Here is a 72,089-nt window from a genome sequence, read left to right on the forward strand (position 1 = left end):
CTTACGGTCAGGTTTACGGCCAGGGAGGTGTTTACGGCTGTAAACAGGTTTACGACCGTAAACCCTGTTTACGGCCCAATGGGTGTTTACGACCGTAAACCCATTTACGGCCCATGTTTCTCATGTATATATATAGGGGTGAGGGGTGTGAGGAATAGATTGATGAACATAATAGAGGAGCTTAAGTGTGTGCATTTGAAGGTGTTATAGAGAGAGAGGAAAGAGAGTGTGTGTTAGTGTGTGTGAATCTCATGTAAAGGATCATCATTCTATTCATCAATACATTGAGATTCATATTATTCTTCTTCTCCTTCTCTTCTATTTGATATGACATCATCCAATTGATTGGGATTCCGCACCATCAATTGGATCTGATTGGTACACAAGCATTTTAGGGACTTACATTTACTAGCACATTGTACTCCCACGGTAGCCCATTGGCATACCGATCAATCTTGGTCAGTTCTTCTGGAACGATTCGTAGGGCGAGCTCCATTTTATCAGTGAAGGAGTTGATGTACTCATCCACTGACATTCTTCCTTTTGTCAAAGCCAAGAATTGATTCTCCAATTCCAGCATCTTCTCAGCCAAACAAAACTTCCTCTTGAAATGGGTCAAGAATTCGTCCTAAGTCAACTGTAACCACTTATTGGGGCTCAAAATCTTCCCCAACGTGCTCCACCAATGCATCGTCGTACCCTTGAACTGCCTCACAACATAGGTGGTTTGTAGCTTTCCTGTGCATCCACACGTCTGGAAAGCCGACTCCATCTCTGATATCCAATCCATGACTCCTATAGGATCTTCCTTCCCGTTAAATGATGATGGCTTGCAAGTCATAAAATCCTTATACTTGCAGTAGCCTCTAGGTTCATAATTTCTCTGAACTTCAGGCTGCTCCAGTCCCTCATAACTCTCTGAGTCATCATTATTTCCTTCTTGGACCATCGTAGCATGTGAGTGAATTGGTTTGTTGTTGACTTGTTCAACAACTATCGGCTCTTTGACTACTAGCGCTCTTCCTCTAATATTAGCTGGCTCCTGAGCTAATAATTCCCTAAACTCACATTGCTTTTGATTGAGCATTTCTTTCATCATCGCCTGAGCTTCATTAATTGGGATTTGCACAACAACTGCTCCGAAATTTTGAGGTGTTGGACCTCCTTCGTTCTTGACGACTCTACTGCTCCCCGTGATGGTCATGGTATGTGAGTACTAAAGTCTTAGAGGCGAGAATTTTAGGATAAAGAAGATAGACTATCTATCACATATATTTAGCACATAGTTAAGCCATCTTCCTATAGTGTCCTCAGGCAAGTGTCCAAAGCAACTAACGTAACTATCGCACATCTTACTAATCATACTTAGTAACTAAGTTTAAGTCTAGACTTTTCCTAAATTCCTAGGCCACTTAAACTAATGCTCTGATACCAACTATGACATCCCCCATTTTTTCAGAACCAATTTAAAAATTTTCATTATGCTTTGAAGTATTGAAATGCGAAATTTCCCACTTAAATAAACATTTTTGAAATAACAAAATTTATTTTATTAAAACCTTTGGGATGTCATTCGTTTATATCCAAACATACATTACATCGTAAACAAAAAGGTCCTGAAATAACTAATGCAAGCCTATCCTTTATTCCACTCAACATCCTAACTAGGCAATTTCAAGTTTGGCTCCACTACCTATGTTGCAATAAAATGAGTGGGCTAGGTTTGGGAAACCTGGTGAGATACGTAGGGTTGTCAAGCCCATAGAATTTTAAGGATAAAATATCATTCCTGCAAGACATATATCAAGTCTAAATATATAATCTGTCCTTAGACCGTCTACCCAATCGTAATAGATCCTCATAGATCCTAATTTGACAATAATCTGGAAGAATCACCTTACCGAATGAAATGTCTAAGAAACATGTTTGACTACACATGCTAGGGGAGTCCTTGGCTAGTGTAAGTCATATAAGTCCTTGGATTTCCATTTCATACGTCCATGGGTTATAAATCCATGCTAGCAACGTAATTCACAAGACCGCCTAGAACAGCAAAGTGTTGGTCATCTACTCTGGTCGATGACCCAGACATATCGTCTGGTTGTCTGATCGAGACCCACCATTTCTGGTCATCCGAAGACGGAGAGGATTACACTCCGATCTGGTCCCACACTCTAACCCAACTATGAGACCTAATCGATATCAGCCCTATTCGACACTAAGCAATCCTTTATAAGTTTTATTCATAATCTAAGGCAATACCTATATCTAAAGGCAATTGATTTCTACAACAATTCCTAATCCAAATGTTACTATCTTATCTTTACAAATAGCACATAACACAGATAATACAAGCAATATTTATTATATGGATATTTTTTAGTTAATATTATGTTCTTGATAATAACTACACACTCACTTGACAAACTGTTTGGTGATTAGTGAATCGGGCAGAGCTTCGCCTTACACTACGTCTTAGTCTAGTTTCATACTACGTGGAACTATTATCTTTAGAGTTTATATTCCTCAACATTTCCAAAGTCTACTTCAAGATCAAACAAGTAAGGATCAGCCAGGTTGGACAGTCGGGAGGCAGGATCATTTCGACATATAGTCTTTCTGAAATCCAACAACCAAGCCGATGTGACTATTCTAGAAACCTCTCCCATAGTAGATCAATAAACATATCAACTTGGAATCGTTAATAAATCTTAATTATAAGATCCTTGTAACGACTTACAACTATAATTATAAATTACACATGGGCAAAGTAAGTGTAGCTCATGTACAGAGTACAATAGACGAGAAGCGGGATCTAAATAGGTAGAATAATGACTTAGGTCCTTCCTACACGAAGATTATGGCAAGCTGAGCACTCGAGGGTATTGTAGGGCTTCACCACAGGCTAGAATGAAGAAAAATGGGCCAACTATGAAAATTTCAGAGAGATATCGACTAGAGGGTGTACGGAGGAGTGAAAGAATGAGCTGGTATTTATAGGTGAGTTTGTAGTATTGCGCACCGTACAACAGGAGGCGCATTGCTCATAAGGGTGACGTCGATCCACTGGGCTGCCAACACGTGGCACGATCTAGGTGGGGCTTCGTGGCTGACATCGTGCGTAAGTTACACGCGACGTGCTTGCGCGAGTGACGTTTTCCATATTTCCAAAATTGCATAACTCCTTCATAAGAGCTCCGTTTTTTACATTCTTCATATCCACGGAAAGCTATCGAAGAGATCTATAAGTTTCCTTTAGAATCCCTCGGCTAATCTTGAATTTATTTTATTTACACATGCTTAGCCTATTAAAGCCTGTATAAAATGCATAACTCTCACATACAGCATCCGTTTTCGATGGATTTTATATCATTGGAATCGTAACAACGAGATCTTCAGCTCTCATTTAGATTGTTTGGCTAACAATCTATCGATCTAAAATTCAATATCGGTACGCACACTGTTGCGCCAAATTTTAGAAAAATCATAACTTCCTCTAGTGAAGTGAGATTTAGACGATACCTATATGCACGAATTCTCTTTTACAACATCTATGAATTGTGTTTAGACTTCCTAAGCTAAAAAATCAATCTAACCCAAATTCACTTTTTACGGTATCCGTAGCCATGTCGGTTTTATCGCGAGACTTTGGTGCTTCCTAACTTCTTGGTTCTAAGTCGGATTGAGGTGTTCTGGATATGTACGAGATCCTAATTACGAATACTATAACTAGGTTGAGATTATTTTCCCTGAGTGATCTTTTATTTTTGACGTGTATTTTAAATCTTATTTACTTTATTATATAATATATCTTAATATCATATAAAACACATAAGCACAAAATATATGAATAATCCTGTCTTATTCATTCACAAAATGACTACATGACTTGACCACAAAGGTTACATGTTTGATTATTAAGCCTAGCTGGAAACGCAAGCGTTACACGGGAAAAGCAATATCTTTGAGCCCCTATCATAACCGTTATCCTACTGCAATAATTCTTGCTAAGAAGAATGCCCATGTTGTAACAATTCCACCCAGAAGGTAATGGGTTAGTCCTACAGCACATCCTTGTACAATGCTTAAGGCGATAGCTGGGTAGCAGGAACAACTTTTCATTTATTATGAGCCCAAACGATGGACTCAATAAGTTCTTGCCAATAACCACGTCCACTGAATAAAAACATTAAACTAAAATCCCATTCAAAATAAGCACCTAGGAAAAATAAGATGAGACTTTACCACCATTGAGCGGATTTTTTTAAAAAGATGAGGGGGGAGTCAGTAAGATGTCAGAGAAGCAAAATATACAAGATCACAAACGTAGATTTCTCGCGGCTGTCGATATTTGAAGTGCTCGGCCGAGCCTTGACTGAATTGATGTGTTCAACTAGTAGCCATAATTCAGTCATAATAAATCAGGAAATCATGAAACATAATCTTGGACTATGAGATTGATTCTAATCCATGTCTTATGTATATACGATATCTTGTAGAATGAAGGAATATTTGGTCAATTATCTTAGGGCCAATGTCTTATTAGATCAGAGTTCGACAGTGGCTTTGGACAACACTTTTGTTGTTTGATTATACTTGCAATTGTAGTTATAGACTTATCCAAGTGGGAGACTATTGGATTAAGGTGTATAAGCTGATAACTAAATTGGTATAAACTTAAAAATAGAAGAAAAATCCTTTTGGGTTGTGCTCATAACTAGAAATAGCTTGAATGATATTAGGAGAGAGAGAAAGAGAGAGAGACACACACAGAGAGAGAGAGAGAGAGAGAAAAATGTTTTGTTAATATATTATGGGATTAATATATTAATTGTGAATAGATAATTGATATGTTAATTTGTTATGTGGTTAATAAATTAACATGATATCAATTGTTAAATAATTGATTTGTTAATTTATATGGTTAATAAATTAATAAGAAATCAATTACAATTAATTAATTATTAATCAGAGTTAATCTGTAATTAATTAAAGGTGCAAGGGGTTAATTGTAATTGTTTAATAGTTGAACAAAATAAGCAATTCTAGAAACCTCCATGGCATGGACGGTTTTGGAGGCTTCTCTAATGTTTATGGAAGCCTCTTGGTTGTATTAAAGGAAAGGATTTGAATTATGATTAAATCTATTATTTAATCAATTCAGATTTTGCTCTGCTTGCAATTTACCTAAATTATAAATAGGACCCCCAAGGCCATCAATTTTCGTTCATGACCTTCCTAAGAAGCATAGGAACGAAATTTATTCCTCTCTCCTATTTCTCCTCTTCATTCTAGGGTTTCTAGGGTTTGGGTGTGAGACATTAGAGGCATTAAATTCCTGGTGCTTGCTTTCCAATGTTTTCAAGAAGGATATTGGTTTGATTATTTGCTACAATAATCAAGAGGTATTTAAACTCTAAATCTATGTAAATTTCGATTATTATAGAGCTCCCTTAGGGTTCTTGATGTTTATAGGTTATTGCAATCGATAGAGATTACTTAGATCCAAATAGGTTGCATGTGAACTTAAGGGTTAAGTTTTTTTGCCACAAGTTTTAATTATAACCTATAAAACCCATCAAGGTTGCATATAAAACATATTTGCAACTATTTCAGATAGGGTTTTATTTTCCAAGAAAAATGTTGATTTAGGTCTAATGTGACTTCGCCTAATGCAACCTTTTTTGAAATGTTGCGTTAGGCATTATGCAACTTTTTCAAGGCCGAATGCAACCTTTTAGCAAGGTTGCATTAGCTTCATTTTGTTTTAGGGTATAATTTTGTTTTAAAAAATGTATGTTATTCATTTGGATCATGCTTATTCTTCAAGAATGTCATTTATGAACTTGTAATTCATATCTTATGCAACACAATCTTAAGGAATTAACTATAATTCTTAGAGAACGAATTATAATTCTTTAAGAATGTCAATATTAACTACAATAAAACGTTTATAAATTAATAATGTTGGGACTGAGATATTTTATTAATTTAGCAAGATATTATTATATCGATAAATTAATAAATTATTAATTTAAAGAGTTGGCTTATATTCGTGAGCAACTCTCAAATTAATGCATCGACCTTCAAAATTTCCATGTCTGTTCACTTTACCTATTTGAATAAAATAGAAACAAGGACCTTTGAAATTCCCATGTACATTCACACATTAATGAACCTGTCAAGTTCAATGCACATAGATCTAGATTGATCACTATAAAATGTCTAATGATAAATTTTAAAATCACATCAACTATGGCTTTTAAACTAAAAGGTGTTAAAAATCAACGATGATCAATCAACAACGAAAACTATTATGCGAGTATCAGAGAGATCACCAAGGATGCACTCAACAAGATTTGGTGAATTGGGTTGACAAAAATTTCGATTTGAAAATTAGTCAAGGAACAATATCAAACACTCTTAAGGGATCATCAGAGTTCCAATCGGCTAACTTTGACAAAGATGGATCTTCCAGGCGTCACAAAGCAGGCAAGTATTCGGACATGGAGAAAGTTGTTTATGAATGGTTTCTCCAACATCAAGAGCGTGTGAACATAACAGGAGAGTTAATCATAGAGAAGGCGGTTGAGACGTTGAAGCTTTTGTATCCACAAGATTCTTCTGAACATAATCTTTCACAGGGTTGGCTTGCGAAATTCAAGTTAAGGCATGGTATCAAATCATATCGCCGATTCGGAGAAAGTGGCTTAATCGACACACATGACATGGAGAATAAATTGGAGTCTATAAGGGAAAAAATTAATCAATTTCCAATGAAAGATGTTTTTAATATGGATGAAACTGGTTTGTTTACAAGTTACAAGTTGACCATTCACTTGCAACAAAACAACTTGAAGGTAGGAAACATGACAAGGAAAGACTTACAATTGTTATTTGTTGCAATGCGGATGGCTCGGCAAAAATTCCTCTATGGATCATTTGTAAGTATGCAAAGCCACATTGTTTTAAGAATGTCAACATAAATAGCCTAGCTTGTGAATATCGTGCCAACAAAAGAGCATGGATGACTGGGTTGCTTTTCGAAGAATATGTACGTTGGCAAGATGATCAAATGCACGGTCGAAAAATTCTCTTGGTAGTGCATAATTTGTCCATCCCATTCAAAAAATATTCAATGGTTGCAAAACATCGAGTTGTTTTTTCTACCACCAAACATGACTTCAAAAATTCAACCATGTGATGCTGGGATAATTAGATCCTTTAAAATGTACTACCGTAAAAGGTTTTACCGTAAGATTTTGGAAGGTTATGAGTTGGACATTTCTTCCCCAGAAAAGATTAATATTTTAGATGTCATCAACTTGGCCATCTCAGCTTGGAGAAATGTGAAACAAGAGTTCATAGCAAATTACTTTCTACAGTGTAGAATTTGTTCGGCTAATCCAACGGGCTCAAATAATTTAAACGATATAAATTCTAGGGAGGACATTCGTGAGCTTGAGAACTTGATTACATGAATGAATTATCAACAAAAAATGGATGTGAATGGGTTGTTGGATTATTCAGGTGAAAATAATGAATGTTACGAGGTTCAAAGCATTGAAGAAATTATCGCTAATACCGTTCAAAATTCGGTTGGTGATGATTTAGTGCCTTTGGAACCGGTCACTCGGAAAGAAGCATTGCAAGCGGCAATAACTCTTCACAACTTTCTGTTGCAATACGAGAATACAGTGCCTCAACTCTTAAGTGAAATTTGGAGATTTAAAGACGAACTTAATATAGATTTGAAATTCACAAAAAAAACAAGTGACTATAGATTCATTTTTTACTAGACAGTTCTAGAATTTTGGAATATTTTAGTAATTATTAATTTATAGTTCCGCTGGGACCAATGTATTTACATTGGGATTTCAAAAAGATTATTATTTTATTATTTTATCGATTGGGGTCCAATTTTGTACCGGTCCCAAGTTGGAACCGGACAAATTATGAATGTTATCGATGTTATTAATTTATCGAGTATTAAATTGTAGAGGTTCTATTATATTTTCATCATCAAACATGAAATTTTAAATAACATAATCGATTCTCAACCATTCTTATGCGTTTTGTGAAATTTTACCGATCATTCTTATGCAAGTGTCATTTTACCATATTGTAATTGATTAAACTTTCAGAATAAGAACCAAAATTGATTTAAAAAAATTACAAATTCTCACTTATTCTCATAAAATTCTTATTTTTACAGAAGGACATTTATTTTTATAAAATATATATTCTTAGAGAATATGTTTCCTTCTTTTGTAAAGAATACATATACTTCCAAAACTCATGTATACGTAATTTTCTAGAATGTCATTATCGTATACACATAAATTTGATATTATTTAAGAATGTTTATAAAAATCGCTTAGTTAAAGTTTTGATGAAGATATATGTTTAATTGGTTATTTTTTTTAGACCGGACAGAGCCGGGTGCGGGAAGAGGGGCGGGACCTTTCCCGCTCCGATGAGCACCGCACCGACGGTGCGGGAAGGCGAGCGCGGGGAAAGGAATGGGGGGTGGGGTTGCCGCATTCTCACTCCTCCATCGATTGTTTGTTAAAAAAAATTTGTTTTTTTTGTTCCAACAGCTATATAACGTTAATATATATATATATATATATATATATATATATATATATATATATATATATATATATATATATATATATATAATTGTAAATAATTGGTGGATGACATAATAATTGGTGCATGATAAATTTGTCAGCATTTCTAACTAGTTACAATTATATGTGAGTAAAATTTGTAGTATAAATATCATTCCATTGTAAAGAATGAGATACACCAAAAAGTTATAAGAGATATAACTTTCATATTCTCTCTAAATATTCTTTCTTCTCAATTAAAGTTTTTATCAAAGTTTATTAGTTTGGTTTGGTTTAAAGTAACATTAATTACGCTTAATTCATAACATGTTATCAGCACGAAAGCTCTAATCAAGGTTATTAAACAAGTGGAAATCACATCTATCTTAATCAAGGTATGTAGTACTTAGTAAAAACACTATTAATTATAAAAACTTCCATCATATTAAAATAATAATGATACTAATGAATTAATAAAACTTATACATTATGGACTACTAACAATTTTTATTTCTTATACTAACATTTATTTATGTATTCTAATTTTTATGCATACTAACATTTACATTATGCAACTAACTTTTATTTATGCATACTAACATTTATATTAGGCAACTAACTTTTATTTATGCATACTAACATTTAAAATATATTTATTTATACATGTCAATGTTTATTTATGTTTTAGATACTCTTCATAATTTTATTTAAACATTTGCTAATATTTATCAATGTCTCTAATTAGTAAAATTATACAAAGTAAAGTTATGTATTAGTTATAAATCTTATTAAATGATTTATAAAATACATATACATATATACACAACGGAAATATATATGCAACGGTTATAAACAGCAAAAACAACGGTTATATTTTTTTTACCATAAATAAACATCTTTACCCTGCTTATTTTACCCACAACAAATATTTCTCTCTTCTATCAAATAAATCAATTTCAAGAAATCAAGCTTCAAGATGATTCATCCTTTTGTGATAATCATGACTATAATAGTCATGTTACTTTTCATCTCAATCCTTAACATCGAAGATAATATGGAATTTCATCTACTTTTAGGCTTGTATGCAATGTTAGCTTAACCTCTTCTTTTTTTTGTGTAGTATTTATTGAAATAAATGGATTTTAATTTTTATTTTTATTTTGTTTAAAATTTATAGTTACATTATGTCCAACATTGCAAAGCTCGAGTTTGCAGCACTTGAAGTTAGTGGGAAAAACTATGTGCCATGGATGATAGATGTAAAAATGCATCTTGAGTCCATGGGAATCTCAAATGCTATATATGAATTTAATAATTGTTTGGCACAAGACAAAGAAAAAGAACAAGTTTTCCTTCGTAAGCATATTGATGAAATGTTGAGATTTGAATATCTTGATGTTACTGATCCAAGTATTCTCTGGAATCTTTTGAAAGAAAGATTTGATCATCAAAAGGAAGTTATACTTCCAAATGCTAGAGATGAATGGAGAACACTGAGGTTTCAAGACTTCAAAAAAGTAAATGAATACAACTCAGCTTTGTTCAGAATATGTTCACAACTCAAGTATTGTGGATAAGAAGTTACTGATGAAGATATGTTGGAGAAAACTTACTCCACATTTCATGCAACAAACATTACCTTGATGCAACAATATCGGATGCAAAAGTTCACAAGATATTCTGAACTGAATGCATGTCTGCTTGTTGCAGAGCAAAATAATGAACTCTTGATGAAAAACCATGAATCTCGTCCAACTGGATCAGTAGCACTTCCTGAAGCAACTGCTACAAATATTGATGGTCATCAAAACAATACACGTGGACGAGGGCGTGGTCGTGGTCGAGGACGAGGCCGTGGCTATTTTAATCGAAATCAAAGCCATAATCAGAACCATAATTCTGGTCGTGGACAAGGTAATAATCGTGGTCGTGGCCAGAAAAGGAATAATTACCAATTTTCACAAAGAAACAATGTCCACACACAAGATAAGGCCAAAGTGGCAAGGCATGACACTGGGACATCACAAAAATCTGATGGTTCATGTTATAGATGTGGTAGCACAGGCCATTGGTCAAGGACCTGTCGCACACCTGCACATATTTGTCAACTTTATCAAGAGTCCATTAAAGGAAAAGGAAAAGAAGCAAACCTCATTGATAATGTTGAATTCACTCCGCTAAATGTTGTTGATTTCTGCAATGACATGGAAGACATAAATTACAAAAAATCTATTATTGTTCTAGTAACACTGTTTTTCCTTCGTTTGTTTTTCATGTAATGTCTTTCCTACAACAAATGAACTTTCTTTTTAATAATAATTATGATTATGTTTATTCACTTATTATTCCTTTCATATGTGAAGTTTAATATGAGTCTATCTGGAGCACAACACCAAGAAAAGATTGGAGGTCTTTGTATAGCAGATACTGATAGTACACATACAATTTTTAAATCAAAGAAATATTTTTCAAAATTAGTACCAACAAAAACAGTCATACATACAATATCAGGTCCTGCAGACTTGATAGAGGGAAACGGGAAAGCCCATTTTATATTACCAAATGGTACAAGCTTTTGTATAGAAAATGCCTTATTTTCTCTAAATTCTAATAGAAACTTATTAAGTTTTAATGACATATATTTCAAAGGATATGACACAAAAACTGTGACCATTGAAAATAAGAAATATATGTATATTATAGACAAAAACCATGTGCTTGAAAAACTACCAACACTTGATTTTGGTCTGCATTATACATATATACATATGATTGAATCAAATATGGTAATCGAAGGAAAACATTGTGATCCTGGGACATTCAGTTTATGGCATGATAGGTTGGGCCACCCAGGATTAACAATGATGTGAAGGATAATTGAGAATACACATGGGCATCCATTGAAGGACCAAAAGTTCCCTCAATCCAATAACATAAAACCATGTACATCTTGTTCCGTTGGAAAGTTAATTAAAAAACACTCTCCAATGAAAGTTGAAAGGGAATCACCTAGATTTCTAGAAAGAATTCAAGGTGATATATGTGGACCGATTCACCCTCCATCTGGACCATTTAGATACTTTATGGTCTTAATAGATGCATCCAGCAAATGGTCTCATGTTTGCCTATTATCAACTCGTAATATGGCATTTGCAAAGTTTCTTGCCCAAATTATTAAATTAAGGGCACATTTCCCTTATTATACTATCAAAAGAGTGAGACTTGATAATGCTGGTGAATTTACTTCACAAGCATTTAATGACTATTGTATGTCTATAGGAATTGTTGTTGAGCATCCAGTTGCTCATGTACACACACAAAATGGTTTAGCTAAATCACTGATTAAACGTCTCCAGCTAATAGCTAGACCATTGATAATGAGGACCAAACTTCCTATTTCTGTTTGGGGGCCATGCAATCTTACATGCTGGATCATTGATACGCATGAGACCAAGTTCATATCATGTATATTCTCCACTACAACTTGCTTTCATTCAAGAGCCAAATATATCCCATTTGAGAATTTTTGGGTGTGCAATATATGTCCCTATTGCACCACCTCAATGGACAAAAATGGGTCCTAAAAGAAGGTTGGGAATATATGTTGGTTATGAGTCAGTCTCTATTATAAGATATCTTAAACCATTAACAGGTGATGTTTTCACAGCACGCCTAGCATATTGTCAATTTGATGAGGCAAATTTCCCATTATTAGGTGGAGAAAAGAAGATTCTGGAAAAGGATGTGTCATGGCATGAGCCTTCTTTATCATCTCTTGACCCTCGCACAAAGCAATGTGACATGGAAGTTCAAAAGATAATGCATTTCCAAGAAATGGCAAATCAATTACCTGATGCATTTACTGACACAAAAAGGGTGACTAAATCATATATACCAGTTGTCAATGTTCCAGCTCGAATTGACATTCCACATGGACAATCTGATGATAAAGTCACTCAAGAGTCTAAAACACGCCTGAAGCGTGGAATGCCATTTGGTTCTAAGGATAAGAACCCACGAAAAAGAAGAGGAGCAGAAAATGCACTAGATCATGAGGAAAGTGTTCCTGGAGAAACACGAATTATTCAAATTCCCCGAGGAAAGGAGGATGATGCACAAAATTATGGTCAGACAAATAGAATACGTGACCAAGATGAAAACTGACAATATAGGTGCAATATTTTCTTATTCAGTTGCATGTAATATTATGAATGATGATCCTGAACCACAATCTATCATTGAATGTCAAAGAAGAAATGATTGGGCTAAATGGAAGGAAGCTATGCAAGTTGAATTAAAATCTCTTAACAAGAGAAAGGTTTTTGGGAACATTATCCTCACACCTAAAGTTGTGAAACCATTAGGATATAGATGGATCTTTGTACGAAAAAGAAATGAGAAAGACGAAATTGTAAGATACAAGGTCAGACTTGTTGCTCAAGGTTTCTCTCAAAGACCTGGAATTGATTATGAAGAAACTTATTCACCGGTAATGGATGCAACCACTTTCAGATATTTAATCAGCTTGGCAATATCTAAAAATTTAGAGATGCGTCTTATGGATGTTGTTACAACTTACTTGTATGGATCACTTGATAGTGATATCTATATGAAAATCCCTGAAGGATTTAAAATGCCTAAAGCGTTAAGTGCAAAACCCAAAGAAATGTATTCTATAAAATTACAAAGATCTTTGTATGGCTTAAAGCAATCTGGGCGCATGTGGTACAATTGTTTAAGCGATTATTTGACAAGTAAAGGTTATAAAAATAACACTATTTTTCCGTGTGTATTTATTAAGAAAACAACATCTGGATATGTGATCATAGCAGTCTATGTTATGATCTGAACATCATTGGAACGAATAAAGAAATCCTTGAAGTGATTGAACTTTTAAAGAAAGAATTTGAAATGAAAGATCTTGGAAAAACCAAATATTGTCTTGGTTTACAGATTAAGCATATGCCTAACGTAATACTTGTGCATCAATCAAATTACACAGAAAGACTCTTGAAACGTTTCAATATGGACAATGCAAATCCTTTAAGCACTCCAATGGTTGTTAGATCATTAAATTTTGACAAGGATCCATTTTGTCCATGCGAAGAAAATGAAGAAGTCCTTGGTTAAGAAGTACCATATCTAAATGCAATTGGAGCTCTTATGTATCTTACCAATTGTACTAGACCTGACATTTCTTTCGCTGTAAGCTTGCTAGCAAGATTTAGTTCAACCCCAACAAAAAGACATTGGAATGGAATCAAACATATTTTTCGATACCTTCGAGGAACTAGTGATTTAGGGTTATTTTACCCTAACAATTCAAAACAAGGCTTGATTGGTTATGCAGATGTAGTTGTTTGTCTGATCCTCATAAAGCTAGATCTCAAACTGGATACGTATTCATGAATGGAGGTACTACAATTTCCTGGCGTTCTCAAAAGCAAACACTTGTTGCCACATCCTCAAATCATGCTGAAGTAATTGCACTAAATGAAACTAGTAGAGAATTTACATGGTTAAGATCGATGACACAACTAGTTTTAACTTCATGTGGACTTGAAAAGGATATATGTCGAACTTTAATTTATGAAGATAACTCAACATGTGTCACTCAAATGAAAGAGGGATATATCAAGAGCGACAGCACAAAACATATACCTCCAAAGTTTTTTGAGTACACTCAAGAGCTTATAAAGAACCATCAAGTTGAAATTAAATATGTTCAATCCAGTAACAATGCAGCAAACCTTTTTACGAAGGCACTTCTTATTGCAATCTTCAGGAAACATGTCCATGGCATCGGAATGCGACATGTGCATATAATATAATGTGACGGATGTCTAAATAAGGGGGAGTCAACTATACACTGCACTCTTTTTCCTTTCGCTAAAGTTTTTTCCCACTGGGTTTTCTTTAGCGAGGTTTTTAATGAGGCAGTACATCAACGTTGAACGCTAAAATGATGTCATCTAAGGGGGATTGTTGTAAATAATTGGTGGTGTTGTAAATAATTGGTGGATGACATAATAATTGGTGCATGGTAAATTTGTCAACATTTCTAACTAGTTACAATTATATGTTAGTAAAATTTGTAGTGTAAATACCCCTCCATTGTAAAGAATGAGATACACCAAAAAGTTATAAGAGATATAACTTTCATATTCTCTCTAAATATTCTTTCTTCTCAATTAAAGTTCTTATCAAAGTTTATTAGTTTGGTTTGGTTTAAAGTTACATTAATTATGCTTAATTCATAACATATATATATATATATATATATATATATATATATATATATATATATATATATATATATATATATCCCCACTATAAATACCACAACACCCAACTTTTTTTAACCCATATCTTCTTATTCTCTCCAAAAAATATTAATGAAAATGTCATCATCTTCATCATCCGATTTGACGGCTCAAGAGGAGGCTAAGTTTATCGGTTCTGTCATGGCGAAAATGGCTGCATACTTTCAAAACCAACAAGGCGAAACATCACATGCACGATCTAAACCAAGAAACCCGCCGTTGCGTAGAAATCGCGAAGCCGGACACGATCGTCTTATAGAAGACTACTTTGCAGATGACGCCATCTACGTTGTAAAGTTTCGATATGGGTTCCGGATGAGGAAGGAAATATTTTTACGTATTGTTGGCGATTTGGAAGGCCGTTTTCCATATTTCCAATGGAAAATGGATGCGAGACGGATAAAAGGTTTCTCTTCAATTTAAAAATGCACGGCTGCAATTCGTCAGTTAGCATACGACATGGGCGCAAACAAATGGGACGAGTATTTTAGGGTGTCAGAGCGTACCGTGCGAGAGTGTGTGTACAAGTTCTGCAAAGCGATCTGCTTGGTTTATGGGAAACAGTATTTGCGCAAACCAACTATGAACTATATCCACCAATTATACACGGTGCATGAAGGAAAGCATGGATTCCCTGGAATGCTAGGTAGTATCGACTGCATGCATTAGAGTTGGTCATTATGCCCCAACGCATGGCGTGGTCAGTACATGAGAGGCGACCACAAAGAGCTGACGATCATTCTAGAGGTTATCGCATCACATGATCTTTAGATATGACATGCATTCTTTGGTCCAGCTGGTGCAAACAATGACATCAATGTGTTAGACCAGTCGTCGGTATTCAACGATATCTACCTTGGAAACTCGCACGATGTACCTTTTCATGCAAATGGGGTAGAATATAAGCATGGATACTATCTTATTGACGATATATATCCTCCCTTGTCAGTTTTTGTGAAATCGTTTACATGTCCTAACGACCCGAAAAGGAAAAAGTTTAAAGAGGCACAAGAGTCAGCTAGGAAGGATGTGGAGCGAACATTTGGTGTACTTAAGAGACGTTGGCAAGTACTAGCAGTTGGGGCAAGGTCATATGAAGTGAAAAGGTTACAGCATGTAATGTATGCATGTATCATATTGCATAATATGATTCTTGAAGACGAATGAAGAGCGATATGTCGGTACAACGAAAATGAAATTTTGCTAAATGTCGAAGGAGTAGCCGTTGGTACACAATAGTATAAGGAAAATAGAAGAAAAGTACACAATCGCGACATTCATCACGCCCTTCGTGCTGATTTGGTGAAGCACATTTATAAGACTCATATTCAGCCGCTGATAGAGTATTGTCACGATAATTTGTTTGACGAATCAGACGAGGATTCTGATATGTTCGTCGAGAGCGAGGATTCCGATGACGAGAGTGACGTTCAGGAGAATGATGAAGACGATGAGGTCGATGACGAGGACAATGATTCCGAGTTATGTATTTTGTTTTTTTTAATTAGGATATTAATTATGTTTTCTATGTTCTTGTTTGTTTGATTTTTTTGTTTGTGTTTTTTTTTTAATTTTCTACTTATTTAAATATTAGGTTTAATGTAATTTTTATTTTAATTAATGAAATGCTTTTTATTTTTAATTAAATTTTATGTTTATTATTAATTTAAAAATTATAAATCATAAAAAAGAATTAATTTTATTTAAAAAAATAAAAAAAACAAAATAGTGAGGGGAATTTCTCACTCATTCCTTAGGTTTAGGTGAGGAAAGGAAAATGAGGGAAATGGTGTTGTGGCCCACAAAATGTGAGGGGAGTTTCCCACCCATACCCTCCGATCTTATAACTAGTTTAATTTTAAAAAATTTGAATTTGGATATTTACTTTTCAGATTGTTTATTTATTAAATATAACTAGTTGACTAAAATGTAGATAATTTTAATTTATTTCACTTAATAAAATGTCATATTATCCTTTCTAATTAATTAAAAATAATTATATTGTACATGATATCACATTTTAAAATAAAATTTTGAAATAAGGAATGAAGAAACGTATTAATTGCAATTACTATCACATTTATTAAATGTAATACATTACATATATAAGTATAAGTATTATATGACTTTTTAATTTAAAAAAAAAAACAGAAATTAACATGTGGATATTCTTTGTTTTAAAAATATCATAAAATGACAAGTATCAAAACTTATGAAAGATTGACATGTGGCAAAATGAATCTTCATTTATTATAGTAGATCTCTTTCTATTAGTAATAATAAGTGTGAGACATAAGTATTACATGAATTTATTTAAAATAAAATTTAAATATGAAATTCTAAGCATTTTAGAAGTTTGAATTTATAAGAAAAGTGACAAAAAAATATTGAATTATTAAAATTAAAGTTTTTTTTTCTTTTAAATTTAAATAAATAATTTAGATAAATAAACAAATGAAACTAATGAGACTTTAATTTAAGAATTTCGAAATTAAAAGGAAGGTCTATTAATGAAATTGATATGCATTTATTATTATATTTATTACAATTATTACATTTAAATATAATCTGGAATTTAATAAAATGGAAAAAAAAATAAAAAATGACATGTCGAATAAAAACTAATTTAAAATAACTACAAAATAACATATGATAAAATGAATGAGAGTGTGACATGTGACAAAAAACTCATTATTTATTAGAATATATATATATATATATATATATATATATATATATATATATATATATATATATACCGTTGTCAACGATGGTATGACTATGTCCCATGTTCATTTGCAAAGTCTCGTTTCCATCTGTCATCGTTACAACGTGTCTTACCATATTGGTAGTAGTGGGGTCGGTTTTCTAGCCGTTACGAAGGTGTTGTGGACAGTGGCAGATCCAATTAAGAAGTAGTGGGGTGCATGGCCCCCACTTAAAGAAAAATCCCACTAGTAACTTATATAATATTTTATTATTATTATTATTATTATTATTATTATTATTATTATTATTTTAATGGTTAGTCCCCACTTCAAAGTTCCTACTCCCCACTACCATCTAACATTCTCTCTCTCTCTCTCTCTCTCTCTCTCTCTCTCTCTCTCTCTCTCTCTCTCTCTCTCTCTCTCTCTCTCTCTCTCTCTCCTTTTTTTAACCTAGAAGCAATTGCAAGAACTCAAAGAAGCCAAAAATATACACCATTAGCACAAATAACCGAACAAGTTTACAGATTGTTAGAATCTAGCACAACAATCGTCGTCGTAAATTTAGCACAAACGCAAAGCAAAGCACCGATGTCGGCCTACTGAAACGGTAACGCCTGCCACCACCTAAGTCTTGACGCTACTCATCACCGTCTGATCTCGCACACCACCTTTGCCGGAAAGTGTGTGAGTTTATTCCAACGATCGCTTTTGATTTTATGTTGCTTTTTCAGAATGTGTTCCAATGAAATGAGTTTTTTTTATGTTTATGAACTATGAACTGATTCCGAAATCATGATGTGTATGAAATGATTCACAATGCTACTTTATACTGTGAAATATGATTTTTTTGATTTTTAGTGGTATGAAATTATACAAATGTTATACTTTGAAATCTAATTTGTCTGATATGTGTAATAGTTTTGTATGAACTGATTTAAAATGTTATTAAGAATGTTATGAAGAGAGGAATAATATATATGAACTTAATAAAAGGATTATCCAGGGAGCTATTTAACACCCTTTTCAGATCTACTATTGACCCATATAATTAGAATCATGATAGGTTAGGTTCAATTTTATGATTTAAATGGGTTAGTGGTGCTTAAAAGAACTAAAGATGAGAGAATAACTACTTTATGTTTAATAGGTTATGTTTTAATTTTCATTTTCTTCTTTTCTGGTTATTTTTTACAGTTCGAACTTATACCGAAGATTGCCTATCTCGAATTAGGTTTGTTTAATTTCAAAATCCATATCTGATTTCATCTTCCGGTTCTTAGCATTCATCAACCATCTTCACCATGACCATCATCAGTAAAGTTTTAATGTTATTCAACTTTTTTATTACTTGAATTTTTTTCATTAACTTTTACAATCAATGGTCAACACAATCAATTGTCAACAGTCAATGGTCAACTGTGCACCCCACTTAACTTTCGGGATGGATCCACCATTGGTTGTGGAGGTGCCACATCGGCCCTTCTACACCGTTTTTGATCCCATAACAATGAGTCTAAGAGATAATTGATGGGTTTTGAGCATAACATACAATCCTTATGTGCGCATTCAACCCTAATATATTGGGTCTATGTTTTCTCTAATTGAACATACAAGTATTGAACATCAAAAGGAAAAACCCTAAAAGGTGTATACTATTTTCCAAATTAATAACATAATATAGTAAACATACCTTTGATTGTTATGTAATAATAACAATGTGAATCCAAGAGTTCTTGAAGCTTGAGATCAAGTGTCACACCTCTAATGAATCACAACTAAAACTTAGCAAGAGGATGAGAGAGGAGAGAGAGGGGGGAGAAGCTCTTAGAAATTCAGTTATCCTTCTAGGGATATGGTGGCCGAAATTGTGAATGGGTGAAGCCCTTTATATAGTGAGGTAGCTTAGAGTCAAAGTTAGATTTTAGGAGGAAACCCGAATTCCCTTAGCTTGAGGCCTAAGCGGCCCAAGAACTCTCATCCAATAGGCCTTGGACGAAATTTCTAGGGTCTTCCTAGAAGTTTTCGTCCAACCCTTCTAGGGAGGTTCTAGAGCCCAATTCCTCAACTATCAATAAATTGTCAAACAGCCCCTGCACTTTTAATTAATACAATTAATCCAAAAATTAATTTCAATTAAATTTTGATTAACTATTAATTAAATAATATGATTTGTAATTAATATATTATTTTCATAATATATTAATAAATCATTTATTACAATTTATTATTCAAATAATAAATTCAACCTCTCTCCAAAAGTCATCATGTCTAGTTGCTAGTTATGATGGCAACCAAAAAGGACTGTGCTACTATCAATTTAAATATATACCAATTATAGTTATGTGCTTAGTCACCTAATCTAACAATAATCGTCATGACATTATTCAACATTGACAACTTCTGTCCTAGTTGGACTAATGAGACCCACCAACAAAAATGATATGATTATGCAATCCATGCTAATAATCCAAATCATGTAAATCATGATTTTCATCAAACTTCATGCATGCATGCAAATCATGCCAATCTTTGTCAATATGAATCTAACAATGCTACTCACGCAAATATGTCACCTTTTTAATTATTCATGGATGACGAATAAGATTACTCAATTATTAAATTGGCATGATTATTAAATATATACCAACTCATAAATATAATTGGAATGTCAAGAAATTTCCAACAAAAAATATCATAAATTATTTGGTGCCATTGATTGTTAGAACCTCATGATATGATGTTAGAACATAGTAATTTTGTAACAATACATTAATGTGAAATTTAAGCAACAGCGTCTCATCAAGTCCCAATCTATATATCATGTTATTTGTAAAATTACTTGACTCACCTCATTGGTAGGATGATGATCTCGACCGCAATCTATAATAATGATAAATCTAAAATAACATTTAAAGCAAAATCCAACTCAAATACCTACCATCAAGATAAATTACCATTATTAGAAACTGGCAAATAGAATATCCTAAATAGAATGCGGTTATACAGGAATTCGTATTATATTAGTAGTACGGTTCAAATCAACAAATCGTACTCTTTTAGTTATTATTGACAAAATAAAGTAGGATACGGTTACTAAAGTTATCTAAACAATTAACGACATGAGTTTATTGTTTAACACTCTTAAAAAACACCCCCACGATTTTTAAAATGTGTCTGTTTAATAGATGAATTTTTTTTGTTCTCCAAACAAAAGTTCTTCTTGAATATTTTTTATATAATATATTATGAACTTTTAGAAAAGAAATTTTAAAAAATAAGGTTGTTTAGTTATTATATTTTAATTTAAAAGGACAAAATTACATAAATAGTCATCGTGGTTTACCAAAAGTCACAAACTCATTGTTTTTACGCACTAGTTTCTAAAACTTGCATAGTTGGTTCTGATCTAAGACTTCTTTACCCTTTTTATTTTCTTTTACCTTTATTATATTCAGAACACAATTATAAATTATAGCCTAACATTTAAATTATCAAAATTCTTTAATACAAATATAAGTGAGTAAAAGGGGTTAAACCTATAGAAAACACGTTAAGTGTTTTTTATATAACGGCTAAAAGAATTTCATATAAAAGAAAAACAAGCCTTAGCAAGCTGCTACATGAGTAAATGTACAATATGCTAAAGAAAAAGGGAAAAAAAGTTGTAACACAGGAATCAAGTCGATTTGACCGGGCATCATATACACTTCGGGCGTGTTCGGCAAAACTAGTGGGTAGTTTGTAGCAGGTAGCGGGTAGCTTGTAGCTTGTTGCGTTTTGTTAAACGCTACATGAAGTAACATTTGGATTTGAAGCGTTTTGATTAAACTAAACGTTAGAAGCTTGTAGTGCCAAATGCGGCTTTCTGTTTTAAACGAAACGTTTTGTCAAACGCTACAAGCTAGAAGCTCTCAAATGCTCCAAAACGCTCCGTGCCAAACACACACTTCTACTGTTGAAATTTTTAGGTCACGTATCCACACACGAAAACAAATCGCCGGGCTAACTCGAGCTTTGATAGATTTGCTATAGAAACCAAAAGAAGGCACAACATTGGAGGAGCACCTCATCTTACTATTTTAGTGAATTATAAAAAATAAAATAAAATAAAATTTAAAAATATTGTTGTTAAGGGTAAGAACGACTTTTTAAAGGTGCTTATGTTTGTATATAAACAAAGAGATAATTTTTTTTTGTTCTCTATATCAAAAATCTTCTTGAAAGTTTCTTATATAATATATTATTAACTTTTAGAAAAGAAATTTTTAAAAATAAGGTTTCTTAGCTATATACTTTAATTTAAAAGGACAAAATTACATAAATAATCCATATGGTTCATCAAAAGTCGAGTTGTTTAGCTATGAGACTTTGCATAGTCGGTAAAAAAAATTAAAAAAACACCCCACCTCACCTCAATGATTTTTTAAAAGTGTCTATGTTTTTATATAAACCAAGAGATGAATTTTTTTGTTCTCCAAATCAAAAATATCATGAAGGTTTCTTATATAATATATTATGAACTTTTAGAAAATAATTTTTTAAAAATAAGGTTATTTAGCTATCATGTTTTAATTTAAAAGGACAAAATTACATAAATATCGTCTACGGTTTAACAAAAGTCATAAAATTAGTCTCTACTCATTGTTTTTTAGGAATATGGCCCTTACTGTTATAAACTTGCATAGTTGGTTTTGATCTATATAAAAAGACTTCTTTACCCTTTTTATTTTCTTTTACCTTTGGTTTTGTTTAAATACAATTTACAAGAAAAAAAAAACGAAATTAGAAAACACCCCACCCCACTTATATCTGGTACCCCCTCACTCAAATTTTAAATTAAAAAAGCTTGATTCACCTTTGATAGTCAAATTTACCAAGATGTAAATAATCTATATGAATATATTATAAAAATACCACAACAAACTTCTAAGAACAAGGAACCAAGTTCACCAAGACCGATTTTTAGTTTGTATCTACAGTTATGAAAATATACATTGATCGAAGAGCCCAAAAGCTAAAAGTGAATCCAGTTTGTAACCAAAAACTTCTAAGCGTACAGAAACACACCAAATATTTATTTCAATTTGTTCTTTTACTTACCCCTTTACGACAGTTGTTTGTGTGGTGCATATCCCTCCAAGAAATGCATAAAATATTGATTATTAGATGAAATCGAACACATATTCAAGAAATAGATTACCAAAACTGATTATGAGATGATCATGTACTGAAGAACATATATTCAAACTAAAACACACCAAAAGTGATTTCGAGAGGAAATCAAACAAAATCCTATGAAATCATTTATGAAAAATCAATTATTAGATGATTGTGTGTTGAACATATGTTCAAACCTAAAAGACATCAAAAACTGTTTACCGGATGAAGACTAATTGTAACATCCATTTTCGGGTATAATTTTTATTTGAGTTGAATTGTTTAACTCATAAATTTTGAGGAACTATGGTGACCACGACATGGTGAAGGAGGATCTTCACGACACGGCCACAACATTATTTGGACACACATTCTTGATTGACCGCGACGTGGTGGCGGCTGGGGCTTAAAACCCTAGACCCCGGGATTAGAGCCATATTTAAAGGATTTACTTCTTGGGTTGGCTTATTTGGTAGCCTTTATCCTCTAAGAAACCTTTCCTCCCAAACCCTACCTTCAATTTGTGTATTTTGAGTGTTTGAGCTTCTTGTTGTGAATGTTGAAGGAAGAAGGAGTCCCCTTTGTTGCTTAAGTACTTGGTTACAACTTAGATCCACCATCTTCATCACATTTCTGACCATTTTGAGGTACAAAGCTTCATCACAACATTATTCATCACTTTATGATATTTTTGGTCCAAATCTTCATGTTCTTGGAGTTTGAGTGAACTCCAGAACCCCTTGATGCATTATATGACTTCTGGACCTTGTTGGTTATTAGAAATGTTACTTACATGACCTAGTTTGGTGTCCATGCACTTGGTGTGTGCATTAAGAACTTAGGTTTTGAGGTCTTGACTTATTTGGATGTCCTAAAGGATAAATTTGGAAACTTTATCCATCAAGACCTTTAGAAGGATTAGATATGAGTCTTTGAACATTGGAGATTATGGATTAAGGGCTTAACCTATTAAGTTGTTATGGCCAATTCCCACGATGTGGTGTTCTCCTTGCCACGACGTGGTGGCGGGTTACACCCGCGACTGTTTTGTCATGTAGTTGCCACGACATGGTCTGTGGTTGGCCACGACATATTGGTTGTCCATTGACTTTGACCATTGACCGTTGACTGTTGACCAAGTTGAATTTTGGTTCATTTGAGGGTTTAGGTTGTTGACCAAGGAATCGCCTCTAACTGATGTATAGGTGGTTCGTAGTACCGGCCTTTACTTCTCTGTGAGTTGTGGTGTTTATCTACTCGACTGCAAGGTGAGTTTTCTCACTATACTTTATACTAAAGTATGGATCCTTTATATGTTAGGGTGTTGGTATGATGTAGGAGTCTGTTAGGCATGTAGATTTTTCATAATTTCATTTTCTTGTCTTTTTAGTAGTTTGTTGTTATATACATATGTCGACATATTATGGATGGGTTGAGGTGGGCTAACTGTGTGTTGAAGGCCAAGATACATGGACGGTCCAACTTTATGTTGAAGGTCCAAGGAGGGTGGTCTAGGTTTATGTTGAAGTCCTAAGGAGGGTAGTCTAGTTTTATGCTGAAGGCCCTAGTGGTGGTCCAACATTGTGTTAAAGGCCTTGTATGCATGCATTGTATGTGTATTGTTGTGTGAGTTATTTTAGGGAACTCACTAAACTTTGGCTTACAATTGTTGATTTAAATGTTTGAGGTACTTCTAAAGATTGGGACAAAGCAAAGACATGACTGTACACTATCCCGAAGATTTCATTATTTTGAGAGATGTTATGTTACTCTACTCTGATTGATTCCATTTTGTGAAACAATTGTCTTTATGGTGTTTGACATTTTTGAAAATGGCTTCTATTTCTCTTTTAAAAATTGATAATTTTCGCCATGGTTTTGGGACGTTACACTGATACAAATATGAAGCTCCAAATAAGTTTACAAGTATGGATCGAATACCCACTAGGTGTAACACATCAAATTTCAACCCAAATTTTTCATTTTTAAATTACCCAAAAATATTGTTCATAAGTCAAGTCTTCGGAAAACATAAGTGTCAAATACAAATCGTCACAAAATATCAGAGTGGCACAAAATGCCAAGTCACATATTTCCCAGCGAGTGTGTACAATCAGACATTCGCCTTCCCGCAATCATAGGAAGTAGCTGAAACACATATTGTTGAGAGAAAAACTTTGAGACACACTTGAACAAACGTTAGAACAAGTATAATTGCGGAATAGTTTATCTCGAAGGATCTAAAATCTCAACAATAATATTAATAAGTTAGAGTTAGAAGGTTAGAAAGTCAGTTGCGGAAAAGTAAAGAAATGTAAATGACAACAATTGTTATATCAAGTATACACATAAGTTGATTCATAACGAGGAATGCATTCATACCAAGTTAGTAAGTGAGATCAAATTTAGTGATTAAGTCACAAGTGACTTGCTCCGAAGAGAGATTGTATTCAATTATGTTTTAGTGAATTTTGAGAGTAAGGAGAGATGCGTAATCAGATAGAGAGATAGAAAAGATAGCATCAAAAGTTGTATTGAATAAGAGAGAATGAGCTCTATTTATAGAGTCTCAAGAATTACACTAGATCACGTCTCTAAGAGTAGCCATGCAAGGCATACTGGACAATAGAGAGTATTACAATAAAAGTAGACAAAGTAAAGTAATCTAGTAACTAAGAGTGACTGCGGTTGATGATGACTGCGGGTGAGGCTGCTGATGAAACCTTGACTGCGGATCCTTGTGGGCTGCGGTAGCTGAAGTTCAAAAGGGTCACTTTTCATGATTCAACAATTTCCCCCTACGTGACCTCTTTAACTTTTCTTCAGTTGTCAAGTTTTAGAAACTTGATCAGTATCCACCAAAATTTCCTGATATTTTCCAACCAGGTGATCCTTCTCAAAATCTCAAACTTGACTTCGACAGTTGTGTGTTTTGACTTTTCAACTGCGGTTCGAGAAACTTCAATCTGCTTCCTTGTAAGGCGGTTCACGGCAGTCAACGGAATGAAGTATTTGGTATCATTGAGTTTCCGTTTGAAGATGACTCCGAGGTCTGGGAAGTTTGTTGCACCTAGGGATCTTTCTTGGAATCCTTCAGTTATCATCGGTGCGGGGTCAAGTGGTGGAAGATCAAATTTTGTGGCTAGGATGGGGTGAATGTCTGCATCAATTTTGGCAAAGTCGCAGACAGTTTCCTTCAAGAAAATAATTGCCCTTTCAAGTGCTATCTTCATCTTCGGATGCTTCTCAGACTTGTTCTGGAACACCTTGGCTATCAGAAAGACTTCTTCGGGGTTCATGCATGGGAAGTCAGCCTGGGTGCGAACATAGTCCTGATTCCTCCTTGTGAGAGTGTATTGGATGAAGTCAGCTTTCATGAACTTCCGAAGTTTGTAGTTCTTGACTGCGGATGGCCTATCATTAGACCAGATTTTCTCTATAGAAGACGCATGTTTGGCATAGAATCGATTAAGTCTTTCGAATTCCATAGGCAGTCTCTTGTGGTCAGGTAGGTTGCGGTCAAATGGCTCAAATACTGTGAAGTATTTAGCATTGGGAGAGATTGGAACATCCCAATAACCATCAGAGGGGGGTTCAGCATAGGTAAGGTATGGTTTGTAGTCATCATCTAGGAGTCTGCGGTGGGGATTGATCCAGGAATTTACTAAGGATTCATCCATAGTAATGTCGAATCCGTTTTCTCTCCAGATGATCTCTGCAAACTTGGCTGCTTTCCAATTTTTTTCTTTTGTTGCGTTGCAGGGGAGTCATATGAGTGTTCGGATGACATGTTGGATGCAAGATTTTTGAAGTGGGGAGGGGTCTCTGGTCGCTCAGGAGAAGGGGTTTTTTGAGTGATCTCCTTTTGCGGTGGAGACTGATGCGGTGAGGGAACTCTTTCAGTTATGATGGGGGGACTTTGATGCTGAGAAAGGCTGTTGGAATGATGGTCTTCTTCCTCACTTCCCCCTCTTGAGGAATGCAACACCGGAGCATCCTCAAGCCATTGTCTGAGACCATCTACCTTGGCATATACTTCCTGGAACTGTGCTTTAAGAACATCATCCAGTTGCTGATTGTTGGGAATGGCGGTGTTGAAGAGCAACCGGTGAATCTCCTTTGTGAGCTGAAGAATTTCGGGGCCATGGAAGTTTGAAGATAAAGATCGTTACAGTCTGTTGATGGTAGCTTGAAGGACTGCGATAGTGGACTCATATGCAGTGTGAGTCTCATCGATCAGTTTTTGAGATTGAGTTGCCTGGTCTGCAATGGCTGCTTGTAAGTCTTTCTTGATTGCGGACACCTCAGAGATGAGGCGCTCCGCAGCAGCCATGAATTGCTTGTGGTCAGCTTGGCGACTTATATCCAGGGATCGGATTCCCATTTCAACCTTCAGGGAAATACACTCAGCAGCCAATCTTTCACGGTTTTCCAGTCTTTCAATGTGTTCGATCAAGGACTGCGGTCCGGGATTGTCTTCTGGTTGCGGTTGTGTTGGCTTAACCGCAGCTAGAATCTGATCGACTTTAGCTTGCAGACTTAAAAATTCCTTTCTGGTCACCGCATTCTTCTTCTTCTTCTTCTTTTTGGCTTTTGGCTTGGAGGTTGAGTGGTGAGAACCACTCGATTCTTCTTCTTCATCAAAAATCATTAGATCATCATCAGAAGGGTGAGGTTGATTTACCTCATTTAGATCAAAATCGTCGAAGCTGAATGTGGGAGCTGAGCTAACTTCGACTGCGGTTACTTCTTCTTGAGAATCACGAACAGAAGGAGTTGGAGTTTGAACTGGAGGGAACTTGGTTGTACCTTCACCACCATGAGTGGACTGAGCCTTGCGGATCGTCTCAGCCATTTCGGTCATCCACTCTTGTACTTTCAGAATGGTGGTTACAGTGTTGGCATTGTTGATTGCGTCCGCCCAATACTTAGCTACAGATTGAATTTATGTTGCTTTTGCTGCAGTTGCTTGGTTTGCTGATCCTTCCTTGCTTGGAATGCCCTACGGAAAGCGGCATACTTCTTGATATCGGACTCAGATACAGGAGTGTAATGTAACCATGAATCATTCGATTTATCTCCGTCAAATCCTTGGAATCGCACCGAAGTGTCCTCCGGGTTCACGGATCCTTGCACATTAGTGCTCACCGTGCTTAAACCACCTGGAACAGATGTAAGCAGAGTAGGATTTCCTGAGCTTCCTTGGTCTCCTTGACCCGTGGTCAAGTCTGGCCTCGGCTCAGTTCTGGCAAGGGCGGAAGAAGTGCCCTGCGGTTGGGAAGGTGTTTGCAGTGTTTGGGTGACAGTAAAAAGTATGGAGTTTAACTCCTCAGGAGAAAAGAAGTGAAGTCGGGAAGCCCTGGAGACCTTAGGGCGAGAACCAGTGTCATCTCCTTGGGAGTGAACTGGGGGTGAGTCTCCACGATGAGGTGAAACAGACTCACTTTCTGAGTCTGAGTGGTATTCGATTGTGGTGTTGAATGGGTCTGCGGCCACCCCAAGGACTACCGAAGCCTTTTAAGAGGCTGAGGTATCAGTCCGGTCACGCATTTGGCCAGTGGGATCGGTTTTTCTTTTCTTAAGGATAGTTATGGGTTGTGCATCCTCATCAGAATAACTTTCAGAGGATTTGTCATTTGAGGGTACAGTTTGGGTGATTTTGCGTTTCTTTGAGGGTTCAGTTGGTTTGGGAGCATCTTTCTTTGGGGTTCTTTGTTTCTTAGAGACGTTGTGGGGGCCTTGATGGGCTGAGGCTAACTTCTTTCGTCTTTGTGAAAGATTGGAAAGAGTAGTGGAAGATGGGACTGCGGTACTACTAGGGATGGTGAGTGCGGATGTGGCTTGTAGAGGCGGGGTAGAAAGGTATGGGCTAATACCTTCCGTAGCCTCTATATGGTCTGTGCCATTAGGGGTTTCAAGTCCAAGTGATGTCAAAATGTGGACTGGTAGTCGTCTTATAGGTCCGAAGATAGATTGATCTTTGGAGGGATTGTACCATTTGAGGTCTTTGGTGATGAAGAGATTGGTGTCGTTGCCCATGCTAATTCCTGCATCCGCATGAAGATCTGAGATGCACAGAGACCAGAACCTTGCAAATGTGAGTTCGGTAGGGTTTTCTCTTGGGCTCTCTTTGGGAATGTACTGCAGGAAATCATCACACAAGATCTGACCGTAGTTGACCTCGTGGCCAGTGAAAATGCTCCATACCAGTTCCAAAATCTTGAGACCCATATTGTCAGTGCCTCCGGTTTGGCCTGACAGGCTGCGGATGACAAAGTGACAAACGAATTGCCACACCGCAGGCAGTTGATTCTTCTTGAATTCCCCAATTCCTTTGATCTTTTTCTGGTAACCCATTTGGTAGAGAGCTGAGAGAATGTCGGCCATACTTGGAGTGAAAATCTTGGTTGAAGGATGAACCAGCAGATTAATGGTGTTGAGAAATTTTTCTTTGTTCAGAATGACCAAGGAATCGTTCACTAAGTTCAGATGCACCTCTTGAGGGTTCTCGAGGGGTCTGTAAGCAGAGAATGCACACTTGAACAAGGTTGAAAGAGGAATTACGTCGGTGAATGCATCAAAGGGTCCAAACAGAGGGTGATTGGTCAAGAACTTGATTATTAGCTTGATCGGAGCATTGTAGGAGGAATGCTCTTCGAACACAGCCCTAAAATTGCTTGAAGCAATCGTAGGCATTTGATTTCTTGTTTCAGAATCAGACCCAGTTGGGTTTGCAGAGGCAGAAGCCTTGGAGATTTTCTTCGAGATGCCTGATTTCACCATTGTTAAGAGAATAAGAAAGGTTGCAGAAACAGAGTGTAAGAAAGATGGAGAGAAGGTTCAAGGTTCAGAGAGCGTAAACTGTTCTTGGGGAAGAAGAAAGGGTTTTATAGGAATGGATTTGAAAGGTAATTGATTTTAACCTGGGTGAAAGTAAATAAGGTAAAAAACGTTTGGGGGTTTTACTGCGATTTGGAAGATGAAATCTCAGCCACAGATTATGAAAAGGTTTAAATTATTTTTTTTTGTTTGGATTTACTAAAAAAGGGTTGCAATTAATGAAGTGTCAGACGTAAAACATCACGTATGTGATCGTGTGGTGAGGGTGGAGTTAATCCGTTGTACAAAAGAGAAGTTGTAATGAATTGGACGTGTTGGGGAAATAGGAAGGGACAGGTTAAAAGGATTAGTTTGTGGGAAAATGCTCTTTTTGTCATCATACCTAAAATAGGTCTGACACAAGGTTTTTCAAAAAGAGAATGAGACAGTTACTCAAAGAATGTTTTTTTTTGTTAATGATTTTCTTATTTAATGAAGGATAATTAAATAGCACACCATGAATCAAGAATTAATGAAACAGTTGAGAAATTATCAATGTGGTTGCGGATTGAGACTTCATTGCGGATGGATCAATTGTCATTGCGGATGGATCAGATGTCATTGCGGATGGATCAGATGTATGACTGCAGTAGAAGAACTGAGGAGAACACTTGAATAAAAATTAGTAACAACAAACAATAAGGACCATTGAGAGATACATATGATATATGGCTGCGGTACAAAGACTGCGGTACACAGGATATACCAAAACCATCTATCATAAGTAACTTCAGTTAGGACCGCAACAGAGACCAAGGATGGTCCGCGGTACCTATCAATTCAAGAAGAATTGTGGGTCCGGATTCATCATTCCTAACATTTGTAAGAAACTGTTGAGCTTTGTAGAGTCAAGTGCCTTTGTGAACACATCAACAATCTCTTCATGAGTATGGAAAAAGATGAGTTCAATGTTACCTTTCAGGATGTGCTCTTTGATGAAGTGATACCGTAGTTCAATATGCTTTGTCTTGGAGTGCTGAATTGGATTGTGTGAAATAGCTATAGCACTTTCAGAGTCACAGTAAATTGGTATCCGCAACATTTTGTATCCGTAGTCCATAAGTTGTGTTTTCATCCATAGGACTTGTGAACAACAGCTGGCTGCGGCCACATATTCAGCTTCTGCGGTAGACAGTGATACACAACTTTGTTTTCTAGATGACCAGCTGACGAGTCTTCCACCCAGAAATTAACATCCACCTGAGGTGCTTTTTCGATCTAGTCTGCATCCTGCATGATCCGCGTCTGTGAATGCTTGAAGGCTGAAGTCATTGCCTGCGGGGTACCATAATCCAAGAGACTTGCTTCCTTTCAGGTATCATAGTATTTGTTTGGCTGCGGTCATGCGTGACACTTTAGGGTCAGCCTGGTACCTTGCGCATACACCTGTTGCAAAGGCAATGTCTAGTCGGCTTACGGTGAGGTACATCAATGAACCAATGATACCTCTATAAGTCTTGTGATCCACTGATTCGCCCGAGGGATCAACAGATATCTTATATCCGAAGGCCATGGGGACCTTAGCCGAAGAGCAGTTGTCTATTGAATATTTCTTTAATAGTTCAGTGGTGTACTTCTCCTGATGAGTGAAAACCCCTTGCGGAACTTGTTTTACTTGAAGTCCTAAAAAGAAGTTGATCTCTCTATTCATGCTCATTTGGAACTTGTTGGTCATGAGTTTAGCGAATTCATTCACCATTTTTTCATCAGTTGATCCGAAGATGATATCATCCACATATATTTGTACAAGCATAAGGTGATTACCATTTGCTTTTCTAAATAAAGTGGGATCAATCACTCCTCTTTTGTAACCGGACGAGACAAGAAATTCAGAGAGAGTCTCATACCACACTCTTGGGGCTTGCTTTAGACCGTAGACTGCTTTTTCAAGTTTGTAGTAGTGGTTTGGGAATTGAATACTTTCAAATCCTGGAGGTTGCTGAAGATAAACCTCTTCTTTTAATTCCCCATTGAGAAAGGCACTTTTTACATCCATTTGGTGTACCTTGATGTTCTTGTGGGCTGCATACGCTAAGAAGATTCGGATGGCTTCCATTCATGCCACCGGAGCATACGTTTCATCATAGTCAATACCTTCAAGTTAACTATAACCCTTTGCAACTAGCATTGCCTTGTTTCTGACTACCGCACCAGATTCATCCAGTTTGTTTTTGAACACCCATCTAGTACCAACAATGGTATGACCCTGCGGCTTCGGGACGAGCTGCCATACTTTGTTTCTTTTGAATTCTTCTAGCTCTTCTTGCATTGCGGATATCCAGTCGGGTTCTAGTAATGCTTCTTTGATCGTTCAGGGCTCGACCGAGGAAATAAATGCTGCATAGTGACAATGATCAGATAAGTCCTTGGAAGATCGAGTCTGGATACCTGCGGATGGGTTGCCAATGATTTGTCCTGGTGGGTGGTCCTTCGTCCATACGTGTAGACGGGGTTGCAGATAATCAACAGCTGCGGTAGATGGAATGTCTTCGGTGTCGGAAGACTCTACGGTTGGAGATAGCAGTTCCCCTTGGACTTGAGAACATCCTGCTGAATTATCTTGAACTGGGAAGGTGGGATTAACGTTTTCCTGGGCAGATGGTGCAGGTTCCCCCTGGATTGCAGAAGGGAGTTCCCCTTGACCCTTAGAAGGTTCCCCCTGGATTTCGGATGGGAGAGTGATAATTCTTGAGTCTGTTCTTGTGTCAATGTTCTCTATGTTTTCATCATCTGAGTCGGAAGAAACGTTGGATGGTAATGATGCTCTGCGGCTGGGAACTTGAGCTTCATTAAGTACTGGAACCTCGATGGTTGTTGCCTGATCCAGAGTAGAGCTTTCCCCCTCAACCGGCGAGGTGGAAGTATTGAGAGATGCTACTTCGGATAGAGATGGACCAGATACATCAGCATGCTGCTGTTGAGCTTCCCGAGACACAAGAACTTCAGATAGTTTGGTTGTTTCTACAGGGTCGAAGAGATCATCATAGTTTACTTTAACTAGGTTTAATGGACCTGAAGAGGCAGAAATATCACTTTCTAGGATTGCTGTGGTTTCAGTCGATGGAGCGCTGTTGCGGATGTGATAGTCATCAAATTTCACATCGAAGCTTTCAATGATTAGCCTTGTACGTCGAATGAGAACCCTGTAAGCAACTTTGTTAGTGGAATAGCCAAGGAAGATGCATTCATCGGACTTCAGTGCAAACTTGTTAAGATGATCTTTGTTGTTAATCACAAAACATCTACACCCAAAGATGTGAAAGAAGCGGACATTTGGCTTGCGGTTGTTAAGGCCCTCATACGGTGTTTTGCTAAGTCGCTTGCATACAATACTTCGATTATGCACAAAGCATGCGGTGGCCACTGCTTCGGCCCAGAAGTAGAGAGGAAGGTGTGCGAAGTTGAGCATGGATCTGGCTGCTTCTACTAGAGTGCGGTTCCTTCGCTCTACTACCCCATTTTGTTGCGGTGTGTAGGGAGCGGAGAAGTTGTGAGTGATACCCTTTGAGACCAAGAAACTGTTTAGGAGATGATTAGTAAACTCGGTTCCATTATCACTTCGGATGCGTCGAACGGGCAGCTTGATCTGGAGTTCTATCTCCTTGATGAAATTGATGAGAATCTGCGGTGTTTCTGACTTGAGTCTGAGAAAGAAGACCCATGTGAAGCGTGTGTAGTCATCTACTATAACCAGTATGTATTTCTTGTGATGGAGACTGGCTACGGTGGATGGACCGCAGAGATCAATGTGCAAGAGTTCCAGTGGTTCAGAAATTGAAGAGTCAATCACCATGGGGTGACTTGCTTTGGATTGCTATGCAGGACAGAGAGTATCATTGCTGAACTTGAGAATAGGGAGTCCTCTGACTAGTTCTCCAGTGACCAAATTGTTGATGTATCTGAAGTTGAGATGAGCTAGCTTGCGGTGTCATAGCCAACTGACTTCGGATACTGCTTTGGATAGGAAGCATAACTACGGTTTGCCTATGATCAGAGAGACATCCAGAGGATACATAGTACCTTCGGATCGGGACTTGATCAGACATGTGTTCCTATCACTTGTCATTAAATAGAAAAATTGATCATCAAATTCAACTCGATGGCCTGCCTTACATAGTTGGCCAACACTGATGAGATTGTGTTTAAGGCTTTCTACATAAGCAACCTTTTGAATAGAGAAGTTTTCAGTACTAAGAACACCATAACCTCGGATTATCCCATTCGCATTGTTGCCGAATGTAACATTTCCACCGTTGCAAATTGGCCTGAAATCCTGAAGGTATTCTAACCTTCCGGTCATGTGCAAGGAGCAGGCACTGTCAATTAACCATTCATCTTCTTGTTCCTCCTTGCACAAGGCCTGAAAATTACACGGTTAGTTTAGGCATCCAAACTAGTTTGGAGCCAGGGACAAAAGGTGAATTTTTGAATGGTGCATGAACCGAGGTTGCAGGGACGGGTTTCGTGTCAATGTTTAATCCTAGTCCTGGGTGTTTGTGAGATTTTGGAGTGTTGTGTCTTTTTGAAAAATTACGAGGTTTCTGAATCCAACTAGATTTGACATGAGATGAACCATTCTGACAGCTACATTGACATTGACAAGTTGAAGTTTTGTCTTTTGTTCTGACACCATGTTTGGTCAGCGGTCCAAATGGTGAGTTGGACTTGTGACCGGTCCGAGATTGGTAATATCTGACAATGGTGCTGTTGGACTTCTGAAAAGTTTGTTTTGGAAAAGGTTTAGCACATGTAGATCTTTGGGACCTTTTTATTGGTTTTGGTAAAATACCCTTCCACTTGTTAAAGTTCTGATGTGATTTTAAAAGTGTTGGAGTGGGTAAGATACCCTTCCATTTCGGATCATCTGAGGAATAGATTTGAAAGCCATTGCTTCCAAAAGACCTTTCTTTCATTTGGGTTGTGTCAGAAGAGTTTGGAATGACTGATGAAACTGTACATTCCTTTTTGCATGTTTTCTTGATGGGAGAGTTTTTTGAAAAATAGTGTGAGAAAACAAATTTTTCTGGACTCTTAGATTTTGGAAATCTGATATGCCTTTTGTTTTTCGAAAAGTTTTGTCTATTTGTGCTTCGGGATCGAATTTCTTCTTTGAAAGCCTTTTTAGCTAAGGTTTTTGGAGAACCACAGTCAATGGTGTTCAGCTGCGGTTTCCTGGAAACCTTTGAAAATTTATGAAAACGAGGGCTTGAGTCATCCGAACTTGAAGATTCAGGGATCTGAGAACATTGACCCACTTCAAAGTTTTCTATGGGTAATTCATGATGAATTGGTTGAAGAGTCACATAGCCTTTATTTGAGAACTGTGGTAAAGATGATTTGACTACCGCAGAGTAAGTCTGTGTTGGGACTTCAGTGGGACTTTTGTAGGACTTCTGTGGCTCATGACTACAATGAGAGACACTGCGGTCTGAGGGAAGTGATGGGAAGTCTTGCGAGACTTCAGGACCCTCAATAACAATTTCTTCATCAACTACGGATGAGGTTTGAGAATTTGGGTAGATTGTGCCACAGATAGGAATTTGATCACTTGTGTGACCCGAAACCTCAGACACAATTTCCTCAATGACACAATTATTGCTTAGATTATGAAGTCTACCGAAGTGTGTTCTGATGTCTTCGGGAAAAGTCTTGTCATTGAACGGGAAATGAAATTCTCGGTCCGGAGGGACATACAGTCGATCTTTGTTAAACCGGGGTGAGGAATCCATTGCGGTAGGATATCCATTTGACCAACCCCAATTGTATGTATTGTCCACGGTTCCATTATTTACCAAATTTTCAATAGCTTCATTCTCATTGAACAAATTTTCTATTAAAAGATTTAAGCGTACAATTTCACTCTGAGCTAAATCTTTTTGGTTCAAAGCTATCTTTAGTTGTGTTTCACTTAACATTCTTGCATCTTTTTCTAACTCTAAGTCCTTTTCTAACATAGCCATTTTGAGTCTTTTGTTATCCAATCGTCCTCTCACGTGGAACATCTCTTGGGACGCAATGTTCTTCTCATCTAAGGCTTTGTTATAGTCTGTAAGGACGGCAGCACACGTGTCATTAAGATTGTCTATGAAGGGTTGACAATCATGCATGCTATAGTTAAGAGTTTGAATCATGAGTTTTACCTGTTCGACGATGCTTAGAGTTCCATCCTTTGACATGTAGCAGTAGTTCTTTTCAAACTTTGTAGACCCATCGTCATCAGCAGTTGCCAGCATGCAGATTTTCCCTTTCCTTTAATACTGCTGATGGTTTCTTCTTCATCTCCAGATGACCAAACTTGGTGGTCTCTTTTGACATGGGCTACGTATGCCCTTGCCTTTTCCTTATCTTCCAATTCTTGAGCCATTCTAAGGTAGAATGCTCTGTCTTTTACTACATTGGACTTACAATCTCTTGCAAAATGATTCTCTTTGTTGCATTTGTGACAAATCACAACATCAGTTTTGTCTTCTGAGGGAGTACCGGAGTCAGTGGTTTGAGTAGACTGCGGTGCCTCCTTTGGTTGAGTATTTTGAGATTGCGGTGGTGGATGAGAACTTTTGGGATAACGAGAATGGTTATTCTGCGGGTTGAAGTTACGGTTGAATGGAGGTTTGTTGAACTGCTGATTCTTGCGAAAGGAAGGAGGTGGTAGTCGATTGAACTATTGGCTAACCAGAGCAATAGCCTTCTGAAATTCTTCTTCATCATCATACTCTGAGTCAGCTTCGTATGACTGCGGAGGAGTGTCATACGAGGGAGAGTAGGATTGATTATGTGGAGCTTGTGCTATGAGAGCAAGTGGTCCTCCGAAGTCAGCACAGTCTTTGAGTACGGTGAATTCTTGTGCTTGCAGTTCTCCGTAGAGCTTGTAGAGAGACAAAGAGTGAATTTTTCTATCTCCTTGGACCATCATCTTAGCCGTAGTCCAATGTCTTCCCAAACCATTAAGAAACTGAAGATTTGTTTCATGGTTACTGCGGATGGTGCATGCATTGGATAACTTCGTGACTATCAAGTTAAACCTTTTGAAGGAATCTTCCAAACTTTCTCCAGTAAGAGCTTTGAAATTGTTGAACTCATTGAGTGCGGTTGTAAGCTTCTTATCTTGTGCTTGTTCTGAGCCTTCGTACAGATTCTTGAGAACTTCCCAGATCTCTTTTGCTGATTTGCAATTTATGATAATATCGAAGTTGTCAGGAGCAACTCCACAAGAGATTTCATAAAAAGCAACAACATCATTTTCCATTTTATCGAGATCATCCTTGGTGGGACGGTTCATGACTGGTTGACCTCCTCCTAGTCTGGCTGTAGCGCCGTCAGTTTGGACTGGTGTAAGAACTGGGACATGTGGTCCTTCTTCTACGGATCGCCATACATCTCTACCAAGTCTCCTTAAGTATCTTTCCATTCTCTGAGACCAGTGATGATATTCATTTGCCACCAATATTGGGGCTCGATTAGAACCACCAACACTGTTGGAGACATTCAGAGATAACGATTGTGCCATATTTCCTTGTTTTTTTTTTTTGAAAAATTTTGTTTTTAAGAAATGAGCTTCAGTGGTATAGAAGGCCCTTTGAAAATCAGAGTTATGTTTTTCAAAAAGCAACCACTATGGCTCTGATACCAATTGTTGAGAGAAAAACTTTGAGACACACTTGAACAAACGTTAGAACAAGTATAATTGCGGAATAGTTTATCTCGAAGGATCTAAAAGCTCAACAATAATATTAATAAGTTAGAGTTAGAAGGTTAGAAAGTCAGTTGCGGAAAAGCAAAGAAATGTAAATGACAACAATTGTTATATCAAGTATACACATAAGTTGATTCATAACGAGGAATGCATTCAGACCAAGTTAGTAAGTGAGATCAAACTTAGTGATTAAGTCACAAGTGACTTGCTCCGAAGAGAGATTGTATTCAATTATGTTTTAGTGAATTTTGAGAGTAAAGAGAGATGCGTAATCAGATAGAGAGATAGAAAAGATAGCATCAAAAGTTGTATTGAATAAGAGAGAATGAGCTCTATTTATAGAGTCTTAAGAATTACACTAGATCACGTCTCTAAGAGTAGCCATGCAAGGTATACTGGACAATAGAGAGTATTACAATAAAAGTAGACAAAGTAAAGTAATCTAGTAACTAAGAGTGACTGCGGTTGATGATGACTGCGGGTGAGGCTGCTGATGAAACCTTGACTGCGGATCCTTGTGGGCTGCGGTAGCTGAAGTTCAAAAGGGTCACTTTTCATGATTCAACACATATAATCAACAACTGTAAGCACGAAGCTTAGTGAGTTCCCCAAGATACCACATACAACACAACATAAATAAACAACATATTTCCACTTGTCATTTTATTGTATTTTTCATTTTATTAGATTAAAATTCCACATTTAATATGTAAGGTAATATATATGTAAGGTATTTATTAGAAATGGTTTATATATGTAATGTATTTAATGTATTAAAGTCTCATTAATTTAAATAATTTAAAATTTTTCTCATTTTTCTTATAAATTAAAATTTCTCAAATTGTTAAAATTTCATATTTAACTTTATTTTAAATAAACTCATGTAATATATGGTCTCACACCTAGTTAATTAATAAAAGATTATGAAATGATGTTGCTTTTTGAATACATGCCTAATAAAAAATGGATCGTTTCATATTTGGTAACTTTAACATATTTTTTAAATCGTTTTTACAATATGTGAAGAACTTCATCTCTAGAATCTGGAATTACAGGTTTTGATTGGCTTTTTGGCAGACAAGATGCTTTGTATGTGTCTTGATCGGAATTTATGGATTGATATCATGGCGATGATTGCTCGAGGACTTTTCTATCTTAACCTAGATTCATGATTGAAGATTATAGACTATTCCCCAATCTCATTTCCTGCAGATATGCCTCTATCTCTTCTCAATTTTCCGACGTATTAAAATTGACATTATTAAATAATTTAATTATTTATGTGGTACACTTACAAGAAGTGTGTTAAGTTTTGTTAGGATGGGTGCCACCTTGGTTGATGGGACCTACGTTGAAAAAAATGTCATTGTGACAGTTGGAGCTCTTATTAGCAAAACATAGGGATCCTATTTGGCCAGATGTGTAGAAAAAAATCATTTGTGTATTTAAGTAAATTGATTATTTTTATGCAATAAAAATGACGTTTTGTTCACAGAATGTTTTTGGAATATGTCAAAGAGATGAGAATACATAGAGGAATTCCATTCCATTTTACTTGGTTTGCCAAATGGATGGAACTAAATAACCTACGAATAATGGATTTCATTATACATAGGGGTGGGTGGAAGAAATTCAATTCAATTCGATTCTTCCTTTTTATTAAAATGACCAAATTACAATCATTATTAACTTTAAGATAAGTAAAAAAGGAAAATTACAAAAATTCTATAACATTCTACTTTCTTTTTCATGATTAACCTTTGATGTAACCAATTGCTTCTACATTTTTCACTTTCGACCTTTTATAGTATCTTACTTCCATCTACTTCGACCTACATTACTTTGGAACCACAAATATCCGAACAAACCGTAAAAGCACCGACCACACCACTTTAGCTCGCTGCGAAGCACGAGAATCACCCACTAGTTAAAAATCAAATATGACCCAAAAATGGATATCTAATTGTGTCTTATTTTCTAAATCTAAAACAACCAAATCGAATCCTTATTAGTTTTATTTAAAGGAAAATCTTGTTCACATCCATTTTCATCAAAGAATGAAAGAAGGTTTTTAATGATCGTCTTATTTTTTTTTATTGAGAATTTGTTATTGGCTCACAACCTTCAAAGCTTCAAAGTATTGAACATGCTAAGGGGAAAAATGTTGACATTTTGCAAGAAGCATAATATGTTGAAACTTCCCTTCAAAAGATCTTAAAGCTAATACAAAGTCAACATATTTCTGTAAAAGATTGTGCCTATACAAAACCCTTGAGACTACCATTATTTTTTTATCGATTTGTTTGGATTTTCGTGATTTTCGTGCTGACTATAAGATGGTGGAGAAGGAGATGAAGATGGTTTCTAAGGAACCCAATAATAGGGATGGTCACCGATGAAAGAATGGGATGGGTGCTAGGTTGTATAAATGAGAGAAATATAGATAGATAGAGAGAAAATGATATGTTTGCCAATTTTAGATCTAGAACATAATATGTTTATAAACCATAAGCAACCCTTTTTCTCCTTAGAGTCTACCACCCATCATCATTAATCTTTCTTAAACCCTAACCATAGCATTGTCGACTCTCTTTGCTTTTGATAATCAAAGACCCACATGTCCGTCTTGTTCAAGACCGACTAGTTTCTTCCTTGTCAATGTTTCCTAAACCACCATCACCATCGTTGTTAAAACCAACAAGATTTTTTCAAAATGAAGCTCATGTGATTCACCCTTTTAACCTCATCACAATTTCCTTTCTTTCCATTCATGTTTCATCTGCATGCTGAATTAGTTTGATAACTACAATATGGGTCATGGCCTCATAAGGAGAGAGAGAGGCACCATCTTCCTTTTTAATTATAAACAATTTAAAGAAAAAGATAAAAGTCATAGAAGTTATATTGGTAAATTCATGAAAACTTAACGTTTAGTTTTAATGGTGTTAGCCATAAGCACTTATGATGCAATGTTTTCCATGCAACAAATTCTTGATAAGGACATATGTGGTATTTTTTTGCAAAGCAAAGGGAACATTTTTGTAATCTTGTCTTAAGAATTTGAAAATTAACATCTGGTTTTTGTATATTGTGTTGGGTTTATGCTTTTATTTGAGGCAATGGCTCCATTAGTCCTTTTTGTCCTAGCCCATGGATATATTTAAAAGTTTCAAATTCTTGTTAGCGAGAAAATGACTCGTGATAGAGGAATTTGTCTAATACTATATGATATTCATAAATTTGTCTAATACTATATGATATTCATAAATTTATTTTGTTTGTCAGGCTTCTTTTCTTTATTTTCTTATTATTAAAGTATATTTTAGATATACAAATACTCATTATATATATATATAAAAAATCCCTTGAGTTTCTTTCACTAAAAATTATAGACAGCCCCAATAGCAGAGTCTGAATTTTATAATTTATAATTTATAATTTTATATTTCTGTAAAACTTATAATTAATAATTTATTTCGTTGACTCCGGTATTTATTTTCGCCAAGCGCCTCTTTGACTCAGCTACTAGTCGTTAGTCGTTACGACGTTACCTACCCCTCGTTGACTCCGTTAACTTTTTCGTTACTGTGTTTTACATATTTTAACAACGAATAAAATATTTTTGTAATATATTATACCAGATTTTCCCATAAAGTATACCAATTACAAAAAACGACTTACATGAGTTCAAGCATCCTGCAAGTTTTACTTGTACATACAGCATTACAACGTGTACAACGTCGAATACTCATCGACTTCATCGACTACTATGAAACCTTTTTAAGATGCTTCTTCAGGACGTCCATGACAGCTCCGTACTCCGCCGCCACCTCCGCCGGCGGATTTGCAAACTTGGAAGCTATTTCTTTTATCGACTTTGAATGATAATCGATCTTCGCTTGAGTAAACTTCAATCCATGGGCAGTACTGACCACCACCGTCCGATCATTCTTCCCAATCACACCTCTCTCCCGGAGCTTCATCAGAGCCACCAGTGCCACCCCGGTGTGAGGACAAACAAACATCCCGGTTGAGTCTGCCACGGCCATCGCATCCATCAGCTCCTCCTCTGTCGCCTCCTCCACTATTCCATCGGAGTTCGTTAAGGCATACACTGCTCTGTCGATGGAAACAGGGTCTCCGATTTGGATAGCGGAAGCGAATGTGGTGGTAGCTTTCACCGGAGAAAAGTTTTTCCAACCGGATTTGTAATGGAGGTAAAGCGGATTTGCGTTTGCAGCTTGAGCGCAAACCAGCCGTGGAATCCGATCTACTAAACCTAGTTCTTGACACATTTTAAAACCTTTGTAAAATGCGTAAATGTTACCTAAATTTCCTCCCGGAATTATCACCCAATCCGGAACTTCCCAATCAAATTGCTGCAAAATCTCGATCGCCGCCGTTTTCTGACCTTCTAATCGCAAACTATTCAGTGAATTCGCAAGGTAAATCGGTAATTCAGACGTAATTTCTCGAATTAGTTTCATGCATCCATCGAAATCTGTGTCCATGCTTAATACAAAAGCTCCATTTGCTATTGGCTGAACTAATTGCGCCATTGAGATCTTATTTGCTGGTAAAAATACTATCGACGGAATTCCGGCAGCGGCGCAGTAGGCGGAGAGTGCGGCGGAGGTGTCTCCGGTGGAAGCGCAGCCAACGCCGACCAATGGTTTATTCATTTTACGGAGGCGATTAACTTGGCTAACTAAAACAGTCATACCTAAATCCTTGAAGCTTCCGGTGTGACTAATACCACAGTGTTTCACCCATAAATCATTCATGCCGCCGAGATGATGCTTTCCGTAACGCTCAGCCCAAAAGAGGTTGGAGTTGCCTTCGAAGGCGCTTATGATATCGTCGTTGTCAATTTCCGGCAACACCCATTCTTTTTTGGACCATACGCCGGAGCCGTACGGCCAGGTGGTGCGGCCGACTCGTGAGTCGAAGAGTGTTCGCCAGTATTTCCCGTCGAACTGTTTCAGAGCCTCCATGTCGTGTTGGACATCCAACAGGCCACCGGAGCGGCTCCTGTAGATAATATCGTCGAGGGAGTAGCATTCCTCGGTGACGGCGTTGAAGGGGACATATTTGGCGGAGAACGGAAGAAGAGAAGGGATCGACTGACGGTTGTTACCGGAAGTGGTTGTCGTGATGATAGGTGGTGATGAGGTACAACTGATGGTGGTGGGTTTTGACGAACGGAGGTTATGGAAGTGGCGGCAAGGTGGTGGAGGGTGGCGATGTTTTGGGAAGAAGGTGGTGGCCGGAGCTGAAGCCATATTCGAGAGAAAGGGGAGTGGGTGGTGGTGAAGAGTCAGGTGCTCGTACTTTTATCTAAAATCGGATATCGGATATTAATTAAGATATAAGAACATATGAATCACATGAGAAATAAATATTCATTTATTGAATTTATACTAGAAAGGTTACCCGCTACGCGGGGTTATATGACAGACATAGGAAGTGCAAGGATGAAAAGTCTGGGCTTTGCCCCGGACAAAAAATGTAAAAGTTTTGACTGCAAGGACCAGAAATGTGAAAATGGCTAAAAAATTAAAAGGATAGGAATTAGCAACTTTTTAGAAAAGAGATCAAAGTTGTCAAACCATTAAAGTTTTGTGGCCAAACTTTAAATATTAAAAGGTTCCAAAAAAGTGTAAAAATATTGATTGTAAGGACCAAACGTGTCAAAATGGGTAAAGAATAATGAACAAAGTTGCCAAAAAACATCCAAATTTAGTATTCCTAACTTCCAACAATAATACAGGGACCAATTCTGCCAAAAAAATGGAAAGATGAATGGAACACAAACAAAAGGACATGAATAAATTAATTAAAGAAGTACAGGGACCGGATATGTAAATCAAGAAACCAAACCTGAACAAAATATCTCAAGTTTACTATTCCTTTCTTCCACAACTTTAATATATATATAATAATTTGTTTTCCATAATTTAATTTTTTAATTTTATATTACAAATATGTTATTCTAATCCCACTTTTAGAAGTTGATCGAGTGTATTTAACTTGTTACTTGTTTATCTTATTTATTGATGAATGCTTACACGTTCGTTGAGATAGTCAAAAGAAAAAAATACAGATCTACTATTTTGTTTTATTTCTACAACATATTGTATTCTTATTTGTTTTTTTAGACCTTGGGGTTGTGAAGCAGAACATTGAAGAGATGAGGGAAACGGTGAGTTTGAGTTTGAGTTTGTTATTATTTTTCAAAACAGATGTACATATCTTTAGTTGTACATGATTTTGAATCCTGAACTTCAATGTTTTTTTTTAATTTATCATAGTGCTATAGTTATATTTTTGACATACGATTTTTATAATTATAGGATTATTTTGTTGTTGTTGATGATGAGTATGAGGAGAAACCTAGAAGTGAGCCATGTTTGCTGTTAATGGTTTATGTTTTGTGTTTTTAACTTGAATTTGTCCATTATTTCGAGGTAAATATCCATAGTATCTTTAGATTTTGTAGGTGATTTTTCTAACTCTGATGTCAAGTTTGAGGTAAATTTCAATATCTCAAGTTGTGCATAATTAGGGTGGTTGTGATTTTGGGTAAATTGTTTCAGGGTTATATAAGTCTTGTTGCTCGTTTAAATCTTGATAATACCCTGGCAAAGTATTCATAAATGATACCAGTAATAGTAAGTTACTAAAAAATATTATTTCGCTCCAAAAGAAATTAAAAATTACAATTGTCATCTTCTTTAAGTCTTGGCATCTTGAAAATCTACTCAAACTACATTGCTATTTCTTATATTTAACCCATCTTTTTTAGATATAGACATCAACTAATTTTTCTATTTTAGTGAAGGTTTGACAATTTGGATTGAAGATTGAATAAGGTTGATTTACAATGAAGGGGGTTGCTAGAGAATATACACATACATAGAAAGGTGGGTTGAGGAGAAAATACACCTGACAATGTATTATCTAACTTAAGCCACTATATATTATTTATAATTCTAAAGGGTTAAAATGCAATAAATGGCAAAGGACTTGATGGTTTTTAAAATTTTGGCACAATGCTAAGAAATCTCCTGAAGTGTTAATACCATAATTTTTTTTATCAAAACTATTATATTCAGCTTTGGATATCATGTGCGAGTGATGAAAATTAGAAGAATGTGAATGAAAAAATCTTGGAAATTAAAACTCAAAATTAATGCAGGAGCAACCCAAAAGAGGGGAAATGAAATGGAACCAGAATAGTTCAATTACTTCCAAAAGTATGGTAAACATACCATCTTTTAGGTTCCTATTATTTTTTAATGGGTTTTTGACACTGTAGTAACAAAGAAGTTTGATCAAGTTACACATTTAGTCACTCAAGTTTTTTTTGCACAATTAATCACTAAAGTTATAATTTACGTGTCAATTACACCATTTTGTTCCCTGATACCGGAAGAATCGGTAAATTTACTGACGTGGCATTTTAATTTTAAAACACATTAAAAAATTATGAAGGCCTCGTACACTTCCTTCTCCTTCCAGTGGAACTCCTTCTCCTTCCAATGGCAATGTACTCCCTTCAAGGTAGTGATGACGAACGCCATCTTCTTTCTAGATCTATCGGAACCTCCTTCTCTCGTTCTCCCCTCCTACGGACCCAAACCTCCCTGCAAAGTCTCTTTTCCGATACCCATTCTTCCACTGTGAGTGAGATAGAGAGAAAGAGTTATATGGAGAAATTGAGTGGGATTGAAGCATGTTACTGAGTCACAGGGACAGTGAAACGCGGTGGTTGCCACCACCTGATTAGTTTGTAGATGGGAGAGGAAACGATGTCAATGGTGTCGAGCCGAGTGACCCACTATAGCAGTCAACGACATCCATCTAAGTGACCACACTCCGCCTATGAATCAGAGAACGAAACCCAGAATCAAGCAATCCATATGAACATAACCAACTACAAAACACAACAGATGAAGTTGTTTGATTGAAATCAGTTGCAGGTTGAAGGCTACAAAACCCAACATCATTGACTGCAAAACCTAGCAAATGAACATACATGTGTTTGATTAAAGGGGAAATGCTACATACACATGAAGATACCTAAAAATGGAAGCACTCTCCATTGCAACCTATGATTAGAAAAAAAATGAAGATCGATACTTTGACCCTGTGAAGAGCACCGACTGAACCTCGTTCCTACAATTATCCTTCTGTACACCAAAATCAAAGCATTAACCGCCTAATTTCTGTAAACGATTTGACTATATGTATTAAAAACGATGTTTGGGAATGGAAACAAGAAATCCATCAGAAATTAGAAATCAATTGGCCTACAAATATGAAATTCATAACTTAAATGGCAGATCAAATTAACACATAACCACCATTGGATTGTAGAAACATGTAGATGAGTGTCGCTGTCGGCTGAAGAAGCAGCACCAAAGGAGGAAGAAAAGATTTGTTTCATGTGTGCGTGTTTGGAGTAAGGCGCAGAGTTTCCACAGCTAGGATTTCTCTAGGAGGGTATATCACGACCTTCAATGGAAGCCATGATTTTTAAGGTTCATAAGAACAGGATGAGAAGGAGGTGGAAGCCATGGTTTTTTAGGTTTCATAAGAAGAGGAGAATGATGTGCGAAGAAGAAGAACCACATGCGTGTGAAAGAGGCTGAACAATTTAGGGCTTTTTTGTTTTTTCAATTTTAAAGAAAATAAAAGGAATTAGAATATCAATGTCTATATGAGGTGGACTACTTACGGCCACATCACTATGCCAACTAAGCCTGGTTAACTTGGTAACCGGCTAATTTTAGTTTCAATCACCTAATTAACATGTGAAATGCAACGTAAAGGATCTATTATGCAAAAAAAAAATACTTGAGTGGCTAAATGTGTAAATTCGTCAAACTTCCTTGTGCTACAGTGCCAAAAACCCTTTTTTAATTTCAAACATGTAATAATATCTTGATTTTGTGATTTATCTGGCTTTAACATATCAATTTTCCATTATGTAGGGTTTTATTTTGAAATGCCAATTGTTCCAAGAGACCAAGCATCTTTTTGATAATTCTTCTACAAACTTGACAATCCAACATTTCAATTTCAAAATTTGTTAGTTTCTGTGGATGTTTATGTTCATGTTCATGTTTAGTATTTCTGTTGTTTCTCACGATATTTTCTCATCAATCTCACTGTGTATTGTGTAACCGAATAATTTGGATGTAAAAAATGACAATTTACAAAATTAAAATGAATAAATACATGGCAACATGTTAAACTAGGTGGTGGATTGTAACATCCCAAAATTTATGACCGAAATTTCATTTTTAAATAAGTCATTATAAAAACCAATGGTGTAAAAACATTCATAATATCATCCCATGTCAAAACCAGTATATCAATAATCAAAACATGTCATCATAAAACAATATCAGAGTATAATCCCAAAGATCTCGTGTGCGGAAAAACATAGTGTGATGCGCTGTGATCGAGCCGACTCCTTTCCTTTGAAAACGAAGTACCTGAAACCAAAATTGAAAACTGTAAGCATGAAGCTTAGTGAGTTCCCCCATTATTCCTCATACCATATAAGCACATAATGCCTAGCATATCTGGGTGCTGGCCTCCCCTTCCGTATCTTTCAACCGGTAACTGCCAAGTATAACTGGGCGCTGGCCTCCCTTCGGTATCTTTCAACCGGTAACTGTCTAGCATAACTGGGTGCTGTCCTCCCCTTCGGTATCTTTCAACCGGTAACTGCCTAGCATAACTGGGAACTGGCCTCCCCTTCGGTATCTTTCAACCGGTAACTGCCTAGCATAACTGGGAGCTGGTCTCCCCTTCGGTATCTTTCAACCGGTAACTGGGGACTATTTCACCCCTACCACTACCACATAATAACATAACATACTAGCACATAAAGCATAACGGATAGTGGCATACCATACAATTATCCCAAAGACAATCATCTCAAACATTATCACCTACTGGTGGGCCGGCATTGGTGCCTTAGACCCACCTCAATTGGAAGGTAACTCACCTCATGTTGTTGAACTTCACTGCAAGAAATCCTTAGCTATTGTCCTGGCAACTCTTCGAGCTATCAATACCAAAATATCACCCAATTAGCAATTGGGTTCTATATCATGATTCATAATCCATACTTGGGTAAAATAACCATTTTACTCCTGGCCCACAAGATACTTAGCTAAGGCCCAAGTCCAAAACCAATCAAGTCCAAAACTTCCAAAATCCATAAGAGCCCACTAATGGCCCTTTAATGGCCCAATTGAAACAACCCAATTATACAATCCAAAATTTTCGTTTTGAAAATTATTATAAAACCATAAACCATCCATAGTCATAGAGAAAAACCATGTATCATGTATCTCAAAACATCATATCATATATTGTGACAAAACATGTGATAAAAAATATCAGAGTAATCTCCCAGACCAGAAAGACTGTGGTGTGTGCCATGCTATCAACCCGAGCCCTTCCCTTTGCTAGCTGAAGTACCTGAAACCAAAACTGAAACTGTAAGCACGAAGCTTAGTGAGCTCCCCCAAACTACCACATACCATACATATAACAAATAACATAACTCTGGGACTACTCCTACCTGCATCGGGACGAACCGGGCATCGGCTTACCCGACATCGGAATCCTGCCCGGCATCGGGCTCACCCCGGCATTAGACTACGTCTGGCATCGGGCTCACCTCGGCATCATACACAGCATAACATATATCATAACACATAACATAACATATAAACTGCATCGGGCTTACCGCGGCATCGAGTCGAAACCCGGAATACATAACATATAACAGATAAGCTAACATACATCGGGCTTGACCCGGAACACATAACACATAACATGCATGAATCACAAAGACATCAAGCATACTTATACTCTTCTCGGGACCGCACCGACATCAGACCGAAGTCCGGAACTACTAACATCTAAACGGGTCGGCATTGTGGGCTTAGACCCGTTCCTACTAGAGAGAAACTCACCTCTCAATCTGGCTGCTGAAAACTCGTGCAAGTTAACCCTGTCTGCTGCTCCAACTACTCTCCGGCTATTATGACCAAATAAACACTTAGTCAAAAACTGAGAATCCCATTAAGGGTAAAATGACCATTTTACCCCTACTCTAACTTTGGGCCATATCCAAGACCCAATTCCAACTAGTCCTTATAAGTCCACTCATGGCCCACTAAGGCTCACTAATGGCCCGATTTTCTAAATTGGGCCCAACTTCTCAAATGGGCCTTTCCTTACAAGCCCAACAAGTCCTTGGGCCCTTGACTGACTTCTGAAAACCCATCTCGTCCCAATTACTGCTATATCCAAAGCTTGGCCCAAACCGAGGCCCAATAACATAAAGCCCACTGACTGAGCGTACGCTGAGCGTACCCTTCCGTACATTGCGTGTACTGCTTGAATGGCTTATACGTTGCGCGTATTGGCGTGTACGCCCAGCGTACTCTCCTGTTAAGCCATTTTCTCCAAAATTGCTTAATCCCTTAAGACACTACATCCAAACTACAGATCTAAGTCCAATACTTCATTCTAACCCATAAAGTCGATCTCATGCATGGCTACATAAAAGCTTCAAAGCTTGCAACTTTACTGCTTAAGGGACACTTTGAGCTTCAAGGGTGGCAACCCTAAGCTCAAAAACGAAGTTGCATGAACAAGATCCATTCTTTGGACCTAAAAAGGTCCAAAGCTTCAAAACCCTAGATCTAAGCTTAAAAAAAGGAAAGATAGGAGCTTTATACCTCCTTTAGGTGCCAAAATATGAACTTGTTCCAGATCCTTGAGCTCAAGATACTCAAGCGCTTCTCCTCCAACTTCTCTTCACTTCTTCCAAGCCTTTCTTCACAAAAATGAACTCAAAAGGGTCAAGCACATACAATAATGGAGTATGAGGCGAACTAGGGTTTTCTGAGGGTGAGGGTGTAACATTCCAACCGTCAGGTATCATTATTTTCCATTTAGATTTCACGTTTTAAGGTCTACTCGACGAGTTGACGCTGTGACTCGTCGAGTAGAAGCGGGCCGGGACACGTCATTTAATGAGTGACTCGTCGAGTCGGCATGGGGGACTCGACGAGTAGGAGATGGCAGTGGAAACCCTAAGTTTCAGGGTTTTTGCACCCTATATATTGGACCATTAGCGCCTCCCACTGTCCTCTATCACCCCTTGAGAGCCAGAAACCCTAATTTTCGTGAGTGTGAGCTTGGAGAGTGTTTTGGAGCTTTGAGAAGTGATTTTGTGAAGGAAACTTGTAGATCAAGAGGCTAGCATCAAGGATTTCGTGTGGATCCAGAGTCTACTTCAGTTTGGGCACGCCTTGGAGGTAATAAGTTGTTACCTTGACCTCTTTTCTTCTAGAATCATTCATATGTGGAAGCTAGGGGTTTTTTTAGTTATTCATAAAGGGATTTTGGTATGGGAGCTAGATCTAAAGTTGAAACTTCAGATCTGAACCTCTTTTGAGTCCTAAGTCCATAAAGTTTCCAGCTCTTGCAAGGATGAGACTCTCCTAAGGTGTAAAGCTCCATTATAAGCTTAGATTGGTCATTTAGAGCCATTAGGGCCTTGCATGCGTGTAAAGTTTGCAACTTTACGTGATAAACATGCCTTAGAAGCTTGGATCTGTAAGCTGGAACCTTGGCATGGCTTAAAAAGTGTCTGCATGGATGAAGGTCTGCAAGGACTCGGCGAGTTGCATAGTCAACTCGGCGAGTCATATGAAGATGGTCATGAACTCATCGAGTTGATGAACAACTCGGTGAGTCCGATGAAGATTGCCTTGGGCTCGGCGAGTCAGTCGATTGACTCAGCGAGTCGGCTAGGGTTTTCCCAAACCTTTGGACACGTATGAACTCGGTGAGTTACGGGAAACTCGACGAGTCAACCAAGGATTTCACGACTTCTCAAGTTCAGGAAGGACTCGACGAGTCGGTGAACTGCTCTCGACGAGCCAGGTCAGCATGGACTGTTGACCTTGACTGTTGACTTTGAATTTGACCAAAGGTTGACCAGTTGACCTCTGGGGTATTTTGGTAATTTGGAAATTTATGGAAAGGGGTTTTATGGTGACTATATGTGGTGGAGTTCGTGTTGGTGATTCGAGAGTTTGTGCCTATCACTTCAGTGCGACATTGTGAGGTGAGTTCTCCTCACTATATCAACAGGGTCTACGGCACCAAGGCCGGCCTTTTATGATTAGATTTCATCCTGGTTTAGGATGGTTGCTATGTTAGATTTCATCCTGGTTTAGGATGGTTGCTATGCTAGAGATCGGTTAGATCGGTATCCTGGTTATAGGATGGTTGCCATGTTAGTGATCTGTTAGATCTGCATGTTTACTTGTTTATATGTATGTGCACATGTTTATTGGTTTGGGGAAAGGGTTGAGGCAGGTCCTGCTGTGTGCAATAGGCTAAGACACCCTGGGCGGACCGGGTAGATTGCAGGCCCAGGCCGGGCAAATCTAGTCAGGCCGAAGGCCCAGCGAGCGGTCCGGATAGGCTGTAGGCCTCGAGGAGGGCGGTCCAGACGTGCCGAGGGCTCGGAGAGCGGTCCAGATAGACTGAGGACCGGGATTCGGCCCAGTCAGACTGATGGCTCATTACGCATGTTGTATTGTTTGCTTATATGTTTATATGATATGGATGTATCTGTATGGCGTTGGTATTCTGGGGGTAACTCACTAAGCTCTCGGGCTTACAGTTGTAGTTTATTGTTTCAGGTACATCAGGGGATCGCGACAAGGCGAAGGCGTGATCGTACAACTCCTCATGATTTGTTTATGTTTCTGGGAAAACTCTGATATTATATATTTTGAAAACAAAGTTGCAAGGATTTTAATGGTTTGAAATGTTTTTAAAAGTTTAAATTGGCTTGAAAATTTTGGGTGTTACAAGTTGGTATCAGAGCCTTAGTTTGAGTGAATTGGAGGAACACTCGTGTAACTCCAATCTCAAATCAAGGAAAGGATTTTCAAAATGATTTTTTCAAAAAGGTTTTCAAAATAAGTAAAGGAGGATGCAGGGTGTACGATCAGCCGAAGCCAGTAAGTAGACCCCAAGATACCATACAGTTATTGATTATGTGTTATGTTAGAACAACATGCTAGTGATAGGCTAGGGATCTTCAGGAATTGCATGATAGAATTGTCTGATTACATGATGCCTACTAGCCTAGGGTTTCCTTTATATGAGATTGACATCATTACTGTAGTTGCTTAGTGTTAGCATCACAAGTATACGTAATCAAGATCTTATAGCCTGAGAATGTTTGGTTTGGCTTTATTTCCTGTTCCTTGTCTGGTTGTGGGCTTAGAGTAGGACCGAGTATTCGAAATTCTATAGGGTCCAGCGTTATGTATGGTTAGCATACACGAGTGCTGCAGGGTTGGTGGAAGTTTCATGGAGGGGTAGGTTATTTGGGATGAGTCCGCCGATTACGAGATATTTAGCCTTCCTCTAGGAGTGAGGCTTGAGTGCTCGCTATGATTATATATATGGTTGGGCCGTTGTGATGATACTTGGGACAAATATGGGTAGGTGTGGAAGGTAGTATGGGCCCGTACTACTGAAAGCACAGGACCCATACGCGTAGCAAGGAAGTCACAACCCCTAGGGTTTTATCGGGAGTTGGTTCCCAGTTCTTTGAATGGATTATCTGATACCTTGTGTTATGTTTCAGAATGGTGATGACTAGGCGCTTTGTGACTGGATCCGGTTCGGGATTAGGATCAGGAGAGGGAGAGGGCGGACAGGGGGCGCCGACAGCGCCCGAGACTATCGGCCAAATGAGTTGGATGACAGGATCCGGGAGATCCTGCATGATGAGGTTGCTGCTTTGTTCCGGGCCGAGTTGCCAAAGATGTTCGGGTCTATTAAGACCGCTATGGTGGAGTATTTCGATGATCGCTATGCAGCCCTCACTGAGGTGGCTGCCGCAGCAACTGTATCGGCGACATGGATGGGAGCCGGTCGGGCTTTTCAGTATCGGGACTTCGACAACACAAAGCCCCCTACTTTTGATGGGACTCAGGACCCCATCAAATCCATGAGGTGGCTGTCTGACGTGGAGGGATGTTTCTTCACATGCTTATGTCCTACTGACCAGAAGGTCAGATGTGCCCTGAACTTGCTGAGGTCCGGGGCAAAGGACTGGTGGAGGTTGATGACTGGGTCGTATTCAGACGAGCAGAGAGCTGCTGTTACTTGGGAGTAGTTCAGGGATATGTTTCGCGCTCGCTACATTCCTCGAGTCGAGAGGGAGCGGTTAGTTCAGGAGTTTCTGGAGTTGAGACAGGATCGGGAGACGGTGACGGAGATCACCCATATTTTCATTGAGAAGGCGATGTTCTGCCCGGAGTTTGCTTCTGAGCAAGCTCAGATGACTCGTTATCTGAGCATGCTCAAGACGGATATTCGACAGTTTGTGGCGACTCAGTGTTGTGATACGCTTCTGGAGTTACAGGAGGCCTCCAAGCGGCGGGAGCTTGAGATTGAGTTACAGCTGAGAGAGCAGGGTCGGGCCAACGATACTATGATAAACATTAAGTTACCCTTTGCCTACCTTGTTAAGTCCAGGTTAGTGTGTCGGTTAACCACACACGCTCCACTAACAGCTTAAACAAAGTGCAAAGTGTAATTTCATGGATTAGCACCTTATTCACATTTTCGTAAGTAACTAAGATTGGGAATTTATAAGTGTTTAGTTACTTAGTATTTATCATTATACTTATAATGAAAGGAGAATTATAGTCCTTGTCCTACCTATTCGGCTAACGACCCTCCACCGGTCAAGGAAGCGGTGAGTGAGAGTGGACACCCATTAAACTGCCATTTTATAGGCAGTAACCTTATACCCCCCTTATAGACCGGCTTCGTGAATGAGGCCTACTAATGGTAAGACGACTTGCTCTTATACATATAATATATTAAACTTTTAATATTATAATAGTATAAGGGTGTATTTTAGACATTTAAAATACTTGGTGGTTTAATCTATTAATTAAACTAGACTTTTAATTTAATTAAACTCAAACTATATATTTATGGATTTAATAATACTCTTTTAATTAAACGCTTTAATTAACTATTAATAAAGTCCATAAGAGTTAATTGAATTATTCAATAAAAACATCATAATTCCAATTATTAAATTCAAAATTAAAACCATTTAATTAATTGTTTAAGTTATGAACCCAAGAGTTTTAGAATTCAATTCTTTTTTTTTATCATAAAAAAACTTTTTCCAAATTCCAAAACTTGAGGGCAAGTTTTGTAACTTTTGAAAACTTTTGGATTCCATAACTTATGGAGTTAAATACTTGTTTTATGATGAAACTTTTCATGTTCCATAACTTAAGAACAAGTTATTGAATTCTTTAAAACATTAACACCAAATTTTGTAACTCCATAAAAACTTTGACTCAATTTTTTTAAAAAAAAAACTTTCATATCCATAACTTATGGAAATTTCTAAACTCTTAAGATCACAACTTCAAAAAAAAACTTTTGAGCTCCAAAATTTTATGACAAAATTTGTAACTCCTTAAAACATTTAGATCAAACTTTTAAAACTAATAAAATAATCATATCATTTTATCTTTTACTAAATTTGACCTAATTCAACTCATATAACAAATGATTCAAATTTTACAAATAATTCGTTTTTCACAAAATAAGTAATTATCTTAAAATTTGACAAACGTCATGTTTTTTTTTCTTTTTTTTTTCAACTTTGAAAATCAAACATTTGCATGAATATAAAAGAAAACAACCCATGGCTCTGATACCACTGTTGGGTTATGGGCATTCTAACACTCCTATGGTGTACATGCAACCCTATAAACCTTGGATCTATGTTTTCTCTATCATACATGCAAATAAGAACTTTCCAAGGCTTTAATCCTAACTAGCATATTATGAAGCACCTATACTACAAAGTTCTAGATAGATGACATACCTTTTGATGTAGCTTGATGTCTTCAAACTTTAAGAGCTTAGCCCCAATAGTGTGGAAGCCTCAAGTGGAATCACAGATCACCAAAACACCTTGGAAGACTTTAGAGAATATGGATACTTGGCTCACACTTATGAAATCGGTTATTGCCCTCTTTAGTGTATCCACACTAGCCACTCGCCTAATTTCATGAACCATAAGACCCTTTATATAGTGTGGAGGATTAGGGTTAAACCCTAATACCCATGACCTTTCATTTCCTAGGATCAATGGGTTAAAGCTCCATGGACTATCCATGAAGACTTAGCCCAACCTAAATGAACTTGGCCCACTACACACATATATCTAAGAGTCCATATTTAATTAGTTCCTTTTGATCACTTAATTAATTATAAATTAATTCTTGATCAATACTAATTAAATAATATGATTATATATTAATATATTAGAACTTATAATATATTAATATAAATCATAAATATACTATTCTCAAAAGACTATCCATATAAATTGTGTCGGTGAAGTGCAACCCAAATGGACCATGCCGGGTCGGGTCAAGTACATACCAAATATAGTTATGGACTTAGACATTAATCCAACAGTCTCCCACTTGGATAAGTCTAAAACTATTATTGAGTATGACTTCAAAAACCAACTGGCAATCGTAGCTCTTAAAGCCGCTATCAAACTCTGATCCTGTCAATGAACTCTGACCTTTGTTAATGACTTGTCCATTAGATAAGGGATCATATATTCCTCCATTCTAGATATCATATGGACTGAGACATGGATTATAATCATTCTCTCTGTCCATTTGTTGTTTCCCGATTTCCGATTTATGATGACTGACTGATTGAACAAATCAAATCAGTCCTGGCTTGGCCAAGCACTCACATGTGTCATCATTAAATCATCGAGGGGCCCACATATATCGCTTTTATCCCGAAGGTAAAAGGAATGGATAAACTTCGACTCATATGGCTTGTTCTACTACTTGTTGAATCATACACAAAGGCACGTTTTATAACATCGATTTACCAATGCGGTTTCGTGCAATCAATGTACAACCAACTCATAGTAACAACTCATATCTCTAGGTTTGAAGAATATAAGATATTATCGTCTCATGATCACTCATGATAAAATTCATGAAGTGATTCAAATGAGCGCGGGTTGAATCCAATACTCAGAACTTATGAGCACTCATGAGTGTTGTAGCACAACTTTGTCCACCAACTTGGACCTCTACAAGCCAACCCATGATAGTCTTGATTCATATCTACTTCCAACATATGACCGACTGTGGATGGTTTGAATAACGTAGTCATTCCGGAAGAATAACCTAGTTATTATGGAAGTCAAAACATGCAAAGTGAAACACAAGAATAAATGAATCAAATATGGTATCAAACCCTATGAATATAAATAGACCACTTTTATTTATCACCATACTGATTACTCATTATTCATTGTTTCGGTTTTATCAACTTTATACCTGAATTAAAAACACTAGTTGTCCCATGCTCCAAGCATGTACACTATGTTTTTCTAAACAATAGCTTTGCCATACACCAAGTATGCACTCTATGTTTGTCTATGATCCTTTTCTTTGTGAACTAGATCAATTGAACATAATTTCAATGATTCTTTTTTCACACTCCCAAATCCTTGTCTTAAATGTAAGAATTCCAAATTCCTATCATTTATCGAAATCTGTTTAGATTTTAAACTTATACGCACTGTTCCTCTTGTAATGATTATGCACAAAGCCACAAAGACTTGGCAACAATCATTACAGAGTATTCCAATGGAGAGCAATTCCATGGAAACGATGTTTCAAATTCAAAGCGCATTGCTTTGAACATGCTTCTTGCATTAAGTTTCTTTAACCTTACACAGATTGCTTCCACCTATGAAGACAACTCTATATTCCCATTTTGACTACCACTTCTGAACAAGAGTTGCCTCTTTTCAGACTATGTCAATATGGTCCTTCCAATATTAACATTATACTTCCAACTGTCCTTGAGCAACCAATCTTTGGTAAACCTTAGATTGTCCTCGACAATTGCTTAATCACTTTAGTCATATCCAATTCTAGACATTTTCCTCCTTAATGCCCTAAGGCATTTGGAAAATTCAGAAAGAATAAATATTATAGCACATGAAATCGATCTTGTACCCAAAGTAAATGGGACACGATTCATGATGTTTCACATAAAGACATGGTTCTAGACTAGTCTTTTGCCATAATAATTTTTTGTTTGCCATATTCTCAAAATTTGACTATGAAAGGGGATGTCGTAATCATAATTGAATTTTGAAAACGCAATATATAGAATTTTCTTAAGTTGAACCAATCCAACATGAAATTCATATATATATTCTTGACTAAAGGTGATTAAAATCTCAATATAAGCTCTTTAGAATGATTATAAACTCAATCTAAGCTTTTTAGAATTGAAATGAAGTATAATTTCCTCTCCCTTAATTATAGCAAAACAACTTTTTCAATCCCTGCAACCTCACAAATTGAAACTTTTGTTTTCTATAATTAACATTGCTAACTTGCAATACTTATCATAATTATCATGCTCCCACTAACATGATGATTATTAGCATAACACTTATGCTCCCACTAGCTTTGACATGTATCCAGAAAACAGATGGACCTCTAGAAGTCAATACTTTATTGACATTCTTACCAAAGTTCAGATTTCTGATACTAGATTGCTTTGATAAGACTTTATCAAAATCATACCCCTTATGTTAGATAGATCACAGGTGCGTCTAAACAATTTCAGAACTATGAAAAGGGATGCCGTAATCATAGTCTTAATTGTTTAGACCTTTTGCCATTTCTCATAAGTCAATGTTAGTGTGCCGGTTAACCACGCACGCTCCACTAACGACTTTGAGAACTGCAAATATCACAATTGCTATCTACTTAAAATCTACTTAGTGAAAGAATTTCCTCACCATCATTTTCATGAATCGGAGAGAAACCTTATGACACTTAGATTTTATGGTGTATGTATTCTTATCCATGTGAATTTGTCAAACCATAATCACAAGACTAGGTTAGTGACAAATCCTAACTCATATGGATTGAACTTGTGCAATCTTAACTTCTTGCCACCTGGCAGCTCAAGGGCCTGCCAATGCTTCCAAGTAGCTATGCAAACAATTGAGAACATGTAGAACTCAAATGTATAGCCAACTTAACTGGAATGGGCACAGAAATGTCAACACGATAGGTTATAACCCTCTAGTTGTGTGCTAGTGATGAAATACAGGTTTTATTCTTGATTACTTCTTGAAACCCTTTCAGGATCTTTTAGACTTCCACTGTCTCCTTGACCTATAAGACTTTCTTGCCAAATATTCAAGAGATAGTGTGGATTCTAATCAAGACAAACACTTAACACAATTGGCCTAAGTTGGTCTCTGTTTTATCCAAAACATCACAACTTACCAAATTCAAATGTACAAGAGTAGAAAACCTTTTACTCTTACATTTCACTAGTGTTAATAAACCTTCTTTAAGATATGTCACTCAAGTTACATTTGTGGTGGGCTTGATCAGTGCACAAGAATGTGTACTCGATCCCTTAGTCCTTTACTTGACTCACACATCCATGTGAACAAGTAATTAGTCTTAATTTTCCAATGCTTGAAAGTTTTCATTCATCATACTATACAACTTGCATGATTCCAAGTTTCTATCCAACTGAAACTTGGGTGATGAGAATCTTTCCTTATTTGTAAAATTTAGACACTACCACAAATGAAAGAATCAAATTCATATTTCCACTCTTGCTATTAATGGAATCATATAAGCAACAATTTTTTTTCCTTTTCACAAATGCCATTGTAAGGATATTTTAAAATAAATAAAATCAATTTTTTTCCTTTTATTTTAAAAACTTTGTGGAAAAATTATCCTTACAGTGCAAAAGCACATGAAAAACTTTGTTGTTATCTACTCCTAAGCAATATATCATAACTCCTAAGCAACAGCTCAAAATTCTGATCACAGAACCATGCGATCAAGATCCATCTTCGCGATCAGAATCAGCATATACTTCCTTTAAGTTTCTTCACTTTTCTTTGATTCTTAAAACATCAACATGTGACCCAGTCACATCATGTAACAAGAATCTCAGAATAGAAACTTAACAGAGTGAGATAGTGGACTTTACCTGAAGTAGAGTCAATCTTCTTAACTTGATCAACCTTATGATCTTTCAGGTAAATAGGCCGCTTCGCAATCAATGACCCTTCCTTTGGCAAGAGAAACATAGGGACTCTTTGGGAATGGTACATGGGACTATCACAGACTTAGCCTTTCTCTTTACCATTTGGTCAACCGAGTTGACTATGGCCAATCCCTTTCCATTGGGAAGCGAAAGCTTTTCTGGATATCCAATGTTACCATTTTCAAAGTCCATGGAAGTTTGGGAAGTTGATATTCTAATCAAATTTGTTTTACTAGTCCTCCAAATCATTGCTGATTCAGTAGCACCAAGCAAATAGATATGATCATTAAGGTTCATGTCATAGTCTGTTTCATAGTAGTCCCAAAGGTACTCACTATGTGACTTAGAAAGTGATTGAACATCCAACTTTCTCAAGACTTTGACACCCAACTCTCCCGGCTTGTCAATATGTGACTTCATCTCTAAGATGTGATCACACATAGACCTTGCTTGCCATTAGGGCTTGAGTGACCTTGAACTTGTGGGTTATGGAGAATAATTGGAGGAGGTGGAGGAAGAGAAGTATGACTTCCATGAGCCAAACTCGGGAAGTCATATTCATTAGGAAAGCTTGGTTTGGGACGATCATTGTTGTCTAAACCAGACATCAACAATGGGAGAAATTCACGTAAAGTTGATTTAAGTCCTTAATATAACACCCAATATGATATATTAAGGGTAGGACCCAACAAACTATTTTATAACTTGGAAGAGGGATGCCGTAATCCAAGCTATAAAATATTTGAAGGTAGGTGAATGACGATTCACCAATTTCCACCAAGATAAACGAAATGTATTATTAGGTTTTAATTGGTTTTGAAACTCCTAGATTCTTTTGAGATTCATTGAACTTTTCAATGGCATGTTTCAATCTCGAGTGTGCCCTTCAGGTTTTGTGACTGGGATGCCGAGGATCACAAAACAAGGTGTGAAGTAACCATGCAAATATACTTGGTACCCTTAATATTTACCCCTCAATCGATGTGCCGGTTAACCACACACGCTCCAACGATACTATGATAAACATTAAGTTACCCTTTGCCTACCTTGTTAAGTCCAGGTTAGTGTGTCGGTTAACCACACACGCTCCACTAACAGCTTAAACAAAGTGCAAAGTGTAACTTCATGGATTAGCACCTTATTCACATTTTCCTAAGTAACTAAGATTGGGAATTTATAAGTGTTTAGTTACTTAGTATTTATCATTATACTTATAATGAAGGGAGAATTATAGTCCTTGTCCTACCTGTTCGGCTAACGACCCTCCACCGGTCAAGGAAGCGGTGAGTGAGAGTGGACACCCATTAAACTGCCATTTTATAGGCAGTAACCTTATACCCCCCTTATAGACCGGCTTCGTGAATGAGGCCTACTAATGGTAAGACGACTTGCTCTTATACATATAATATATTAAACTTTTAATATTATAATAGTATAAGGGTGTATTTTAGACATTTAAAATACTTGGTGGTTTAATCTATTAATTAAACTAGACTTTTAATTTAATTAAACTCAAACTATATATTTATGGATTTAATAATACTCTTTTAATTAAACGCTTTAATTAACTATTAATAAAGTCCATAAGAGTTAATTGAATTATTCAATAAAAACATCATAATTCCAATTATTAAATTCAAAATTAAAACCATTTAATTAATTGTTTAAGTAATGAACCCAAGAGTTTTAGAATTCAATTCTTTTTTTTTATCATAAAAAAACTTTTTCCAAATTCCAAAACTTGAGGGCAAGTTTTGTAACTTTTGAAAACTTTTGGATTCCATAACTTATGGAGTTAAATACTTGTTTTATGATGAAACTTTTCATGTTCCATAACTTAAGAACAAGTTATTGAATTCTTTAAAACATTAACACCAAATTTTGTAACTCCATAAAAACTTTGACTCAATTTTTTTTAAAAAAAAAAACTTTCATATCCATAACTTATGGAAGTTTCTAAACTCTTAAGATCACAACTTCAAAAAAAAACTTTTGAGCTCCAAAATTTTATGACAAAATTTGTAACTCCTTAAAACATTTAGATCAAACTTTTAAAACTAATAAAATAATCATATCATTTTATCTTTTACTAAATTTGACCTAATTCAACTCATATAACAAATGATTCAAATTTTACAAATAATTCGTTTTTCACAAAATAAGTAATTATCTTAAAATTTGACAAACGTCATGTTTTTTTTTCTTTTTTTTTTCCACTTTGAAAATCAAACATTTGCATGAATATAAAAGAAAACAACCCATGGCTCTGATACCACTGTTGGGTTATGGGCATTCTAACACTCCTATGGTGTACATGCAACCCTATAAACCTTGGATCTATGTTTTCTCTATCATACATGCAAATAAGAACTTTCCAAGGCTTTAATCCTAACTAGCATATTATGAAGCACCTATACTACAAAGTTCTAGATAGATGACATACCTTTTGATGTAGCTTGATGTCTTCAAACTTTAAGAGCTTAGCCCCAATAGTGTGGAAGCCTCAAGTGGAATCACAGATCACCAAAACACCTTGGAAGACTTTAGAGAATATGGATACTTGGCTCACACTTATGAAATCGGTTATTGCCCTCTTTAGTGTATCCACACTAGCCACTCGCCTAATTTCATGAACCATAAGACCCTTTATATAGTGTGGAGGATTAGGGTTAAACCCTAATACCCATGACCTTTCATTTCCTAGGATCAATGGGTTAAAGCTCCATGGACTATCCATGAAGACTTAGCCCAACCTAAATGAACTTGGCCCACTACACACATATATCTAAGAGTCCATATTTAATTAGTTCCTTTTGATCACTTAATTAATTATAAATTAATTCTTGATCAATACTAATTAAATAATATGATTATATATTAATATATTAGAACTTATAATATATTAATATAAATCATAAATATACTATTCTCAAAAGACTATCCATATAAATTGTGTCGGTGAAGTGCAACCCAAATGGACCATGCCGGGTCGGGTCAAGTACATACCAAATACAGTTATGGACTTAGACATTAATCCAACAGTTCAAACCCCAAGTGGGGGAGAACTGCTTGTATATGGTGAGGGCACCAGAGTGGGATCAAGGTTTTGTTCAGCCGCACGGGCTCGACAGTGTATTCAGCACGGGTGTGCGGGTTATCTAGCGTATGTGGTGGATACGCGGGTCAGGGATCAGATTTCGGTTTCCAATGTTCCGGTGGTCAGGGAGTTTGCAGATGTGCTTCCGGAGGAGTTGCCATGGATACCTCCGGAGAGGCAGGTCGAGTTCAGGATCGACCTGGTTCCAGGTGCGGCCCCTATCGCTAAGGCGTCGTACCGATTGGCACCGCCAGAGATGCAGGAGCTGTCGTCACAGCTACAGAAACTGCTAGGCAAGCAGTTCATTCGACCTAGCAGTTCTCCATGGGGAGCACCGATTCTTTTTGTCCGGAAGAAGGACGGTTCGCACCGGATGTGCATTGATTACCGGGAGTTGAATAAGTTAACGGTGAATAACCGTTACCCACTCCCGAGGATAGACGATCTCTTCGATCAGTTGCAGGGCGCATCTTGGTTTTCCAAGATAGACTTGAGGTCTAGGTATCATCAGGTCAGGTTCAGAGAGGAGGACGTGGAGAAGACCGTGTTTCGAACTCGTTATGGACATTACGAGTTCGTGGTGATGCCGTTTGGGCTCACCAATGCGCCAGCAGTGTTCATGGACCTGATGAATCGGGTCTGCAGACCGATGCTCGATCGCTCAGTTATAGTGTTTATAGACGATATCTTGGTGTATTCCAAGACCCAAGAGCAGCATGAGGAGCATCTACGGGAGTTATTGGGAGTTCTGAGACGAGAACGGTTGTACGCCAAGTTATCGAAGTGTGAGTTTTGGCTACGAGAGGTCCAGTTCCTCGGACACCTCGTTAACCAGGAGGGGATTTTGGTCGATCCGGCCAAAATCGAGGCGGTTATGCAGTGGGAGGTTCAGAAATCTCCCTCAGACATCAGAAGCTTTTTGGGATTGGCAGGGTACTATCGAAGATTCATACAGGACTTCTCCAAGATTGCGGTACCCCTCACTCGTCTGACGAGGAAGGGGGTGGATTTCCGGTGGGGCCCTGAGCAGCAGAGGGCGTTTGATACCCTCCGACAGCGGTTGTGCGAGGCCCCAGTCTTAACACTCCCGGAGGGAGTAGAGGATTTTGTAGTGTTCTGTGATGCATCCATCACAGGTTTAGGGGTGGTACTCATGCAGAGAGGGCGAGTGATAGCTTATGCGTCGCGGCAGTTGAAGCCGCATGAGACGAGATACCCTACGCATGACTTGGAGCTGGGGGCGGTGGTGTTCGCCCTCAAGATATGGAGACATTACCTTTATGGAGTGTGCTGTACCATTTACACGGATCACAAGAGCTTGAGATATATCATGGATCAGCCGAACCTGAACATGAGGCAGCGCAGGTGGCTGGATGTAGTCAAGGACTACGATTGCGAGATACTTTACCACCCTAGTAAAGCGAATGTGGTTGCGGATGCTTTGAGCCGCAAGTCAGCTGGGTCTTCCACCCCAACGGTATGTATGAGGATAGCGGTGGACTCTCCGCTTGTGAGTTTGATCAGAGATGCCCAGGTTGAGGGCATGCGACCGGAGAATTGGAAGCTGGAGAGGATCAAGGGTGAGAATACCCAGTTTGAGCAGGATAGTCGGGGATTATTGACCCGATGCGGTCGGGTTTGGGTTCCGATGTCTGGTGGGGTTAGGCAGATGGTTATGGAGGAGGCTCATAAGTCTCATTTCTCTATTCACCCGGGGGCCACCAAGATGTACCGGGATTTGAGTTTGAGCTATTGGTGGCCGTGCATGAAGCGAGAAATCGCTTGGTATGTCGAGAGGTGCTTGACCTGTAGGATGGTCAAGGCCGATCACCAGAGGCCGCATGGCAAGCTGCAGCCTCTAGAGATTTCCATGTGGAAATGGGAACAGATCACGATGGATTTCATTACCAAGTTGCCGAGAACGGCGAAGGGATTTGATGCGATATGGGTCATCGTGGATCGATTGACCAAGAGCGCCCATTTCTTGGCCATACGGGAGAGCTCATCGGCCGAGAAATTGGCCGACGTGTACGTTCGCGAGATCGTGTCTCGCCATGGGGTTCCCGTTTCCATTGTCTCTGATCGAGACGTCAAGTTTACCTACCGTTTCTGACAGAAGTTTCACGAGGAGCTGGGCACACGGTTGCACTTCAGCACAACATTCCATCCGCAGACTGATGGTCAGAGCGAGCGGACCATTCAGACCCTCGAGGATATGTTGAGGGCGTGTGTCATTGATTTCGGTGGGAGCTAGGATTATCACCTACCGGTTGCAGAGTTCGCCTACAACAACAACTATCATTCCAACATTGGTGCCCCGCCATTCGAGCTGTTGTATGGGCGCAAATGTCGCACCCCGGTTTGTTGGGGTGAGGTTGGTCACAGGGTGATGGGTCGGATGGAGGTGGTTTTGCAGACTATCGAGAAGATTCAGCAGGTTAGACAGCGACTGCAGACCGCTCAGAGTCGGCAGAAGAGTTACGTTGACCGACGCCGATCCGAGTTAGAGTTTCAGGTCGGTGACATGGTACTCCTGAAGGTCTCGCCCTGGAAGGGTGTGATCCGCTTCAGGAAGAGGGGAAAATTGGGTCCCCGATACATTGGGCCGTTCAGGATCATTGCCAGGGTTGGCAAGGTGGCTTACAGACTAGAGCTGCCAGAGGAGCTTAGTCGGATCCACAGCACTTTCCACGTCTCGCAGTTGTGAAAGTGCATTGTGGACACGGAGGCAGTGGTGCCACTGGATGACATTTAGGTTGATGAGCGCCTGAATTATATTGAGAAGCCGATTGCCGTTTTGGAAAGGAAAGTGAAAGTCCTGCGCAACAAGGAGGTTCCGTTGGTCAAGATACAATGGGATCATCGGAGGGGATCCGAGTGGACATGGGAGTCGGAGGCTGAGATGCGGGAGCATTACCCGGAGTTATTCGCTGCAGCAGACTTCGAGGACGAAGTCTAAGTTAAGTGGGGGAGAATTGTAACATGCCAACCGTCAGGTATCATTATTTTCCATTTAGATTTCACGTTTTAAGGTCTACTCGACGAGTTGACGCTGTGACTCGTCGAGTAGAAGCGGGTCGGGACACGTCATTTAATGAGTGACTCGTCGAGTCAGCATGGGGGACTCGACGAGTAGGAGCTGGCAGTGGAAACCCTAAGTTTCAGGGTTTTTGCACATTATATATTGGACCATTAGCGCCTCCCACTGTCCACTATCACCCCTTGAGAGCCAGAAACCCTAATTTCCGTGAGTGTGAGCTTGGAGAGTGTTTTGGAGCTTTGAGAAGTGATTTTGTGAAGGAAACTTGTAGATCAAGAGGCCAGCATCAAGGATTTCGTGTGGATCCAGAGTCTACTTCAGTTTGGGCACGCCTTGGAGGTAATAAGCTATTACCTTGACCTCTTTTCTTCTAGAATCATTCATATGTGGAACCTTGGCATGGCTTAGAAGCTTAGATCTGTAAGCTGGAACCTTGGCATGGCTTAAAAAGTGTCTGCATGGATGAAGGTCTGCAAGGACTCGACGAGTTGCATAGTCAACTCGGCGAGTCATATGAAGATGGTCATGAACTCGTCAAGTTGATAAACAACTCGGTGAGTCCGATGAAGATTGCCTTGGGCTCGGCGAGTCAGTCGATTGACTCGGCGAGTCGGCTAGGGTTTTCCCAAACCTTTGGACACGTATGAACTCGGCGAGTTACGGGGAAACTCGACTAGTCAACCAAGGATTTCACGACTTCTCGAGTTCAGGAAGGACTCGATGTAACAACCCGATATTTCAGGTCAATATAATGACTAAAAGTCAAATACGGTAATCCCTTTATGAATTAATTGAAATAAATTCAAAAATGAAATGTTCAAAGTCTTACTTTGAGTGTGCTAAGTGGTAGATATCGTAATAAGGTTTCCAAAAATATAAAGAAAACACTAAAATCTGACTTCATATGAGGAAGTTATGATTTTTCGAAGTTTCGGACATAGCAGTAGACAGCTAAAAACTCGAATTAGAGATCGAGCGACTTTTTGCCATCATGACCTAAACGAGAATCGAATATCTCATCAATGGTATTACAACGGTAAAAAGTCTGACGAAAACGGACATCGAATGAAGAAGTTATGGATTTTTAACGGACTTTTCCTGTCCCGGCCTGTTAAAAATGTAATATTAAAAATAAATTCAAAATTAGCCAACGAAGTCTAAACGAGAGTTGTAGAGAATAATCTCACCTACTCGTGCATATAAAGAACGTCGAAAACGGAGACCGTATGCAAGAGTTATGATTTTCTGAAGTTTTTAAATAATTAAAATATATAAATTTAATTATTTATTCGGATAATATCCGAAGTGCTGACGAGTCCGATCTGATCCGAAGGGTACGCCCAACGTACCGAGGAGTACGCCCCACATACATGTCGACACCGAGGTACGCCCTGCGTACGAAATAGCTACGCGCAGCGTACATCCGCTTTCCTCGGCCCAGAAGCGACCACGTTGCACCATCCGGAGCTCGCCACCTGGAGGTCTGATGCGAACTACTCCCCGCGTAGAGCTTCGTACGCCCAGTGTACGTGCGAGGTTCAGCCCCTATAAAAGGGCATGCAAGGTTGCCGAGTTCTTTTGCTCAATTCTTCTAATTCCCGTGCTTTTGCTCTGCGTTTAACCCCTCTAAGCCATCCCGAAGCCTCGTTTTTCATATCCAAGTTCCGAAGGAAGTTTTACGCTCCCGAGATTTCCGAGAATCCCGAGAAATCGACTTTCTCCAGTCGAAGTTCTGATCGATTTTTGTCTCACCTTCTTCAAGCTACCAAGTGAGTTCATACCCCCATTTCTACGCTTTTAAATACTTTGTAATGCTTTTAACACATTACGGGGGAGAATACAAGTAAACACACGGTTAATCTTGTGTGAAAACATCTATCTTTCGTCATACATTTCAGATTTGTTTTTAATAACTATCGTATGGATCTGTTAACATGCAAAACATCTTACCTTACTTTACTCTCTCGGAATAAAACATGATTATAAATACTATAAGCTTATTTATACGTTTGCATCATATTAAGGGTAACTATTTTTCAGTATACCACTTTTATACATACAAGAACATCCACATTTTATTATGCCTTTGTTAACATTGTAAAAAAAAGATAATCATTTCAGAAACAACATTATTCATTTTAATACGAGACTTAATTGAAAATCTTTGAGACATTCATCTTCATTATACCTATTAAGGTATTGCTAGAAGTCCTGTTTATAACCAGAATCTCCCGTCCGGAGAACGTGACAAGTGTGTATAGATCTATACGGGACTAATTATCCCGCGTCCTGACTGCTAGCTACAGTCCCCGGGGTGACAAGTGTCATCTCATTTCGACGCCTGAAGAACGTCGCTACAGGAAAATTATGATAGTACGGTTATAAAAACTCACTGGATAGACAATTATTATGGTATTATGTTTTCACGGGGAAAGTGACTGTTACAGTCACTTTTCATTTACAAATATGATCTTCTTATAGTTTTGTTTTATAATAAGACTATACATCATTCTTTTAAGCATGTCATAGTTGCTTACAACTTACGATCTTGGTCATTCGAGACTACATTTCACTTTTAGGAAAATAAGGGATTTTCCTGGTTCAAATACATACAATTTATACAACAATCATCCATACTCATTTCATACACTCATAAGAAAATATCGGATTTTCTGGAAAAATAAACGTGAACTTTCGAATGGCATACATTTTCTCAAAATACTACTTATGAACTCGCCAACTTTATTGTTGACACTTTTTCTTTGAAATAACTTGTATTCTCAGGAAAACGCTAAACCAGGTAGCAACTACTTTTGAAGACTAACGCGCTGGCGTTAGTAATATATTTTTGGATCACCATATTGTATTTGATATTCAAACATGTAACACTTACAATCATGTAAACTTTTCAAATATGTATGTTATGGTGGTGTGTACTTTCTTTACTATTCAATTGTTATGATACTGAATATGACGTCCTCCGCCCCCGAACGTTTCTGCCGTTCAGGTTTGGGGGTGTGACAGATTGGTATCAGAGCTTTGTTTATAGTGAACTAAGTATATCAAAACCATTTATTTTTTATATACAACTATAAACACAACTAGGCAAAAACACTCTGATTGAGAGTTATACTTTTAAAATGAAATTTTTATGAAGTACACATGCATACATTGCATAACAGGGCCGGTATCATATTGAAAACAATATATAAGTATTATAGATGAGTTGTGCAGTGCAGGTATGCCTTGGAATATGTAATCGGAACTGGGATGAATATAGGATGATCAACTATATTTGTCCGAGAGCCGACTAACATATGCCAGGGAGTAGCTGCAGTGGACAACAAGTCTAAAAAGTTACCAAAAGCATAACCTTTTTGAATCAAACATAACATTTAGAATACTATAGGAGTATTTGGTAAATGCAATAAGTTTAAACTTTGATACTTGAGTATGTGCTTTAGTTAATAGTCAATTCTTAACCCTATTCTCATATAGACACAATGGCTGGATTCCATCTACCCGGAGACCCCTACTACCCCAATTAAGGCAACGGGGGATGGGAGGAAGACGACCTAGAAGAGGATGAGGAACCCATGGAAGAGGAGGAAGAGGAAGGCTCTGATGGGACAGACTCAGAACCAGAAGTAATCAATCCACCTGCCGTCCGACCTCCTGCGGTTCGAAGAGGTTTTCAGGGACCAACTCCTGTCTGGGGAAGTCACATTCACCAGTGGAGTCAACAGCAAGGATTGCGCCCTCCCTACGACATGTGTCGGGACTTCTACGACGTCAGTGGCGGAAGTTCAGCTGACAGGGCTCTCCCAGTCATGGTGGGTAAAATAGCCAACCAGTCCTATCAATCAGGAGTCCAAGCGAACCGGATTTGCGAAGCCAACGTCGAGGTACAAGGTAACGCAGCCGATATTCGTCGCCTGGACAGGTTGCAGGAAGATGCCCAACTCCACACCGACACACTCCAAGGCCAACTAAACACAGCCATCTCTGAGATAAGGGAAATGAGGGAGCAGCAAGCCCCCTTTGACAGGCGTCTTATGGGGGCAAAGCAATCAGACACGGAGTCAAGCACCAAGCGCAAACCACATCGCAAGTAGTACTTGCCCGACTCCCAAAATTTTGTTATAAAATATGATCTCGGCTAAAAGTCTTACTTTTCTCTAACTTTTGTAATCGGAGACCTTTAGAAAGGTCAAAATTTTCCTGACTCCAAAATGTAACCCAATATATGTTTAATATAATGAAGTATTTCTTTTGTGTGTTAACTTCCTTGCATACCACTCAAATTCATAAGTTTATCTGTTGAATATATAAGCTCTGCTTATGAATCAAACTCAAAAACCTTGTTTAAGTCAAATCTAATTCAGGATATATTGAAAATAACTGACTCATTATCACACGACTCTCAATCATCAAAGACTTATTGTCTTCATTGTTATCTCTTTGGCAGCTAAATGCCTCCTCGTAGGTCAGCACGCCGAAATGCGACACCAACACCGCCACCACCACCTCCAACTTACGATCCCGCTATGGTACAAGCTGCCATCACCACAGCAGTAGCAGTTGCGCTATCCCAAATAAACTCTAATGGAGCCGGAGGGAGCGGGAGTAGTACCAACCATCAGAACCATGGCACTGGTCATGGTCATGTTAGGGAATGCACCTACAAAGAATTCTCAAACGCCAAGCCGAAAATGTTCAACGACACTGGAGGAGTCATTGCACTTATGCAATGGTTTGAAAAGACCGAGACGGTCTTTGAAATCTGTTCATGCCAAGAAACAAGCAAGGTCAAGTTTGTTGCTTGTACCTTCACAAACCGAGCCCTCACGTGGTGGAAGGGCCATGTGAAATATGTGTCTCTTCTAGTCGCCAACGCCATGAGCTGGGAGGACTTGAAGGTCCTACTGTTGGAAGAATACTGCCCGAGGGGCGAAATTCAAAAACTGGAGCAGGAGCTATGGAACCTGAAAATGGTTGGTTCCGACCTAGCCGCCTACACGGCCAGGTTCAGTGATTTGGCAGCCCTTTGCCCGGGAATGGTCAACCCGGAGCCGAAGAAAGTGGAAAGATACATCTGGGGGTTGTCACCCCAGATTCAAGGACATGTCTTGGCCTCCAACCCAATAACATTCAACAGCGCAAAGCGCCTGGCACAACGTTTGATCGATCACGGGATCAAAAAGGATACTACCGCAGTTACTGCCGACCCACCAAAGGAAATACAGGGCCAAAGGAAACCGTGGAACAAGAGAAAGGGGCAAGCCCTGCAAGAAAACCCCAACAAACAACAGATAGTGACGGCTCACGCTGTTACTGTCCCTACCACTCCTACACCGACAAAGCCGTACATCGGCAATCTGCCGAAGTGCAATAGGTGCAACTTTCATCACCACGGACCCTGCCGTGAGATGCATTGCACCAAGTGCAACCGGAAGGGGCACACTGTCTGCTTCTGCAAGGAACCAACCCAACCAACTGCTCCAGCCGCAAATGTGGGAGTAGGTCGTACTTGTTACGAGTGTGGAGCAACGGGACACTTCCGAAGGGACTGCCCGAAAGCAAACAATGGGAATACTGGTGGAAGTGGCCGAGTATTCGCAATGGGCCAGGAGGAAGCCGTTGCAGACCCCACTATTGTTACGGGTATGTGTCTCCTCGATAACTCATATGCATGCATGTTATTTGATAGTGGAGCAGAGAGGAGTTTTGTGAGTCATAGTTTTAAAAACCTACTCAAACAAATCCCTCAATCATTAAGTGAAATTTTTATAGTAGAAATGGCTAACGGGAAAACAGAAAGCGCTAAGGAAATATACTTAAATTGTACCCTCTCATTAAACAATAATTCCTTTCCAATCAACCTTATGCCAGTCTCAATAAAAAGTTTCGACGTTATCATAGGCATGGATTGGCTAAGTTCTCATCGTGCGAACATTTTATGTTACGATAAGGCCGTTCGCCTTAATCTGCCAAATGGCGAAGCCCTCGTTATTTATGGCGACAAACCTAGCACCCCTCTTCGTATCATCTCTTGCATCAAGGCTCAAAAATATCTACGCAAGGAATGCCACGCGTTCTTGGCACATGTTGTGGATGTGAAACGAGGAGTAGAAGACATCAAGGGCGTGCCTGACGTCTGTGACTTTCCTGATGTCTTTCCTGAGGATCTTCCAGGAGTACCGCCTGCAAGACAAGTCGAATTCAGAATCGACTTAATTCCTGGAGCCACCCCTGTGGCCAAAGCGTCGTATCGCTTAGCCCCAGCAGAGATGCAAGAACTATCCAGTCAACTGAATGAACTACTCAGCAAAGGATTCATCCGACCAAGCTTCTCACCCTGGGGAGCACCAGTGCTTTTCGTGAAAAAGAAAGACGGATCGTTCAGAATGTGCATCGACTACCGAGAACTCAACAAACTTACCATTAAGAACCGGTACCCCCTACCACGAATAGACGATTTGTTCGATCAACTCCAAGGAGCAAACTACTTTTCCAAGATCGATCTGAGATCGGGATATCACCAGCTGAGAGTCCTAGAGAGCGATATTCCTAAGACAGCCTTCCGAACTAAATACGGTCACTACGAATTCGTAGTGATGCCGTTCGGACTAACCAATGCACCCGCCGTGTTCATGGACTTAATGAATCAGGTATGTCGTTCGTTCCTGGACAAATTTGTGATAGTATTCATAGATGACATACTAATCTATTCAAAAAGTAAAGAGGAACATGGTCAGAACCTGAGACAAGTCTTAGAGACGCTAAGAACTAAGAAGCTTTACGCAAAATTCTCAAAATGCGAGTTTTGGATTAGGAAGGTGGACTTCCTAGGGCACGTGGTCAGCGAAGAAGGAATCGACGTGGACCCTTCTAAGATCAAGGCTATCAAGAATTGGGCTGCGCCCACAACACCAACCGAGATTCGCCAATTCCTAGGCCTCGGATGCTATTACCGTAGGTTCATACAAAACTTCTCCAACATTGCGAAACCTCTTACCTCCCTGACTCAGAAGGGTGTAGCCTACAAATGGGGAGAAAAACAAGATACCGCATTTCAGACCTTGAAGCAAGCCCTGTGCAGTGCACCCATCTTGTCCCTTCCAGAGGGGAAAGAAGACTTCGTAGTATATTGTGATGCTTCCAATCGAGGGTTGGGTTGTGTGCTAATGCAGCGATGAAAGGTTATTGCGTACGCCTCATGACAACTGAAAACACATGAGGTCAACTACACCACTCACGACTTAGAACTTGGAGCAGTGGTGTTCGCTCTGAAGATTTGGAGGCACTACCTATACGGTACGAAGTGCACC

General features: G+C 38.0%; 1 protein-coding gene and 1 pseudogene across 1 annotated transcript; one reads left to right on the top strand and one right to left on the bottom strand.

Moving 5' to 3' along the window:
* The first annotated feature begins 6,255 nt into the window (after nucleotides 1-6,255).
* On the top strand, nucleotides 6,256-7,799 carry LOC145113666 (CENP-B homolog protein 2-like; annotated as a pseudogene).
* Nucleotides 7,800-40,988: 33,189 nt separating this feature from the next.
* On the bottom strand, nucleotides 40,989-42,761 carry LOC145117385 (threonine synthase 1, chloroplastic-like). Its single transcript, XM_079053680.1, has one exon. It carries the CDS (start codon nucleotides 42,658-42,660, stop codon nucleotides 41,146-41,148), a length of 1,515 nt encoding a protein of 504 aa, XP_078909806.1. The 5' UTR covers nucleotides 42,661-42,761; the 3' UTR covers nucleotides 40,989-41,145.
* Nucleotides 42,762-72,089: the final 29,328 nt, after the last annotated feature.

Source organism: Lactuca virosa, chromosome 5, assembly GCF_052849685.1.
Source record: "Lactuca virosa cultivar CGN04683 chromosome 5, Lactuca_virosa_CGN04683_v6, whole genome shotgun sequence".
Classification (NCBI taxonomy): Eukaryota; Viridiplantae; Streptophyta; class Magnoliopsida; order Asterales; family Asteraceae; genus Lactuca; species Lactuca virosa.

Coding starts and splice junctions, on each gene's coding strand:
- LOC145117385 (XM_079053680.1), bottom strand. CDS start 42,660: ATGGCTTCAGCTCCGGCCACCACCTTCTTCCCAAAACATCGCCACCCT.